This window comes from Macrobrachium nipponense, chromosome 4 (assembly GCF_015104395.2).
Source record: "Macrobrachium nipponense isolate FS-2020 chromosome 4, ASM1510439v2, whole genome shotgun sequence".
In the NCBI taxonomy this organism is placed as follows: domain Eukaryota; kingdom Metazoa; phylum Arthropoda; class Malacostraca; order Decapoda; family Palaemonidae; genus Macrobrachium; species Macrobrachium nipponense.
The window spans coordinates 46406548-46466772 of record NC_061100.1 but is presented as its reverse complement, the minus strand read 5'-3'; the positions used below and the strand labels follow the sequence as shown (position 1 = coordinate 46466772).

Below are 60225 nucleotides of genomic sequence, written 5' to 3'. Positions count from 1 at the left end.
AGAGCCTCAGAGAGTAAGCGCCCTGGCGTTAGCAGACGCTCCTCGCCTGAAAGGTTTTCGTCCCCAGCGAGACCTTCTTCAGTCGCATATGACAGGAATCGGAAACTCCCTACGAGCAAGAGTTCTCCCAGGAGTTTTGCTAGAGACGATTTCGCCTCTCATGGCAAGCATCAGGAGCCTGATTCGCGGATTTCTCGTGAGAGAATTCGTGCGGCTAAGAGCTCCGGGAGAGAAGAGAGCCCCTCTCTATTCAGAGCTCCGCAAGAAGGAAGGAGCGTTCGTTCGTCCTCTAGACATTTTCCGAAGGAACAACCCTCTTCCTCTGGGAAGTACCCAGGAATCAGGAGTCCTGTAGGATCTTCTAAATATCCTTCTAAGGACGCAAGAGTTTCGCCGAATAGGCGCCGGAATTTAGACAAGTGTTTTCTTCACCTCCCAGGAGGGATAGGAGAGATTCTAGCGCCTCTCCGGATGGACGCAAAGGGAAAAGGAGCTATTCGCCTGCTAGACGCAGTCACCAGGACGCAAACGTCTCCTCTCCTGGACGACGGGAACAAAGGGTTCTCCTTTCTCCTTGCAGGCGCATTTCGCCTTCCAGGCGTCCTCATCATCGGACGCAACTGCCTCTCCTTCTTGGACCAGGCAGCCTCACCAGGACGCAAGCGCCTCGCCTTCTTGGGCCCAGGCGTGCTCACCAGGACGCAAGCGCCTCTCCTCCTTGGCGCCAGGAACAGGATGTTCTTCTTTCTCCTAGCAGGCGCGTCTTCGCCTCACAGGCGCCTGATTCAGGACGCAAGCGCCTCTCCTAGCAGACGCAAGGAGCAGAGCAGAAGCCCGAGTATAGGGAAACTCCAGGACTCCGTTGCAGGAAGGAGGATAGGAATAAGGACGAAAGAAAAAAGGCTTCTTTCGACGAATCGGTCTCCTGAAAAGGCAAAGCCCTCTTCTCCTGCATCGCTTTTGGAAGAAGTTTCGGATGAATGAGATATCCAAAGATGCAGGAGTTTCGGACTATAAGAGACTTGCTTCTCTTTTGCTGCAGGTGTTTGGAGACTCCGCTACGCCGAGTCGGATCCCCCTTCTCCGGGATCTTTATTATCCAGTACGAAAACTGTCGAAGGCCTCCTCCTTCGTTAGGATGACCCCTACTCTTTCTATGAGAAAGTCTCTGAAGAGTCTCGAGAGCTGGTCTCAGATCTAAGAAGGAAGCGGGGAATACAGTATTTTCTTGTCCTCCCTCTAAGCTGACAGGGGAGGGAAACCAGGTATGTGGTATGACACCAAGGAGCCAATGGGCCTGGGACTCCCTTCGTCCTCTGATGCGGACTTTTCCGCTCTTGTAGATGCGTCTAGACGCGCTCTCTGCACTCTGCAAAAGCCTCTTGGGGAATGTGTGAGGTTGATCATCTCATCAAGGGCCTCTTTAAGACTCTCGAAGTCTTTAACTTTAGGACTGGGCTTTGGGAGCTTTAGCCAAGAAGTCTCAAGAACCAGACTTCGTTACCATGGAAGAGTTGGGCAGTGTATTAACCTGCCTAGACAAGGCGGTTATGGGATGGCTCCAATGAAGTGGCATCCCTTTTTGGATCCTGTATTGAAGAAGAGGGCAGTGTTTAGCTCCTTCTTAACGAAATCTGTTCTCCTCGCAGAGATCCTCCCTTTTATACGCGCCCCTCTCTAGTCACCTTTTTCCTCAGGAAATAGTGAGGGACATTTCAAAGACTTTATCAGAAAAGGCCACACAGGACCTGCTGGCCCAGTCAGCTAAAAGGCTAAAACCTGCTGTTCAGGTTGCAAAAAAGGAGAAAGTTCCCTTCCAGCAGCCCTTTCGGGGAAGGTCTGCACCAAGATCTTCTCTTAGAAGTAGACGACCGGAGAAGAGAGGAAGGTCTTCTCGAAGGCCGTTCGTCAAGACCCAGTGAGACTGTGGTCCTCCAGACAAAAGTGGGTGCCAGGCTTCTAAACTTTTACGAACCTTGGGCACAGAAAGGTGCCGATGCCTGGTCCCTATCCATCCTAAAGAAAGGATATTTAATCCCCTTCAGGGAAAAACCTCCCTTAACTACAACTCCAAGGGAGTTAACAGCAAACTACAAGGATTCTGTCAAGAAACAAGCCCTTCTACATCTTCGTTGGAGCAGATGCTTTACAAGGAAGCCATAGAGGAAGTAAAAGATCTCTCTTCCCAGGGGTTTTACAATCGCCTGTTCTTGGTTCCGAAAAGCTCAGGAGGTTGGAGGCCAGTTCTGGACGTGAGCGCCCTGAACGTGTTCGTAGCAAAGAGGAAGTTCACAATGGAGACGACAGCCTCGGTGTTAGCAGCCCTGCGTCCAGGGGACTGGATGGTATCCCTGGACCTGCAGGATGCTTATTTCCACGTGCCAATACACCCGTCTTCCAGGAAATACCTCGGATTTATGGCTCAAGGAAGAGTATTTCAATTTCGGGCCCTATGCTTCGGACTATCAACAGCCCCCCAAGTATTCACAGGACTAATGAAAAATGTGGCTCACTGGCTTCATCTCGAAGGGATTCGAATATCCTTGTATCTAGAGACTGGCTGATACGAGCACAGTCGCGAGTCAGATGTCTGGAGGACTTAAAAAACTGACACTGGAGTTAACAACAGTCCTTGTTGGGACTGTTGGTAAACCTCGAGAATCCCAGATGATTCCCCAGCAGAACATTGTTTATCTGGGGATTCGGATGGATTCTCGGGGTTTGTTTTTCATGTGTTTCCATCACAGGAAAGACAGAACCAGCTGCTTGGAAAAAGTAGCAACCTTCCTAGAGAAAGAACAATGTTCCGCGAGGGAATGGATGAGTCTTCTGGGGACCCTTTCCTCGTTGGAACAGTTCATTTCTCTAGGAAGGCTTCACCTAAGGCCGTTACAGTTCTATCTAAGAGAACATTGGGATCAGAAATCTCAAAATCTGTCCGATTCCTTCCAGATCACGAAGGAAATAAAGGAGGACCTGTGTTGGTGGATGAATCCGTGCAGGATCAACGAAGGAGTATCCCTTCACGTTCCGAACCCTCGGCTATGTGTATTCCGACGCCTCAGATGCGGGTGTGGGGAGCCACTCATAGGGACGAGAGAAGTGTCAGGCACCTGAGGGGAGAACAGGTGTCCTGGCACATCAATATGGAAGGAATTAACAGCGATTCACCTGTCTCTCATACACTTTGAGGCTCAGATCTCAGGTTCAGTCCTGCAGATCAATTCGGACACACAACAGCCCTAGCTTACATCAAGAAGCAAGGAGGGACGCACTCGTTCTCCCTTTACAAGAAAGCAAGAGAACTACTGCTTTGGGCAGAAGAGAGAAGAATCACTCCCACTCCCCGACGAGATTCATTCAAGGGGGACAAAAATGTAAGAGCCGACCTTCTGAGCAGGAGAGACCAAGTACTGCCTACAGAATGGACGTTGCATCAGGAGGTATGCAACAGACTATGGAACCTCTGGGGGAGATCAATATAGATCTTTTTGCCACCCATTGGAACAACAGGCTGGAAAGTTACTGCTCCCCGATCGCCGACCCAAGGGCTATTTCGTGGACGCCCTTCTCCTCGATTGGTCCGGAATAGACGGGTATGCTTTTCCTCCGTTCAAAATATTATCGGAAGTAGTAAGGAAGTTTGCAGCAGCAGAGGGAGCCAAACTGACCCTCATAGCCCCGTTCTGGCCAGCGCAAAACTGTACACAGAGGTACTGGGATGGATAGTAGACTTTCCGAGATCTCTCCAACAGGAGCGATCTTCTCAGACAACCCCACTTCGACAGGTATCACAAAACCTGCCCGCTCTCGCTCTGACTGCCTTCAGACTATCGAAGGACTTGTCAGAACGAGAGGCTTTTCTCGAGAAGTTTGCAAAGCGATCGCAAGAGCTAGAAGACCATCTACTATTCGAGTCTACCAGTCGAAGTGGGATGTTTTTCGCAGATGGTGTAGAGCTCAGAAAGATATCCTCTTCCAGTACCTCTGTGACAGATATAGCTGATTTCCTCCTTTACTTGAAGGAGAAATGTAATTTAGTAGTCTCTACAATTAAGGGCTATAAAAGTATGTATGCTATCTTCAGTCTTCAGGCATAGAGGCCTTAATATTGGGGAAGACAAAGATTTGCATGATCTGATTAAATCCTTCGAGACGTCAAGAACAGAGGGATTAGAGCACCTAGTTGGAACTTAGATGTGGTCCTAAAATACTTTAATGACCTCCAAATTCGAACCTCCCTGTAAGGCTACGTTCAGAGATCTAACAAGGAAGTCTTTATTCTTGGTCGCGCTAGCTTCAGCGAAAAGAGTAAGCGAACTACAAGCCTTAGAACATAATGTTGGCTTCAGGAACGACTCGGCGTTCTGTTCCTTCAAACCGATGTTTTTGGCGAAGAATGAAAACCCTTCGAAACCTTGGCCTCGAACCTTCGAGGTTAAAAGGACTTTCGTCTCTAGTAGGTACAGAGCGAGAAAAGGGCTCTTTGCCAGTGAGAAGCCTTAAGTTCTACTTAGAAAGGAAGAACGAACTAAAGGGGAGTAAGGAAAGTTTATGGTGCTCAGTTAGAGATGTTAATCAAGGAAGACCCATTTAGCGTGGTAAGAACCAACAACTGGACCTCCTTAGAGTTAAAGCTCACGAGGTAAGAGCAAGTCGCTACCTCTTTGGCATTCCACAAGAACTTGTCGATACAGACTCTAGTGGAGTCAAACCTTTTGGAGATGCAATTCGGTCTTTGCATCCCATTACTTGAGAGACATTCAAGTGACGTATGACAAGTGCTTTACTCTAGGAGCGTACGTATCTGCGGATTCGTTGCTGGGACAGGGAGCTGAACCCAATCCTTTTTAGTTTTATTAGGTTAGGGTTTTTAATGGTGTTTGGTGCATTTTTTTGGTTGATGAAAGAGGGTGCAGGAGTTGACCCCTTTCAAATCGTAGTGCTAACATGTTAGTGTGGTCAGGTGATCGGGATTGGTCGTTATGCTCCTTGTATTGCTTAAATACCTAAAGCTCTATCATGTAAGAGGGTTAGCCCCGTTGGTATGATACAGGTTCCAAGGTTCTGCCATGTAAGTGGGTCAGCCTGGTACATCCAAAGGCTTCGCCGGTAACGGGTAAGCCCCCTTTGGTATGATCCGAAAGGGTTATCAGTCACAGGTCTCATCCTCTCTGGAACTCTGATGGCAAGCAGACTCATAGACAGTATCAATGAAGTCTTCTTCCATATCAGGTAGGAACCAGGTTGTTTTTGTTATATACCTACAACCAACGTATTTGGTTGTTTCCCTATTTTTATATTCATAAATAACTTAGTATGTAACTGTCTCTTGCCCTCCACCAAGGGTGTCAATCAGCTAGAATAGATCTGCCAGGGAAGTTGCATGGAACAAAAAAATGATATTGTTAGTATACAATAAAGTTTTGTACATACTTACCCGGCAGATATATTACGATTAAGGCCCTGGCCCACCCAGCCTCCCTCAGGAGAGGTGGAAGAGAAAAATTCTGGTTAGAAAACGGGAATGGTTCCTATATTCCCGCCACCCAGCGGAGGAGTGGGCTGGTCACCTGACCCTACCTGTCGCGTGTGCCGCGAGTTTTGTTTTGAATTCTGTCGGGGACGTCAGAGACTATAGCTAAGTATATATCTGCCGGGTAAAGTATATGTACAAAAACTTTATTGTATACTAACAATATCATTTTTCCTAGTACCAAAGCAGTTGGCGTCCAGTCCTAGATGTAAGCAGGCTCAATCTTTTTGTAGAAAAGATCAAATTCAAGATGGAGACGCCCTCAGTCTGTTCTGGGAGCCTTGAGACCGGGCGGACTGGATGGTGTCCTTAGACCTGCAGGACGCGTACTTTCACGTTCCAATCCACCCTCTTTCAAGAAAATACCTAAGATTCGTTTTAGGCAACAAAGTGTGGCAGTTCAGAGCCCTTTGTTTCGGCCTGACCACGGCTCCGATGGTTTTCACCGTCATCATGAAGAATGTGGCGAGGTGGCTACACTCTTCAGGGATAAGAGTTTCCCTTTACCTCGACGATTGGCGTCGTCGAAAGAAAATTGTCTGAAGGACCTTCAGTTAACGTTAGCCTTAGCGAAGTCCCTGGGACTTCTTGTCAACCTCGAAAAGTCGCATCTGACCCCGACACAGTCCATCGTGTATCTGGGGATTCAGATGGATTCAGTGGCTTTTCGAGCGTTTCCGTCCCAGGAACGTCAGCGGCTAGGCCTTAGAGAAAATCTCAGCCTTCTTGGGGAAAGAAACTTGCTCAGCGAGGGATGGATGATCTGCTGGGCACCATTTCCTCGCTGGAAAGGTTTGTTTCCTTGGGAAGACTGCACCTCAGGCCTCTCCAGTTTTTCCTTGCGGACGAATGGAAGGCCAAGGACGATCTCAATGCGATCTTGAAGATCTCAGAGTCGATAAAGAGCCATCTAAGATGGTGGCTCGATCCTCAGAAGCTACAGGAGGGCTTATCCCTAAGTCTTCTGAGCCCCGACCTAGTGTTGTTTCAGACGCTTCCATTTCGGGCTGGGGAGCAACACTAGGAGGGGAAGAAGTGTCAGGCTCCTGGAGAGGGGAACAGACAGTCTGGCACATCAATGTCAAAGAACTTGCAGTGATCTTCCTGTCTCTGCAGTTCTTCGAAGAAAAATTGACAAACAAAATTGTTCAAGTCGATTCAGACAACACCACAGCCCTCGCGTATTTGAAGAATCAGGGAGGAACACACTCCCGGGCTTTGTTTCACCTGGCAAAGGAGATTCTGCTGTGGGCGAAGGTGAAGAAGATCACGATCCTGACAAGATTCATAGCGGACCTTCTCAGTCGACAGGACCAAATCCTGCCGACGGAATGGATCTTGCACAAAGACGTGTGTCAAGAACTTTGGAAGTTGTGGGGACGTCCTCTGGTCGACCTATTCGCGACGTCGAGGACAAAGAGGCTTCCTCTGTATTGCTCCCCGGTCCTGGATCCAGGAGCAATCGCTGTGGACGCATTGCTCTGGAGTTGGACGGGCCTAGACCTGTATGCCTTCCCTCCATTCAAGATCATGGGGGAAGTCATGAGGAAGTTTGCGGCTTCAGAAGGGACGAGGTTGACCCTGATCGCCCCTATGTGGCCAGCGAGAGAATGGTTCACGGAGGTCATGTCTTTCCTTGTAGACTTCCCAAGGACGTTGCCCTGGAGGAGAGATCTACTCAAACAGCCTCACTTCGAAAGGTATCACCTAAACCTCTCCGCTCTGGGTCTGACTGCGTTCAGACTATCGAAAAGTTGGCCAGAGCGAGAGGTTTTTCGAAAGCAGCTGCGAGAGCAATTGCAAATGTAAGACGAGCTTCTACAAGAGCTGTCTACCAATCAAAGTGAGCTTCCTTCAGGGCATGGTGTAAAAAGGAGGGAAATTCCTCTTCCACGACCTCTGTGAACCAGATAGCCGATTTTCTGCTTTTTCTTAGGAACATGCAGAAATTAGCAGTCCCAACCACTAAGGGATACAAGAGCATGTTGTCAGCGGTTTTTAGGCACAGAGGCCTGGACCTTTCTGACAACAAGGATCTTCATGATCTCTTGAAATCATTCGAGACCTCGAAGATTCCTCAAGCGAGACCGCCTTCATGGAACCTTGACGTAGTTCTTAGACTTTTGATGTCAAGTCCATTTGAACCTCTTCAATCAGCGTCTCTTCGGAACCTGACAAGGAAGGCTCTTTTCCTAACTTCTCTGGTGATGGCGAAGAGAGTTAGTGAAATCCAAGCTTTTAGTAATCTAGTGGGCTTCAAAGGAGACAACGCTGTCTGCTCTTTGAGCCCAACTTTCTTGGTAAAGAATGAGAACCCGTCTAACCCTTGGCCGAAAAGCTTCGAAATTAAGGGTATGTCAAGTCTGGTGGGCCAAGAACCAGAGAGAGTCCTGTGCCCTGTCAGGGCTCTCAAGTTCTATGTTCATAGAACAAAAGAGGTAAGAGGTCCCTCAGGTAATCTCTGGTGCTCTGTGAAGAGACCGGAATTACCTTTATCTAAGAATGCTGTGGCTTTCTTTCTGAGGGACGTCATTAAAGAGGCTCATTCATCTTGCAAGAAGACTGATTTGAGCCTCTTGCGAGTGAAAGCTCACGAAGTCAGAGCTGTCGCTACCTCTCTTGCCTTCCAAAAGAACATGTCAATCAAGGACATTCTTGATGGCACCGTTTGGAGGAGCAATTCTGTTTTTGCCTCACATTACTTAAGGGATGTGAGAACGATTTACGAGGACTGCAGTTCTCTTGGGCCATACGTTTCTGCAGACAGTCTTGGGGGCTGGAGGTAGCTCTTTCCCTATCCCTTAGTTAGGTTTTAGGTTAGTTTTTTAATATGTTGTGTTTTTGGTTTTTGGTGAGTCTTGTGTGAAGATCTCCCATCTATTAGTTTAGCGTTCAGGGGGTCTTTGGCTAGTTGGTCAGGTGGTGGTCAGTTGCTTCATAGCCCTCATATGTATGGTTCGATGGTCTTGTCACGTTGAGGTCACGTCCCCGTTGACAAGAGCATCTAGAGCGCACCAGCACTACAGGTCTCCACCTGGCTGGCAACTCTGATTAAGCAGAAGCAGGCTTAAGTGACAGTAATCACAGAGTCTACTTTGCTAACAGGTGAGGAACCAAGGTGTACATCATCTACTTAATTTAGTTTCCTTCAAATCCTATTCTGTCTCTTTCCACCATCCGAAGGTGGGATTCAGCTATATATATATATGTCAGGTAATTTGCATGAACAAAATGTTATTGTTATAATACAATTAAGTTTGTTCATACTTACTTGGCAGATATATATAATTAGAGTGCCCACCCTCCTCCCCTCAGGAGACTGGCATTGATAAAATATGAATAGAAAATGGGAATGGTTCCTGATATCCGCCTCCCAGCAGCGGGAATGGGTACTACCACCTGGCTGCCCACTGCGTGTGCCGCGAGTTTTGAAAACAATAACATTTTTTTCCTCAGGTGAGGCCTAAAGAGCAGAGGCAGCCTCTGCCTCGTTGTATTACAGAACAAGCAGGGAGCCATGGCGGAAGTCTCATTTACGTTCGTCGAGATGTTCCCCAAATATCTTTGTCTATTCGTACACCTCTGCAGGCAGTGGTTGTACAGATTGATATAGGGAGAAAATATACAATATGCTCTCTGTACCTACCTCCAAATGATAATATTTTGTATGATAATTTAGTAGACGTGATTCAACAACTCCCCCAACCTTTTCTCTTATTGGGAGATTTGAATGGTAGACATCCTTTATGGGGCGATTTTTTAGCAAACACAAGGGGAAATATTATATCATCAATTGTGAAAAATGAGGATGTCGGACTCCTTAATACAGGAGAGCCCACACACTTTCATGTCCAGACAGGTACCTTGTCATGCATTGACCTATCAATCACAAGCTCTAATTGCCTTCTTGATTTTGATTGGAGGACATTAGATGATTGGCATACTAGTGATCATGCACCAATCATTATCAACACTAACAATGGTCCACCTTTACAGAGATCGCCACGATGGAATCTTGACAAGGCAGACTGGGGTAGATTTCGTGAGTTAAGCGAAATTGAAGGGAATGCAAAACAGTTTGAAAATATTGATGATGCCATAGACATGCTGAATGGAACCCTTCATACAGCAGGAGTCAATTCAATTCCCAAAACAACAGGGTTATTCAAACGACGACCAGTCCCCTGGTGGTCTTCAGAATTAAATGCCCTGCACAGAGCCACAAGAAGGTCTTTAACCCGTTTGCGGAGACACCGTACTGAGGAGAATTTAATTATATACAAGAAATGTAGAGCACAGTTCCGTTGTGCCATGAAAGAAGCTAGGCGCCAGTCTTGGGTGTCTTTTGTTTCCTCCATTAACAGTAGAACACCACCATCTTCTGTGTGGAGGAAAGTAAAAAAGATAGCAGGCAAATTCACCCCCAACCCACCACCAGTGTTGAAGGTGAATGATCAGTGTGTGACTGGAGCAACTGAGGTTAGCAATGCCCTGGCAGATCCTTTCTCAAATGTATCACGCAAGTATGAAGTAGCTCCTGGTCACCAGTTTAGGAGCAATGAAGAAAAGAAAATTTTAAATTTTGCAACAGGAAGGTAAGAGTCATACAACTCTCCTTTTACTGAAAGAGAATTTGACTCCGCACTTGCTACGTGTAATGATACAGCCCCTGGACCCGATGGAATTCCATATGCAATGATTAAACATGTACCTGTTAATACCAAGTTGTTTATTTTAAGCATTATTAACAGAATATGGCATGATCATAGTTATCCAAGTGTTTGGGAACTAGCCATTATTTTAGCCTTTTTTTAAAACCTGGTAAGGATAAGTTTTTAGCTGCAAACTATCGACCAATTGCATTGACATCTTGTTTATGTAAGATCATGGAGGAGATGGTCAATGTAAGACTGGTATGGTGCCTGGAAAAGAAGGGTATTTTATCACCTATCCAGTGTGGATTTAGAAAAATGCATTCAACGACTGATGTGTTGATGCGACTGGAATCCTCTATTTGTGAAGCCTTTGCTTCCAAACAGCACCATGTAACAGTCTTTTTTGATCTTGAGAAGGCATATGATACTGCATGGAGATATGGTATACTTAAAACCATTCATGAATTGGGGTTACGAGGAGAGTTACCATTGTTTCATTCAATCATTTGTTTCACATACGTAGATTTTTTCAAGTCAGAGTGGGGGAAACTATCAGAGAGGAGATGTCAGGAAGAAGGAGTTCCCCAGGGTAGTGTGCTAAGTGTAACACTATTTGCACTAGCCATTAATGGGATATCCTCTGTCATTCCCCAAGATATTTTCTCAACATTATTTGTAGATGATCTCTCCATATCATTTGCTGGATCTAGAATGTCGATGGTTGAGAGAAAACTACAACTCTCAATTGACAAAATTATTCAGTGGGCTGATATGAATGGATTTAAGTTTTCGACAAACAAAACTGTTGGTGTCCATTTCTGTCGTATTCGGGGAGTACATCCTGACCCGGATATATACATCAAAGGCCAACGGATCCCATGTGTAAATGAAGCTAGATTTTTAGGTTTGATATTTGATTGCAGGTTGAAATGGGTTCCTCACTTAAAGGCGTTGAAAGTTAAGTGTTTTGAGGCTCTGAATCTTTTAAAAGTATTGTCTCATACATCATGGGGGGCAGACCACAAAACTATTTTATTATACAAGGCCTTAATTTTTCAAAAATTAGTTATGGGTGTGAAATATACTCCTCAGCCCACCCCAAGCCGATTAAAGTATTAGATTCTATACACCATGCTGGTAATTAGATTGGCTACAGGAGCGTTTAGAACTTCGCCTATTCCAAGTCTCCTTGTTGACGCTGGAGAATTAACTTTAGACCTTTACCGAAAGTCTTCTATTATTCGGTATTGGTTTAGGTTGCAAAGACTTCCCAATTCTTTAGCCTGTCAGACTGCAAACTTTGTAAGGCATTGTAGATATTTTGAGTTACACCCAAAATCTCCTCAACTTACGGTTTTCAGGTAAAACAATTATTAAACGGTCTTGATATAGCAAGAAATAGAGTTCTTCCATTTAGGATATCACCAACCCCTCCATGGAAATTACCAGATATATCTTTTTGTAAATATTTTATTGGTATAAAAAAGAACATGACTGAATTAGAAGCCAGGTCTCTCTTTCATGAACATGTCGAAGAACATAGGGAATCGTCTTTTATATATACAGATGGCTCCAAATCTGATGCTGGCGTTGGATTTGGAGTATATAGTGGTTCTTTTAATTGTAGAGGTGCACTTCCTCTAGTATCTTCCATATTTACTGCAGAACTATATGGCATATTAACCGCTATTGAGAAAATAGCATTAAAAGATGAGGGCAATTTTACCATTTTTAAATATGCAAGAAGTGTCCTTCAAGCTTTAGAAGTTTTTAATTCTAGTAACCCTTTGGTTTTAAAGATTTTAGAGTGGCTTTTTATTATTGGTCTGAAAGGCATAACAGTTTGATTTTGTTGGGTTCCGGCACACGTAGGTGTGTGTGGAAATGAAGAGGCAGATTCACTGGCAAAGAATGCTGCAGCTGAGTTGCTACCAGGAAGGTATCCCATTCTATGTAATGATTTTTTACCTACAATTAAGAATTTTATTTATAATAATTGGCAAAAGTATTGGGAAAGCTTAGCTGATAATAAGATGAGAGAAATAACAAATGTTATATCCCCTTGGAAATATAACGTGATGCCCCGAAAGTGGGAGACTACTCTTTGTCGTCTCCGAATTGGTCACACTCGGATGACACATGAGTTTTTGCTAGCTGGCCAACACCAACCATATTGTGACGACTGTTTGATACCCTTGACCATGAAGCATTTGTTGACTGAATGCCCCACTTATAGCACGGAAAGAAATAGATATCTGTTTGAGGCTCGAGGTGAGGATGGCAGGTTCATCCTTGCCAAGATTCTTGGACATGATGTGTCATACAATGCAAGTGGCATTTTTAGATTTATTTCAGAAGCAGGTTTTTCTGAAAGCTATTTAACTTTTACAATGATATATTTGCTTTTATGGTTTTAATTGAATATACTTTTATTCTTTATTTATAATAAACGATATCGGCGTCAATGACCTTCGATGTCAGGATGCCAGAAAACTTCCAATCATTCATTCATTCATTCAACCCAGTATTTGAAGGCCAGTCATTTCAACCTTTCAACAGGTTCGGCAGGGGTAGCAGGGCTAGAGGTGCCTTTCGTCAGAGAGGTGGCGAAGAGCATCCAGCCGAGGTAAGCACTTACGAGGAGGGCGTGGGACACATCCTTCCCCGAGCCAGTGAGAACCCTCAGGTAGGAGGGAGACTGTTCCTCTTTCGTCACAGATGGAGGTTCAGCAGCTGGGCACAGAGCATTGTGTCTAAAGGTCTTGGATGGAGCTGGACCAAAGGTCCTCCTCCATCCAAAATCTTCTATCAACAACCAACAGCGGAATTGATAGAGTACGCCCAAGAACTCCTTCAGAAAGGAGTAGTGTCAAGAGTCAAGCTCATAAAGTTTCAAGGTCGCTTGTTCAGTGTGCCAAAGAAAGGCTCGAACAAACGAAGAATAATTCTAGACTTGTCCCGTCTAAACTTATTCATTCATTGCGACAAGTTCAGGATGCTGACTATCTCGCAGGTGCGGACCTTACTACCCCGTGGAGCGGTCACCACCTCAATCGATCTTACAGACGCATACTATCATGTTCCAGTAGCAAGACACTTCCGCCCGTTCCTAGGTTTTAGGCTAGGGAACCAGGCATTCTCCTTCAAGGTAATGCCTTTCGGGCTCAATGTAGCCCCAGAATTTTCACAAAATTGGCGGAGACAGTGGTTCAAGAACTCGGGTCCCAGGGAATAATGTTAGTTGCGTATCTCGTTTGGGCCACGAGCATCGAAGAATGCCACAAAGCAACGGTCATAGTAATCCAGTTTCTGGAACACTTAGGATTCCAGATAAACAAGACCAAGTCCCGGTTGACACCTGAGTCTCGCTTTCAGTGGTTGGGCATTCAGTGGGACTTTAACTCACACACACTATCAATTCCATTGTTGAAGAGAATAGAAATAGCCAAAGCAGCCAGACAATTTCTCAAGTGCAAGCAAACTTCTCGAAGGAGCCAGGAAAGGATCCTGGGCTCTCTACAATTTGCCTCAGTAACGGACGTTCTGCTAAAAGCAAAGCTCAAAGACATAAACCGCGTCTGGCGCTCAAGAGCAAACAACAAGTCCCAGGACAAGCTATCTGCTATCCCAGCGATCTTACACAAGCGCCTCCGCCCCTGGGCGAAGGTCAAGAATTTGTCGAAGTCAATTCCTCTTCAGTTCCCTCCGCCGGCATTAGTTATCCACACAGATGCATCACTAAGCGGCTGGGGAGGGTATTCTCAGTACAAGAAAGTACAAGGAACTTGGTCCCTTCCATTCCGCCAGCTCCATATCAATGGATTGGAAGCTATGGCAGTGTTCCTCACCCTGAAAAAACTTCAACCAGCCAAGAAATCTCACATCAAGCTGGTGTTAGACAGTGCAGTGGTAGTACACTGCATCAACAGGGGAGGCTCCAGGTCAAGCCATGTGAACCATGTCGTGATAGCCATATTCTCACCGGCAGCCAGAAACAAATGGCACCTGTCCGCCACACACCTAGCGGGAGTAAGGAACGTGATAGCAGATGCACTGTCTCACTCAGTCCCACTAGAGTCAGAGTGGTCCCTGGACAAACAGTCATTCAATTGGATCTGTCAGCAAGTCCCGGGGCTTCAGGTGGATCTTTTCGCCACGGAGTCGAATCACAAACTCCCTTGCTACGTATTCCAACTTGGACCCTCTGGCTTATGCCATGGACGCCATGGCTATAGACTGGAATCAATGGAAGGAGATTTACATCTTTCCTCCAGTGAATCTTCATTTGAAGGTTCTGAACAAACTCAGGACGTTCAAGGGACGCGTTGCTCTAGTAGCCCCCAATTGGCCCAAGAGCAATTGGTTCCCACTTCTATTAGAGTTGGGACTCCGACCTCAACGGATTCCCAATCCCAAATTATCCCAACTAGTACAAACGAAGACTATGTACGCTTCCTCAGGAATTCAGAAAACCCTAACTTTATGGACTTCATGAAGTTTGCGGCAAAAAGGGATGCCAACATTGACCCTCAAAACATCCTATTCTTAGAGTCGGATAAACGAGAGTCAACCCTTCGTCAATATGACTCAGCAGTTAAAAAAATAGCTATTTTTCTGAGGAAGTCCGAATCTCAAACCATGACAACCAACCTGGCCATCTCCTTTTTTAGATCATTATTTGAAAAAGGTTTAGCAGCTAGTACTATCACTACTACTAAATCAGCACTAAAGAAAATCTTCCAGTTTGGTTTCAAAATAGATTTAACAGACTTATTTTTCATCTATCCCTAGAGCCTGTGCTAGGCTCAGGCCATCAGAGAGGCCTAAGCCTGTGTCATGGTTCTTAAATGATGTTCTCAAACTGGCCTCGGACACTGATAACGATTCATGTGACTTTTTACCCCACCTGAGGAAAACATTATTCCTTTTAAGTCTAGCCTCAGGAGCTAGGGTATCTGAACTGTCGGCTCTATCTAGAGACTCAGGTCACATAGAGTTTCTCCCTTCAGGAGAAGTCTTACTTTCTCCAGATTGTCAATTTTTAGCTAAAAATGAGGACCCACTGGCTTGTTGGGCCCCGTGGAAAATTCTCCCACTTCCTTAGGACCCTTCCTTATGTCCAGTTACTGCCCTAAGAGCATACCTTGCTCGAACGGCCATAAGATCTTCAGGCCCTTTATTCACGAGGGAAAAAGGTGGCACTATTTCCTTAAAAGGAATTAGACAGCAAATATTATATTTCATTAAACAAGCCAACCCAGATTCTTTCCCCCGGGTACATGACATTAGGGCAGTAGCTACCTCAGTTAACTACTTTCAGCATATGAATTTTGATGATCTGAAAAAGTATACAGGCTGGAAATCTCCGACAGTGTTCAAACATCACTACCTCAAGTCCTTAGAAGCTCTTAAATTTCCAGCAGTGGCAGCTGGAAACAGTTTCTCCTGACACTGCTTGAGTAGTAATAAGTAGCTTAGATCTAGATCTCCTTTCTACCTGCCTCACTGACGTTCTTCCTGTGGCTCTGCCACCATGTGGCCTTACTCATGCCTTGGATGCCACATGTTGTACATAGTTGTGCATGTTGTACATAGTTGTGATGTTTCCTTATTTTTATTTTAGGATTACTCACACAGAATTTATATTGAATGATATTGTACTTAGTTACTATGTTTACTCTTAAGCCTTTATTATAATTATTTCTAGTTCATAAGTTTATTTTAGATTATACTAATTAACCTTAATTGTTTTTCATTTTTTCCTTACAATATCTATTTGTACTCATTGTTCCAAGCTTGTGGCCAATTCTCTGGTACTATTTCACTTAGCGACACGGGCTGAGCCCAGAAAAGGGATTTTGACGAAGGAAAAATCTATTTCTGGGCAAGGGCCAGTGTTGCCCAGTGAAATCCCACCCTTCTTTTATAACCCCACCCTTGGGCCCAAGCTTGGTAGGCTAACTCCAAGGATGACCGGTAGAGGCGCTGGTGGTAGTGTCGGAGGCACTAGTAGTAGTCGTAGCTGGGAGTGGGCCTTGCATTGGCCCCTCTCTGGTAGAGGGATTTCGAAGAGGGATGAATCTAAATGGTAAGAGACCCATGGTAGTGGTTTCACTCGCCCCAGAAACCATACAGACACCTTTTATATAAGGTGAGCGAGCCAGAATATTCTGGCATTTCCATTTTAGCTTTTTTCTCTGGTATGTTAGCATTAATTTACCTTAGAAATGTGTGCTAAAGGGACATTTCACTGGGCGACACGGGCCCTTGCCCAGAAATAGATTTTTCCTTCGTCAAAATCCCTTAATTAATACTTATGTCAATTCCAACGATAATGGCTGTCTCTGACTCACCACCAAAGGTGTCAATCAGCTATATATACAACTATACCAGGTGAGTTAGATGTTTGAAAATGTTATTTTCATGATAAAATAAATTTTTGAACATACCTGGTAGTTACTATATATAATTTAATTCCCACCCTCCTCCCCTCTAGAGACTATGAGCATGGAAGATCTGAGGAATAGTTGGATCGGTTCTACGTACCTGTGTAGAGGGCGCACAGGTGGTGCACCTGACTACCCAGTCGGCGATTGCCGCGAGTTTTGAAATTCTGCCGTGACGTCAGGGACGTAAGCTATATATATAACTACCAGGTGAGTATGTTCAAAAATTTATTTTATCATGAAAATAACAATTCACATGCAAAATGGGTTCTGTGTATAGTATGATGCCCCTGCGGATGAACAAACTGCGATATATATTCCAGTTGGTGACTGACAGGAACCATGCTGCAGTTCTAGGATTTGATTTTGGTGACTGTTTTATAATTATGTTGAGTTGAGGGTTAAGGAAAGCTAGTTCCAGACATATCCTTTTAATACCTGTTGCCCCATTTTACTAGTCAAGCAAGGAGTTCACCACCGCCCCTCCCTGACCTGGTCAGAACCAATGCTGTAGACGTGGTTAGTTTAGGATATATATCTGTAATTTTTATTGCCACCTTTCCATGTTTGTTTTTATTGTATTTTTTTTTTATTTCAATCTGAAACTGCTTTCTAAGTTGTTTTAATATTTACCAGTGATTATTAAAAAAAAATTTATTTGGTTACTTTGTCTGCCGTAGTTTCTCTTACTTCTCTTACATCTTGTTCGGGTTGCCCCAGGTCCCTCAGTGTGAGGCACCTCTAATGTCTACCAGAGAGTTGCTAGTACATCTTCCGGTATATTTTGCATCTTCCAATCTTGGATGGTCTGGGATGCAGCTTAGATATTTGTTAGCTTATTCTTAAACACTTCTATGCTCACTCCTGATATATTCCTCAGATGACCTGGCAACGCTTTGAATAGACGCTGCATTATCGATGCTGGTGCGTAGTGGATTAATGTCCTGTGTGCTTTCCTTATTTTTCCTGGTATAGTTTTGGGCACTATTAATCTACCTCTGCTTACTCTTTCTGATATTTTTAGCTCCATGATGTTTTTGGCTATTCCTTCTATCTGTTTCCATGCCTGAATTATCATGTAGCGTTCTCTTCTCCTTTCTAGACTATATAATTTTAAGGATTGTAGTCTTTCCCAGTAGTCAAGATTTTTAACTTCTATTCTAGCTGTAAAGGACCTTTGTACACACACTATTCGTGCAATATCCTTTTGATAGTGTGGGTACCATATCATATTGCAATATTCAAGTGGACTACAAACATATGTTTTATAAAGCATAATCATGTGTTCAGCTTTTCTTATTTTGAAGTGCCGTAACAACAACATTCCCATTTTTGCTTTACATTTTTCCAATAGAATTGCTATTTGATCATTGCATAACATGTTCTTATTCATCATCACACCAAGGTCTTTAACTGCTTCCTTATTTGTGATTGTCTCATTATTAGGTCCCATATATGCATATAGCTTTCCTTCTCTGTCTCCAAAATTTATTGATTCAAATTTATCAGAATTAAATACCATCCTATTTACCTCTGCCCAATCGTATACTTTGTTAAGGTCTCTTTGTAGCACGTTCCTATCTTCATCACAAGTTTATTTCTCTACTTTCTCTTGTGTCATCGGCGAAACTACTCACCACAGTGTCCTTAACATTACTGTCTATGTCTGCAATCATAATAACAAACAGTAATGCAGCTAACACCGTACCTTGTGGCACACCGGATATTACGTTAGCTTCATCCGATTTCTCATCGTTTGCAGTAACTATCTGTTTTCTGTTGTGTAAAAATTCTTTTCATACATTCAACTTCCCTGTCAGATATATACTTAGCTATAGACTCCGTCGTCCCCGATAGAAATTTGAATTTCGCGGCACACGCTACAGGTAGGTAGGTCAGGTGATCTACCGTCCCGCCGCTGGGTGGCAGGAATAGGAACCATTACCTTCTAGAACCAGATTTTCTCTATCGGTTGGAATGTAAACATACGTTTGCAGTTCCTCCTGATTTGATTTTCGTGTTTCATCGCCATCAATCTTCTGGGGTGTCTTTTGCAGGGAAGTACTGGGTCTTTGGTTCGGCATACGCTTTTATTAACTTTTTAATTAATTTTGCTTCGAAATTTCGAAGAAAATATTAAGTGAAACTACCGAATTTATCGGTAGACACTTACATAGTTTGCAATAAAGGGAATTATTAATATTTATTCATTATTACATGTAATAAAGGTTACAACTTTATTGAGGAAATATTAAACTCTAATTTCCTACTTTAGGAAGTCAGGAAAGCATATAACTAGATACGCTTACTTTAGAAGCTTTAATAGCGTTTGTGCTAACAAGCAGTTAGAGTATTAGCAGTACTAGTAGTTGTTGCATCCTCATCACCTTCTTACTCCACAGAAACTACAAATTTATACATGCAAATTTGAAGATAATGGATGTAGCTCAAAATGCGAGCTCTTAAAAGGTAAGAAGTGAATATAGCGTTCCCCATTGAAGTGGAGGGTGCGTCTGATCGGCTCTGTCTCGCTCCCAGGTCTAGACCTCTTCCAAACTCACAAGCCCAGAGGAGAAGGAATGTCGAAAGCCGCACGGAGGTTTCAGAGAATCCCCACCGATCAGGCGTCCCCTCGGCAGACTCTGTAGAACGTCCCAGACTGCCAAGTTCGCCATTGGAAAGGCGTCCTAAAATAGTGGAGGGTGCGTTCCGATCAGCTCTGTCTCGCTCTCAGGCCTAGACCTCTTCCAAGCTCACAAGCCCAGAGGAGAAGGAATGTCGAAAGCCTTAAGGAGGTTTCAGAGAATCCCCACCGGTCGGGCGTCCCCTAGGCAGGATCTGTAGTAGCGTCCCAGACTGCCAAGGATAGCCGTTGGAAAGGCATCCTAAAACAGTTTTTTTTTTTTCGTCATCCGAGTCTTCATTGAAAGGAAAATAGGGTGGAGTTCTGACAAGCTGTCGAGACCTTCTAAAAGATCGTGGAAATCGCCAGCTTGGGATTCTAGCCCGGAAAGTTTTCCGGAAGACTATCCACCTGAGAAGAAGAAGAAAGACATTTATTCATTAAATCCTCCTTCCCCTAGATCAGATATGGAGAAAGAAGACGACGCTACGAAGATCCTAGGAGAAAGGCAACAGTAGATATCTTCGTTAATAGAAGTTTTGAAGAAGGATCCTCCCAGGTGAAAAGAGTCGCTTCCTTCCCGTTAAAAAATCCCGTCCAATAGAAGTCTTTGACAGCTCGGACGAGGCGGCCAGGCGCAAATCGCCGACAAGGCGAGAGGATTCTAAAGAGGCGCCTGAAGCGACTGAACTGAGGCACAAAGCGCCTGAAGCGCCTGAAACGAGACGCAAAGAGCCTGAGGCGCCTGAAACGAGGCGCAAGCTCCCTGAAGCGCCTGAACTGAGGCGCAAAGCGCCTGAACTGAGGCGCAAAGCGCCTGAAGCTATAAACCAGGATCTTCATCAGATATGGAGTTAGAGCATGATTCTGCGAAAGGTGAAAGACATTCGAGGCCTTCTCCTGATAAGGACGGGAGTTGTTGCACAGGCGGCCGTCGCCCTTCCCAGGATAATCTTAATGCAAGTAAAGGCAAGAGCAAGATCAGCTTTTTTTCTGGCGGGGACTCAAGATGTCGCACAGGCGGCCGTAGCCCTTGTCAGGTTAGAATCGGTACTGCTAAAAGCTCTTCACCTTACGAAAGGAGGCGCTCTCCTCCGGTTGCTCATTCTTCTCCCAACTTGATGGACAGGAAATGGAAGATAGATCAGAATTGGAAGCCAATAAGGGAGCAGGTCACTCAGTTTATAAGACCTTAGCGACCTTTTTTTTTTTTATTGAAAAAATTAGTTCATTACTAATAAGACGATATTAAAATCTTCCCCCTTCTAAAATAATGCAACCAACCATTTACAGAAAGAGTGGCAATCGTTTGCAAATTGAACAAGATTCGTACGAGCTCTCATTCATTGATTAGAGGCTCTTCCAGATAATAGAGGCGTAGAGTACGGCCTTATATCCAAGAGAAATAAAAATTTGAGGGATCTCTTCGATCCTAGGGTTTTCATTGCGATCTCTTTCGACTAATACTAATTCGTGTTTATTGACGAAAAGAACGAAGAGGGCAAGATTTCCATTCTCTCTCTGCATCGGAGAGGAAAGAATGTAGTAAGAAGACTTGGTGTATACGACTACTGAATGACAAGTCATATACGCATACCATAGTTGCCTTTGTGGTTCACTACGGAATTATCTATATCCTTACAGGATTTTCCTGGTAAGGACTTCGCTTAAAAGGTTTGTTACGACAATACCTACTCAGCTTCAGTATTTAACAAAGGTTGTTTGGCTTAAATTTGCATTATTGAGAGCTTCCTAGGCTCGAGAATAATTTTATTATATTCCTTCATTGAATGAAGTAACTGGCAACTCAGGATGAATGCAGCCAGGCAGCGAACGAGACGGCCGGGCTGTCATTGTAAGGCCAATACAGTACCATCCAGTTCTCGGTCATGAGCAGTCGGTTACATCTCTCTCTCCAACGGGATCGAATGGTTAACCGTATATTCCCCCTACAATCATGGACTTAGTCTCGAATGGAGGGGATAGTTAAGCTAACATAAATAAAATATTGTCTGCCTTTTGCTATGAAGCTTTCAATACGAAACATATTATAACCTTTCAATGCTGTTTACCGTAGGTAACATTATTAAAGGATTCTAACGCAGCAGAACATTATATTATATAATGCTCTCATGCTTATGAAAGCATGGCTTATTAGAATACATGCTTAGTGAGAAGAGGGATGTAGTAGAGAATTCACTTTAAGACTACGGTATGGTCAAGTCTTTCGAGAAACGCACACAACCTTTTCAGAATCGGATATTGCTCAAGAGAAGATGGATGAGTGGGATGGGAAACATTCTCTTCATGGCAGAAATGGTTTCCCTGAATGGACTATACTACGTATATAAGAGTTTTTTCCTACTAAGAATGGAATTAACATGTGTAAGGATGTCGGGTACCATAAAGGCACAGATGTTCTGGCACATAACATAAAGAGAATTAGAAGAAAGCGTCAGCCTGGCGCAAAGGGCCAGAAGCGCCAGCCTGGCGCAATGTGCCAAGCACCATCCAAGATATTTTCTCGTTTTAGCGAGTTATTAACCTAAGAGTCCAGTAGCCTCTCAGACAGCACGCTCGGTAACGGCAAGATTCGTTCCTGATTTCGTTACCCATTTAATCACTTAGGCCAATTCCACGACTCTCTCATATCGCAAAGAGCATCGAGAATCTCTTTTTTCGCTCCTGTTCGCGTTAACAAAGAGAACCTATTTGGAAAAAGAGGTTCAATGCAAGATTTTGGATGTCCGTGAGAACCTTCTCGATCGACGATAATAACTGTTAACGTATGTCTAACATTTATTGCAAAGAGTTGTGAGAACCTGCGAAAAGTCTTCTTCATAGATCTCTTAGCAAGGTAGAAGACGAACAGGCTTCCTGTAGACTGCTTCCTTTTCCTCGCCATCTTTATTTTATAGAAAGGGGAAATAAACTTTAGTTTTTTTTTCCCTAAATATAAATTCTTTACAGAATTTAAGATAAAGGGCGTCAAAGAAAGAGAGGATAATACTTTATGCCTCATTTTGGCCTTAGAGAGGTTGGATTCACAGAGGTCACGTTCTTCTCACAGCATGTTTTGGAAGTCTTTTCCAAGACAGTCTGAATATTCTATCAGCATCTATTATAAATGGACCTTAACAACCTCTCCACTCTGAGTCAGTCTGCGTGCAGACTGACCAGAAGTGGACATGAATGAGAGGATTTTTCAAGGTGAATGACAATAGTCGTGGCCAGGACATAGAATTGCTGCAGATCGTGTTTGATGGAAGAGGAAACTGTCCTCTTCCGATACCTCTGTGAACCACATATAGGTTTTTTCTTCCTTTTCAGAGGGAAGAATCACCTTTGTATATATCTGCTATCAAAGAGCGCAGTAAAAGGCTATACTCTGTCTGTACAAGGAGAATTAGAGATAGCAGAGGATTAAGATCTTCGGGGATCTTATACGATACCTCAATACGACAAGAGTAGGATATCATGTACTTTGAATGGGATCTTTTGTGGCCTCAGATTCCGTGTTCCGACAAGATGGAACTGCTCCTCATCAAACTTCTTTGAGAAATTTTATGAGGGAATTCTTTGTTTTCTCTTGGCCCTTAACTACCAAGAAGACAAGTGAATATTTTGTGCATTGGAATCTCGCATCAGATTCAATGGAGACTCGGCAATGGGTTCTTGCCAGCATAGTATGTCTGGCAAAAGAACTAAAACCCTCTATTCCTGACTCAACAATTTCAGATAGAAGTTTCGTTGCCCAGGCAGGGTACTTACGTTTTCACCTGCATAAGAAGAGATGGTTTAAACGTTTTGCCTACAAAGTCTTTGGGATGCGACGAGGGCTCGAAATGCTTCCCAGAAGGTATTCAGAGATACAATGAAGAGCTAGAAATCAGGAATCCTCCCAATTTCAGCTCGGAGTCTCCATCGACTTCCAAGCCCCTTCCCTTCCTTCGGACAAGGATAGGGAAGATTCTGCAATGAGGAACTTCATCAGCAAGTAAGAAGAGATCTCGTTAGCAACGGAAGGATTCAAGAAGGATCCTCCTCAGAGGAAGACTCTTATCTCTCGTACTGTTAGATGCCCTATCGTCTAATGGATGTAGTTTACTACAATCACCTCCCCTTGCCGGAGAGGCCAGAAGCTCAAAGTGGAAGAATTTCTTCCACCCTTCTCCAATCTCCTGATAAACCATTGTGGAGATTCAGGACTTTCGGACAATGTAGCGCCAACCAGGCGCCAAATGCAAAAAAACAGGCGTAAAAAATGCCAGAGGCAGACAGTTTCAAGGAACACTGTCATTGTCTGATGAAGAGAAAGAGGGGGCCTCCAACCTAACGCAGATGCACTAGAGGCGAACAAATCGGACAGATAAGAGTGTCCGATGTGGGCATCGCCAGACATCCTCGAGACTCTACTAAGCTCGAAGCTCCAGCAAGTGGAGAGGAGTCAGCCAGGTGCCAAATAGTGCCAGCCTGGAGCCAGGCGCGAAGCTACTTCCAGGCGCGAGGCGCCAGCCATGAGTCAGGCGAAAAGCGCCTTCCAGGAACTAGGCGCCAACCAAGTGTCAGGCAGGCGCGAGGCGCCACCCAGGCGCAAGCCAGGCTCTACGCTTCATCCAGAAAAGATCCATTTCAAAGGAAGCCCTGGTCTTCTTTGAAATAGGTGTGATCGCTAAAGCACTTCATGAATAACTTGATGATTCCTTAAAACAGCTGAGAATTAAAAGCGCTTGAAGTGCGAGCTTTTATGAATTCTTGTTCGTTATGTAACAATATGTTGTGAAGGACATATTAGCTGTAACTTACGGGAGATGCAACTCTTTGTTGACTTCCCTTTGCACGAAGGAGGTCAAGTTGACCTACGAGAGATCCTTCTCTCTTGGTTTTACGTGTCTACGGATACGTTGCTGGGATAGGGAGCCGACACTGATCCTTAACTAAGTGAGTTAATTTTTATGTTAACATAGTGTTTTTTCTTTGGTTTGTTTGAAAGGAGTTTGGGGATAGCTCTTTTCAAACTAAGCACAAACCCTCGTGTTAGGATCTTGTGCTCCTTAATTATGCCCCTAGGCATAGGTGTATTGTCATGTAAGTGGATAAGACCCCATTGACAAATGACCATTAGATTCTGTCGAGTAAGTGGATAAGACCCCATTGACAGATCTACGAGAACTCTTAGCCATAGGTCACATCCTCGCTGAGGCTCTTGAGACGAAGCAGACTACTAGCAATAGCTAGGAAGTCGACCCTTCGTCTAAACACATAGGAACCAAGGTTTTATTTATTTATTACCTACAACGTATGTTGTTTACCTGTCTAATCAGTAATTAGCTGTCTCTTACCCTCTGCCAAAGGTGCCAATCAGCCAAGTATATATCTGACAGGGAAGTTGAATGTATGAAAATGATAGTTATTGTACAATAAAGTTTCATACATACTTCCTGGCAGATATATACGATTGAATGGCCCACCCAGCCTCCCCTCAGGAGACAGGTGGAAGAGAAAATCTGGTTCTAGAAGGTAATGGTTCCAATTCCTGCCACCCAGCGGCGGGACGGTAGATCACCTGACCTACCTACCTGTAGCCTGTGCCGCGAAATTCAAATTTCTATCGGGGACGACGGAGTCTATAGCTAAGTATATATCTGCCAGGTAAGTATGTATGAAACTTTATTGTACAATAACAATATCATTTTAACCATCTTCCTACTTTATCCACTATATTATGTTTTCTAATTTTCTTCGCTAATATATTATGATCTACCATGTCAAAAGCTTTTGCAAATTCTAGGTAAACCACATCTGTTTCATTTCCGCTTTTCATATTTTTGTATATGTTCTCATGGTGGACTAACAGTTGGATTTGTGTACTTTTTCCGTGTACGAAACTATGTTGTCCTATATTAAACAAATTATTTTTTATTAAATGTTTCATAATATTTTTCTTCATTACCCTTTCATAATATGTGATGTTAGACTCACAGGTCTATATATTTACTTGCCTCTAGTCTTGATCCACTTTTGAAAGTAGGGGTAATATATGCTAATTTGTGCTCATCATAAATCTTGCCTGTATCTACACTTTGTCTTAATAATATTGCAAGTGGCTTTGTGATAGAATGAACTACTTTCTTTAACAAAATAGCAGGGACACCATCAGGCCCGGCTGCAGCTCCATTTTTAATTTCATTAATAGCCTGCACAATATCAGCTTCATTAATATCTGTCTGTTAAATATTCACTATTTTCATCCCTTACTTTTATATCATTATATTCATTATCAATTCTAGGGGTTAATTCTCTCTTATATCGTTCTGCCAATATGTTGCATATTTCCTTTTTTTCATTCGTTAATCTCCCTTCAATTCTAAGAGGGCCTATTTCTATTTTTCTTTTATTCATCTTTTTCACATACGAGTATAATAGTTTGGGGTTTTGCTTGATATTTACTAGGGTTTTTTCTTCCAAGTCCCATTTTTCATTTTCTTTTGATTGTATAATCTTTTGTTCTGCATTTTCTATATTACTTTTTAGTTCTATCACTTTCCATGCATTTTTTTCTTTTGCAAGACTTTTTTTCCACTTTCTGATTTTCTGCAACAAGATCCTTCTGTCTCTTGGTATGCATGACTGATGTTTACTTTTCTTCTTCGGTATATATTTATCCACTATTTTCTCTAATATTTTATATAATATCTCTGTATTTACCTTTGTGTCATCACTTACGAAAATGTTATCCCAATCTTTGTTTAATTCTTCAATTATTTCTGACCATTTTATATTTTTACTGTAGAAGTTGTATTTTCCATATCCTTCCCACTTTTTCATTTCTTGCTTATCTCTGTTTTCACTTGCTTTGGAATGGACTGTTAATTCTATGACATTATGGTCTGAAATACTTGCATTATAAACTATTATTTCTTTAACATAATTCACCTCGTTCACAATTACTAGGTCTAAAGTATTTTCCTTTCTTGTTGGCAGGTGATTTATTTGTTGAATGTTGTATTCTAGTAGCATATCTAATAGCTTTTCAAATTGCTTCTTATCTTCTGCACTACTATTACTCTCTTTTTTATATGTATAAATGTAACCACAATCTCCTTTTTCGTTCTTTCCAGTCTACGAAAGGAAAGTTAAAGTCTCTGGATAGGAGAATAGTCCAGTCCTTGTGATTTCTACATATATCATCCAATTTTTCTATTATTATGTCAAACACTTTAGTATTAGGGGGTCTATATATTACTATGTTCATTAATTTTTCAGATTCAAATTCTACCACTATTAGTTCACATTCTGAGTTACTATATTTCTCACCACTATTAGTTCACATTCTGAGTTACTATATTTCTCATATTTTTCCTTGTTTTTTGTCTTTCCCGTATATCGTGGTTCCCCCTTGATTCCTATTTTTTCTATCTGATCTATAAGTTTGGAACCCTTTTATTTGATCGTCATTCCCAGTCTCTTGGGAATACCAGGTTTCACTTATATTCATAATATCTATTTTCTTTTCAATTTGGGTTAGTTCTTCTAAGTACTCTATTTTTCTTTTTGAGTTACTCGTAACTAAACCCTGCGCATTCATCACTATGATGGTTTGCGTGTTTTCTCCTTCATTTGATATTGGTAATAATAAGGATTTTCCCACGTCTCTTTCCTGTTCAGGTATTTTGTTCTTTTCTTCATTTCCAGAAATTCTGACATTAAAAAATCCAACTTTTCCATAATATTTGATCTTCCTTCATCATAATTATTCATTTTGTGTCTAAATCTGCAATTTTCTCCGTATCTGCAATATCCTCTTGCATCGTAAATACAGTATTTATCTCTTGAGCTGTATCTTGGAGCTGATGCTTGGAAATTTTTGCTGACACACCATATCACGGTGATGGCTTGCTTTTTTCCTTCACCTCATATTCTTTGTTCCTCTCTTTATTTGTTTCTTTCTTATTTTGGATTTTATTATTTGATTGATTATTTAATTGATTTTGATTCATGGCTACAGTGTGCATATATTTACATTTTTTGTTGAACTTACATCCTTTTCTTTCTTTTAGGTTTTTGCATATTTTTGGATGTAGATCTCTGCAATCATCCTCATAGCCATCTAGGTATGCACATTTACCATAGATTTCATAGTTGTGACATACCTTGTGATGTTTGTAGTAACATCTTTCTCCGAATCTGCAATTCCCTCTTTTCAAAAGGTTGCAGACTTTGTCTTTCTTGTCTATTTTTTCCTCTCTCCCATCAGTGTGCAGATCAGGGTAGAGCCTCTTCGGGATTTTCTTTTGTGTTGTTATGTTGTAATTTATTTCTTCGTATGTATGCTTGATTGCCTCGTATGTAGTATCAATGAGTATCTCTGCATCCATACTTTTATCTTGTTCTTTGTTTTCCTTATTTTTTCTGTCATTTCAGTTTTGTTTACTTCTCTTCCGTTTTCCTCTTCTTCTTCTTCCTCTTCCTCTTCTTCTTTATCCTCAACTATTTGTACATTAAGTCTTGATTTAATAACATTGTCTATCCCTGATAGACATGTTGAGCAAAATATTCTGGTATCCTTACTCATATCTTGCATTACTTCAGCACATTGAGGATGCGTTGGAATGTTGCATGCAGAACATTTTCTGATCAGGTTTTGTGGATTAACTATGCTATACCACACCTTACACAGTTTGCATGCTTTTGGCATTCTTTTTCCTATTGCATCAATTAGGATATTCACAATGTTCACCTTATTCATTTTCTTTGTCGGAATATGTTGATTGATGTAAATTTTCTTTATGAGTCTCTTGACCACTTGGATTTTATTTGGAACTTCTTCAATTATTTTCAAGATGTTTTCTGTTGATTTGTTCCAGTTTGAAGGATCATACCCTTCTAATATGTCTATGAATGCTTTTGTATCTTTTTTGTTAGGGCTGTTGTTGATCTCATAGATGAGAAATGCCCGCTCCCTTCCTGCTACCTCATCGTATTGGGAATCTGCTAAACACGCTAAATTTCACCATTTTTTTTCACAGTTGGAACTTGCTGCCATCTTGATCTGGTTTACAGTTTTTATGCATTCAACTTACCTGTCAGATATATACTTAGCTATAGACTCCGTCGTCCCCGATAGAAATTCGAATTTCGCGGCACACTTTACAGGTAGGTCAGGTGATCTACCGCCCCACCGCTGGTGGCGGGAATAGGAATCATTCCTGTTTTCTAAGACAGATTTTCTCTATCGGCCGTGACAGCAACATTGTTGTTGTTACTCCTGATTTGATTTTCGTGTTTTTTCATCACTATTGATCTTCTTAAGCCGGTTAATTTGGTGACGTATTGGATCTTTGGTTTGGCATACTCTTTCGTGGACTGTTATTTGGACTTGGTTTTTGGATTTTTCTCATGTCGGATTCTAGCTTTACGGTTAGAAGACAGTGTGTAAATGAGGGATGCATGGTGAGGCTACCGAAAGCTTCGGTAGATCCTCACACAGTTTGTAAGGGGTGTAGAATGAATGAATGCTCAATATCTAACACCTGTGATGAATGTGTAGGTTTGAATGAGGAAGAATGGAAGAATTTAAATTCCTATTCAAGGAAATTGGATATGGATAGGGCTAGGAAGGCTTCCTCAAGAAGCGTAAGTAGGTCTCGTTCTAACGAGTCTATTAAATTAACACCTAACCCTAAACCTGTATCTTCTTCCTCTTGTACTAAGACTGCAAATCCAGCAATGGAAATTGCAGATCTTAAAGCTGCACTGCAAAGGATGGAACGTAAAATGCTGACGTTACAAGGTAAGCACAGTGATAGTGATTTAAGTGTCCCTAGTGCAGTGAAGGGTGCGTCTGATCGGCTTCATCTCGCTCCCAGGCCTAGACCTCTTCCAAGCTCACAGGCCCAGAGGAGAAGGAATGTCAAAAGCCTTACGGAGGTTATGGAGAATCCCCACCGATCAGAGTGCCCTCGGCAGATTCTGTGACGACCCGAACTGCCAAGGATCGCTACCGAAAAAGCATCCTAAAACAGTGTTTTTCGTCTTCAGATTCTTCACCTAATGTAAGGGGCTGGAGCTCTAATGAACTGTCACGCCCCTTAAAAAGGAGTTGGAAGGCTCCAACGTTGAATTCAAGCCCTGAGCTTTTCTCCGATGGATCTCCATGTGAAAGGAAGAGAAGCAAATTAATTCCTAAACGTAAATCGGAGTCCCCTTCCTATTCTAGACCTCCTTCACCTGAATCGGGAAAGGAGAAAGAGAATGTTGCTGCGAAAATTCTACTGAATGTACAGGAGCAGCTCTCTGCTTTAGTAGGAGTTTTTACGAAGGAGACTCCCAGAAGAAAGGACTCTTTCCTTCCGATAAAGAGAATGAAGGGAAGGAAAGAAGAAACGAACGTAAAAGTTGCGGATTCGACTCGGATGAGTGTGAAGAATGCGCCAAAAGCGCCAACCTGGCGCAATGCGCCAGATGCGCTAGAAGCTCCATATGAGTCAGAAGCGCCAGAAGCGCCACCCTGCCGAAATGCACCAGAAGCGCCAGCCTGGCGCAAGGAGCCACGAGCGCCAACCTGGCGCAATGAGCCACAAGCGCCAACCAAGAGCAATGAGCCACAAGCGCCATCCAGGCGCCAGAAGATACGGACTTCTTCCAAAAGACAATTAAGCCAGGAGGTTTTGTCTAGCTTTCGGAAGGATAAACCTTTACCTGACAGGGAATCTAGGTGCCGCATAGGCGGCCGTAGCCCTTGTCAGGATATGGGTGGTTCCGTGGAAAGCGATAGGAGAGGACATCCTTCCTCTGACAGGAGAGAAAGGTGCCGCACAGGCGGCCGTCGCTCTTGCCAGGAGAAGGATAAGGTCGTGTTGCAGGATCAACCTATCTCTCGTAGGGACGCAAGTTGCCGCACAGGCGGCCGTCGTTCTTGTGAGAGTGGGGCAGATGTTGCAAGAGACCTGTCTCCTATTGAAAATAAACAATCCTCTTCGGAAATGGAGTTGGATTTGGAAGAAGTTTCGGACTCGGAAGACCACTCGGCTCCAGGCTTGTCAGATTACAAGACGCTGGCAGCCCTCTTACTAAAAGAGTTTGGGGACTCTTTAAGCCCTACTGCTCCTCCTTCTCCGAGGTCTTTATTTACAAGTACTAAGGTCTCGAAGCCATCATCTTTCATTAAAATGAAGCCAACCATTTCCATGAATAAGGCTCTCCGATTCGTAGGAAATTGGTTTAAATCCAAGGAGAAGGCGGGGAAGACAGTCTTTGCCTGCCCTCCTTCCAAGCTATCAGGAAAGAAGGGAATCTGGTACGAGACGGGCGAATCACTGGGTCTAGCTCTCCCTACCACTGCCGAAGCAGATTTTTCGAATCTGGTGGATTCGTCAAGGAGACAAGCCTTGTCATCGGCAAAGATCACATGGGGGACTTCTGAGATGGACCATCTCCTCAAGGGATTGTTTAATGCCTTAGAAGTTTTTAACTTCTTAGACTGGTCCCTTGGGGTGTTGGCCAAGAAGACTCAAGAGAATGAATCTCTTAGCCCAGAAGTCCTTTATAGTGTACTGTCCTGCATGGACAAAGCGGTTCAAGATGGATCAGGAGAGGTGGCCTTGCTTTTTGGAACTGGAATTCTGAAGAAGAGAGTCTTATTTAGTTCCTTTCTGACGAAAGCAGTTACTCATATTCAGAGGTCATCTCTTCTTTATGCTCCTCTTTCGGACCAATTGTTTCCTGCACAACTAGTGAAGGACATTTCTCATTCTTTGACAGAAAAGGCCACGCAAGATCTCTTGGCCCAATCTGCAAAGAAATCAAGGACTTCGGTTCCTGTTAAGAGAGAGAATCGTACTCCTCAACAGCCCTTTCGAGGGAGCTCCTCTTCCAGACCCTCCTTTAAGAAGAGAGGAATACAGTAGAGAGGTAGGTCTTCATTCAGACCTATCAAGTAAACTAAATGAGACACCTGTCCTTCAAGCACCGGTAGGAGCCAGACTTCGGAAATTTTCCGAAGAATGGACTCTGAGAGAGGCAGAAAGATGGTCCCTTTCAGTGGTAACGAAGGGATATATGATCCCCTTTCGAGACAGGCCTCCCTTGACAACGAACCCGAGGGAACTGTCAGCCCAATACAGGGACCCTGCCAAGAAAGAAGCATTATTGCAACTGGTAGAACAGATGTTGCAAAAGGAGGCCATCGAATTGGTTCGGGATCCGCATTCCCGAGGATTCTACAACTGTCTTTTTCTGGTTCCGAAATCCTCGGGAGGGTGGAGACCGGTCCTGGATGTGAGCGCATTGAACCGATTTGTAGAGAACACAAAGTTCTCTATGGAAACATCGAAATCGGTTCTTGCGGCTCTTCGTCCAGGAGATTGGATGGTCTCCTTAGATCTACAGGATGCTTACTTTCATGTCCCCCTGCATCCATCATCGAAGAAATATCTCCGATTCATGATGCAGGGAAAAGTATTCCAATTCAGAGCCCTATGCTTCGGCCTGTCTACGGCCCCTCAAGTTTTCACGAGGCTAATGACGAATGTTGCGAGATGGCTACATCTAGAAGGGATAAATATACTATCCCTTTATCTAGACGATTGGCTAATAAGAGCAAAATCGGAACTTCAGTGCTTGAAGGACTTAGAGAAGACTTTGGATTTGACAAAATCTCTGGGACTACTCGTGAACCTCGAGAAATCACAATTGATCCCCAGACAGAACATAGTCTATCTGGGGATACAGATGGATTCTCGGGGTTTTCGGGCATTTCCATCACAAGAGAGAATTGCTCGAGGTTTAGAAAAAATCTCGAACTTCTTAGGAAAAGAACGGACCTCGGCGAGGGAATGGCTCAGTCTGCTGGGCACCCTTTCCTCGTTGGAGCAGTTCATTTCCCTAGGGAGATTAAATCTCAGACCTCTGCAGTTTTATCTCAAACAAATGTGGAGTCAAAAGACAGGAGACTTGTCAGACTGTTTTCCCATTCAACAGGGGATAAAATCCGACCTGAAGTGGTGGTTAACCCCATTAACAAAGAACGAAGGGGTGTCCCTCTTGATTCGGAACCCTCACCGAGTGTTGTTTTCTGATGCCTCGGAAACAGGTTGGGGAGCAACACTGGGTCCAAAGGAAGTGGCGGGTACCTGGACCAAATAACAGGCTACACTGCACATCAATGCGAAGGAACTCCTGGCGATTCATCTAGCCCTGGAATACTTCGAAGCGGAAGTCAGAGGAGTGGTAGTTCAAGTCAATTCCGACAATACCACAGCTCTGGCTTACATCCGGAATCAAGGGGGCACTCACTCTTTCTCACTGAACGAAATAGCGAGAGATCTATTAACCTGGACAGAGGAACGGGGCATAATTCTGTGGACAAGATTTGTTCAAGGGGTAAAAAACCTAAGGGCAGACAGGTTGAGCAGAAAGAACCAGGTACTCCCAACAGAGTGGATGCTCCACTCAGAAGTCTGCAGACAAATGTGGTCCCTCTGGGGAAGACCCCAGATCGACCTGTTTGCCACGTTCCTCTCCAGGAAGATAGACAACTTCTGCTCGCTAGAAGAAGATCCCAGAGCCACGGCGATCGATGCTTTCCTCATGGATTGGTCAGGCATAGACGCCTACGCCTTTCCCCCATTCAAATTGCTGGGGGAAGTACTAAGAAAATTTGTGGCATCGGAGGGAACGAGACTAATTCTAATTGCTCCCTTCTGGCCTTCCCGAAACTGGTTCACAGAGGTACTGGAATGGACAGTGGACTTCCCCAGATCTCTACCAAACAGGACAGATCTGCTCAGACAACCCCACTTCGAGAGGTTCCACAAAAACATCCAAAATCTCTCCCTGACTGCCTTTCGACTATCGAAAGACTGGTCAGAGCGAGAGGCTTTTCAAAGAAAGTTGCAACTGCAATTGCTAGAGCCCGCAGAGCCTCTACCTTGCGGGTCTACCAATCGAAGTGGGAAGTTTTCCGTAGATGGTGTAGGTCGAAGAAGCTGTCCTCTTCCAATACCTCTGTGACCGAAATCGCGGATTTTCTCCTCTTCTTAAGAGAAGAGTCGAAATTGGCCGTATCCACTATCAAGGGATATAAGAGCATGCTCTCAGCTGTTTTTAGAAACAGAGGGCTGAATCTGGAAAATAATAAGGATCTTCATGATCTCATCATGAAGATCCTTATTATTTTAGAAGATCTCAATTTCGAGACTACGAAATTGAGATCTTCTATTCCCCCGAGTTGGAACCTTGACGTAGTCCTAAAATTCTTGATTTCGGACAGGTTCGAACCTCCAGATAAAATCTCATTCAGAGATCTTACTAGTAAATGCATATTCCTGTTGGCTCTCGCAACTGCTAAGAGGATCAGTGAATTGCATGCTTTGGACTCTCGGGTGGGATTTAAAAAAGACTCGGCGGTTATTTCTTTCCAGGATCTATTCCTAGCAAAGAATGAAAACCCTTCTAAACCTTGGCCTAGAAGTTTTGAAGTCAAGGGACTCTCGTCTCTGGTAGGTAGAGAGTTGGATTGGTCCCTTTGCCCAGTCAGGACCTTAAAATTCTATTTAAAAAAGAAGACACAGCTTCAGGGATGTCGACAAAGTCTTTGGTGTTCGGTAAGAAACCCCAAAAGACCTATGTCAAAGAACGCACTGGCGTTCTTTGTCAGAAATGTGATTACCGAAGCTCACAGGAATTGCCAAGAGAACTCTTTAAAGCTGCTGAGAGTAAAAGCTCACGAACTCCGGGCTGTGGCAACTTCCCTTTCTTTCACTAAGAATATGTCCATGAGAAACATTGTAGCAGCAACTTATTGGAGGTGCAATTAAGTATTTGCATCCCACTATTTAAAGGATGTTAGAGTAACATACGAAAAATGTTTTTCTCTTGGACCGTATGTATCAGCGGATACTATGCTGGGAAATGGAGCAGACACTGATCCTTAATTTTGTTTTTATGTTTTTAATAATTATTTTTAATATTGTTGTTGAGTTGTGGGTTGCTTGAAAGGATGTTCGGGGATGACTCCTTTCAATCTTAGTACTAACCCCAATTAGGATCAGGTGATCGGGATTAGTGTCGTGCTCTATGATCATGCCAATAGGCAAGGTGTTTTGTCATGTAAGTGGATAGGACCCCATAGACAAAGATCCTAAGGTTCTGAAGCGTAAGTGGGTAAGACCCCTGTAACAGACCATCAAGAACTCTTAGCATGAGGTCCCTACCTCGCTGAGGCTCTTGAAGCGATACGGGCTCCTAGGCAGTAGCCATGAAGTCTTTCGCTAACACAGGTAGGAATCAAGGTTTTTTAATTTTATTACCTACAACATATGTTGTTTCCTGTCTATTTCAGTAAATTAGCTGTCTCTTACCCTCCGCCAAAGGTGCCAATCAGCTAAGTATATATCTGACTGGTAAGTTGAATGCATAAAAATGTTATTGTCACGATACAATAAAGTTTTATGCATACTTACCTGGCAGATATATACGGTGTATGGCCCACCCGACCTCCCCTCAGGAGACAGGTGGAAGAGAAAATCTGTCTTAGAAAACGGGAATGATTCCTATTCCCGCCACCAGCGGCGGGGCGGTAGATCACCTGACCTACCTGTAGTGTGTGCCGCGAAATTCGAATTTCTATCTGGGACGACGGAGTCTATAGCTAAGTATATATCTGCCAGGTAAGTATGCATAAAACTTTATTGTATCATGACAATAACATATTTCACTTGATAAACTAACCTAGTAGACACTTTATCCTACTATTTTCACTAATCTTATCACCGACAGTTCACGAACACTTCTAGATATGGAGGAAGGAAGATTGACATTGACTTGCAACTACAGAGGATGCCGTCGAGCTTTGGAAAGTATAGCCTGGGTCACAAATTGTTTTCATGTCTTCTGCAATGACCACGGAAGTCTGCTCATTAAGGTATTTGCGGTGATTTGTGTAGCATATGCCAGCCTAGCCCTTTCCCTAAGGTGCCCTATTAGTGCAGTAAAGTTTTAAAAAGTAAAAAGAGCCCTTGTTTAGACCTCTAGACTATCTAGTGATTAGAACAAACATTTTAGTCTGTGTGTACCTTTCATTACTAAAAATTTCTTGGTTTCTGCACTGCTTTTACCCCATAAATGGGCAGAAATTTTTCTTTTTTTCTTACATCACCCTTCATCTCATCCATCATTTTATGATTTTTCAGTGAGTAATGTTTGCTGCTTTAATAACTATAAAATTAATGAATCTCTTGTTGCACAATCAGTGACACAATTTTGAAAAGAAGTGCAATAATATGATTAGTAGCATTACATGCGAACAGTGTAGTTTTTACTTGATAGAGGAACTTTTTTTTTATTGTAGCCTAAGTTGCAGAGCTAAGAATGTTCATAATTAAGTTAGATATTAGAAAAGACCCTTGTTAAGCTATACTTGGAAGCTTTTGCAATAGATATTATCAAGCTCCCCTGAACATTAAAGGTGTCAATTATAAGTTCTGCTCTGAGAGAAAATTCACATTTTTTTTTTCTAAACATAATACCAAATAGAAAATATGTAACATCATACCGTATGTATGTAGCTTCTAAAATCTTTCCAACATTTATCTCAGGCTTCAAGTGAATGCCAAGCCTGTGGAACCCTCCTCTCAGAAGAGAATAACTTGGTAAGAGTGACTCTAAATCCTCGAGAATATTTTAGAAATGTAAGTGTAATGTACTTGCTTATTTGTTCTTATTGAGATATTCTTTTTATAATGAACCGTTAGGTACAGTAATTGACTGGAATATCTGCGCTGTTGCATATCACATATCACAGTCAGTTGCCTCAACTTAGGAGGTGACAATACAACCATTATTCTGAAACCTTTCACTGTACCATAACATTTTTATGAAGCGTTTCTCAGTATTGTATCTTGAATGCTGTTCGTGTGGGTACACAGAAGCACACTTTCTATTGTAGTTTTTAAATAATTTTTGTTTTTACCTTTATAGACATTTATTTATAATTTATATGGATTCCTTTATGAGACTTTTCCATTTTCCACAAATAGGCATCACAATCACCCAAAGCTTGCTCAGTACAGTGGTCCCCCCGTATTCGCGGGGGATACGTACCAGACCCCCTAGTGAATAGTTAGAACCTGTAAATAGTTGGAACCCCTATAAAAACATTGAGAACAGCCTATTTTGTTAGTTAAAACTCAAGAAAAACCCACTGAAAATTTTTATACTTGGTTTTTTAGATAGTTTTATCAATAAAAGTGCATTTTATGATGAAATTGATAAAAAAAAAAACAGGAATTTGTGGATATTTCTCATAGGAAAATACTGCAAATATGCTAATTTTCCGCGAATAATGTGGGGAAACGTTCCCAATAGAAATCCGCGAATGTGAGAGTCCGCAATTCCAGAGAATGCGAATACTGTAATTTAAAGAAAGTTATGTCCTTTGTTATGAGTGAACATATTTGATGAAGTGTCCTGTACCAAGGTATTTTTGCACATACCATACATTAGTCCTTTACATAATCTAGACTATGAAGAGACATGAATAGTGTCTTATAAGAATAACGATATATATGTGCATAAATTTATTTCTGATAAGTGAATATGGTATTCATGAACAAATAAAACATGATAGAATGTCAGAATACATAAGCAAAGGAAATTATTGTTTTTTGTACCTTCCACAAAGTGAACTACTACATGACATTATCAAAAAGTCTGTAGTATAGTGCCAGTTTGATTATTTATTATTAATATTGTAGTGATGAAAAATTAATGATACTGTATCAATTGTAATGTTTTATAAATAATCATTAGTTTTTCAATAATTTTGTGAGTGTAATTATTAATTGTATGTGTTCTTCAGATGGCACTGATGGGCCTTCCGCCGGAGCATGTGCTGGAAATAAGTCGCCAAGCCATCAGCTTTTGGAGTTACCAGGTAAAGAAATAAGTGAATGTATTTAGGTTATCTCATCTTTTAGCAGTCAAGAGAAATTGACATCTATCCCTCATTTGTCCGTCTTGTGAGTGTGTTTGTCATAATCACTTTTCATTGTAGCAAGTACACAGTTAAAAGTACTGTATTTTAAGTCTAACATGACGCAAACATAGACCATTACTCATAGTAGAGTTCAGAGAGAATGTACGAGAAGCTAAAGGTCATACTCAAACAAACGTGACCAAATACTTAAATATCTTTTCAGATGGAACAGGAACATAGGTTTCAGGCTAACGTTTCAAAGCGATACAAGGAAGGCATCAAAATCACCCAGAGCTATTACGAACAGGAGCTTAGGACTCTTGAAGGTCACAACCAAGCTTTATGGAGGCAACTTGAGAGTAAGCTGTTAATCAATAAAGTTACATAAGTGAGATAAACACATTGTGCCTACATAACTTGAAATATAAATGAATTTTGTAGTACAACAGATGTCAGTAAAAACCTCCCTAGTATCTTCATTGTGTCCTTCTTTATAATACGTAGTTGTTACCCTTTTAACGTCAGGAATACAGCAGGAACTCCAGAAAATACGAGGAGAGAAGGAAATTCTGAATGAAAAATTGATTGAGAATCAGTCTTGCCAGAGACCCAAGGTGAGTTGTGGTCACTTGTTTTACATTTTGGTGTTCATGTTTATGTATATTTTTTACAAGACCTTTCAGTTAATTGAGAGAGAGTGAGTGCAGGTCCATTACTGAAATCATCATGCTTTTGTTCAGACTTAAAAAAGTTTAGGGATTTTTAGCTTTGTAATGCTGTATATTGGACCACCACTTTTAATGTCTTGCGTAGCATACTGTGGGCAGCATTGAAGGTTCTTTGTAATGTAATTTTGAACCCTCTGCACTATCATTTCTTATTTTACTTTCTGTTTTTCTTGTGGATTCCCAAGTAGGTATGTAATGTAAATATAATAACACAGTATTTAGGGAAAGCATTGAGTGAGGTGTTATGACATCAAGTTTTGTCTTGCAGTTTGGTCATGACCCCATGAGGAAACGCATTGGGATTTCTGTGATAGACGAAATGATTGCAAACAAGGTACCTCATGGGCTAGCCACATTTAATCCTCAACTTCCCAATCCTGTGGTGACCTCATCAGGTGTAGCATTTCCACCAATGGAGGTTAAGCTGTCTAGAGCTACTGATGCCCCTCTTAGACTTTCTCACTTAGATTTGGCAGTCTCACATCCTGCCACATCCTTGGGGACTTACATCCAGAAACAGGTATAGTATGAGTTTTCAGTACATAAGGATTGTTATTAATTGTGTGTTTAGTTTGATGAATTAAGCTTAACCAGACTAAATCATGGATGGAGAGGGCCAGATGAGGATTTGGATCCAATTAGAATTTTAAGTGGTACGAGTACAAGATGAAGGAGAAGGGATAAAACTCATATTAGTACATAACAACAAGAATATTGCAGTTGGTTATCACTAGTATGAAACTCATTAGATATGCTGCAAGTTTATAAGTGTTGAATTTTGGAATGAGGCTGTTAGACCCTTACCTGTGTACCTGTGTTACAGCATTGTCATGGGAACTTAAACTACTTTTCCTGGCAGAAAACATTTAGCGGCTGAAGCATCTGGCGATATTATCCATTGTTTAATAGGTGATATATATCTATACAGTATGCATTATTCAATCAATAGGTGATATATATCTATACAGTATGCATTATTCAACCAATACGTGATATATATCTACACAGTATGCATTATTCAATCAATAGGTGATATATATCTATAATGTATGCATTATTCAATCACACTGAGGCTTTTGGTAACTTATATGAGATCTTTTCCTGTGAAATGAGTATCAGTTGTATTTTCAGCCAAGCACAAGTGGAGTGGAGCTTAGCAAGGGAGTTGATAGTTGCTTTCAAACTCACGAAGTTAATCCTTCAAATGTCAGTACTCAACATATGCAGTACGGTCATCATCAGCAAGCACCTGTCAAAGATCAGGAGCTTCAGCCCACTTCTACTTCTCCCTGGGATATGAATCTGCCCAGCAGTTCAAGACACAACAGTACATCTACTCAGGCTCTCTCCTCTGCCAAATACAAAGGTAAGTCCTAGACTTTGATCTTTGTGACTGAGGTTGACTTTTATATATGTATTTTGTGAGTCAGTGGTCTGATTATATTTGATATTTTGAGAATCATATATTGTATTAATGTTATACTTGTCTCTTTCTCTGTCTGCAGAGTTTGTTTTTGCCCCTGTCTTGCAAGAGAACCGGTCTGACCAGGCAATGAGCTGTCAGAGTTCCACCAAAAGTTTCTAAAATGTCATGCAATGAAATGAATGCAAATAGTAAGTTAGCAGTTCCCTCTCCACTAAGAAATTTTGAAATAACTAATATTGCATTTGTATTCAAACTGTAGAGAAGATTTGATATGACAGTTATCGAATGTTTGTCCTGTTAAAAAAATGAAGTATTGCTTTTTTTTTTTTAAATACTTGCATTGTTTACTCTTTAGCTAGTGGTTGAAAATGGAGTATGCTGTATCAAAACTTTACAGGAGAACACAGCTGGTAGCCCATGTTTTATTCACTGATTCTGTGGAAGTATTAGATTGTAGATAGTTGAGTTTCGTTGAAATGGGCATTCGTTTTTGTAGTTTTTAAATTACTTTGTCCATGGTGAACAGTGATGCTGGACTAGATGTTACAACTATCCTGGTGTTGTTTCTTCATAACGACATTGGAAAATGTAGTTCAGTCAACATTTTTGTAATTGTAAGTAGCTTTGTCTTCAACAGATTTTGGTAGATGTGATCATGCAACAGTATGTAGTGTCATTTCCCTATTGAAGCCAGTGGCAAGTTTATTTCAGCCAAAATGGACTTCTATTAACTGTAGTTGTAGAATTGTCAATATAATTTTCTTCACTGCATACTGGTTTATGCATCGTCTGTTTCTTCCTATTTTATCATTAGATGTACAGTGGTTCGTGAAAATGTTCATATTATTTCTGTAGGTACAGTATAATAAGTTAGTTTCATAAGTGCTCATATTTTTCAGGGAAAGTTCTTTATCAAGTATGAGTTTACATATTGTAACCAGTGTATTAGTGCGATTGACTTTAGTCGTCAAGAAAAATGGGAAAGTGAAGTTCCTTAAAAGATCTGGGGCTGTGGATTTTTATTTTATGAAGGTTTATGCTGGAGTAGAATATAAATAAGAACTTAGTAGGTAAAGAGCCTGATTGTATGCATATGCCTACCAGTACTTTTTGTTTTGTGATTATTCATCTCTGTCTTGTTCTCTTGTTTATATATTTTGTATTTGTTCTTAATAGGAGGTTTTTATCGAACCTCAACCATTATATTTCATAGTTTCTTTGAGAATATATACTTTTTTTAATGTTTTGGAACTAAGCTAATATATTAACCTAGTAATTGTTTTTGTTTTTGCTTTTTTTTTTATAATATGAAGATTTTCCATTGGTAAGCTCAACTACAAAGAAAATGTCGTAAATTTTCAGCTATTCTAGTATCACATGTTAGTAGGCTAAAAAAAAAATTGTGGTAATGGTAAAAATATTTAAAAAAAAAGAATGTGTTTATTTTTACACCAGAATCCTGTTTATTTTTACACCAGAATCCTGATAAAAATAGATATGAACTTAGCAAGATGGTAATTGTTTTGAATAAACTTTAGGCTTCATGTATTTAAAAAATAGAAAGAACTCTTGGGTCTAACCAGATATGGTAAGTAAAAGCAGCACCGGTACAATAACACTTTTATTCTAATATACTTATACTCCATCTTTAGGAAAACTTCGCTGGAAGCAGATCTAAAAACAAATTCTAACTCACTGAAAACAAAAATTAATTTTTTCCCAACACCCAAATTCTTGTACAATATATCAGAATAAATCTGTACCTACATAATGCAATGGCTTGTCACTCCTAGTCCATCAACATCCCTTAAATATAGAGGTAACTACCTGTAAATATCATAATGGAAAACACAATTATTCTGTTACTCTTCTTCCTTTTTATATATAACATAGGAAAGTGCAACAAAAATTTTTACATAATTTCAAGACAAAACATGACTTCACAACCGAAGTACACATATCTTCACATTAAATAACCAATATTTTCATCTTACGTGAAACACTTATGTAATAAAAATCTGTGAAGTGACTAAATTATATGTTTTATACACACAATCACTAAATGCAAAACAGGAAAACGCTGCACACTGGTGTCAAAAATAAAAAAAAGACTTCTTGTTCTACAGCAAGAGCCTGTGATAGAACAAGGCTTGCTTAATCTAAGATAGCGACGACTTCCTAGCCACGCTATGGAAGCCATTGAACTGCCAGGGTTCAAGTTGTTTTACAAGATATCACCAATTCACAGAAACAGGAGCCATTATATCACAAACCACCTCACAATGAAGTATACCCCCCTAAGACAATAACATAACATAGCTGTCAATGATCCCCTGGTGGTCAGTTCCACCTCCAGTGAGTCCTGATCCTCCTACCCACCAATTAACATTTTCAAGGTTACAAATGGAGGGAACACTTGATTTACTATTACAAATATCAACTAAATCTATACTCATGGATAAAATGAAATTATGAAAGTGAAAAGACTAAAAGTCCTCTCATAAAATGGATAAAATTCAAATGCAGAGATTCTAATTAACATTAAAAGCTACATATTTCATGAAAGGGGTCATGTAGAAACCCAAGAACAATAGTTTATTTTTTTTAATCCACTGAGAAGGAAAACTATTCAAAATAATGTAAGAAAATGGATCCAACAAAATGGCAAACAATTAGGAAAAATTTCAGCGGCAGGACATAAACTCTTCTAAAAGGCAGATATATAAACCTAGAATACCTTTCAGACATATTTACATATATATATATAGAGTACAGTATATAAGTAGTATATATGCTGCATAAGCAATAGAGTTGTAAAAACAACGAGAAAACCTAACATGAGACAAGATGTTTGCTTATCAAACTGTACAGAGGAAAAGGCAGTTAAATCCTCAAGGCAGATCTATACATATTTCTTGGTCAAAGCTTATATCAATCTCGGAATCGGTTTTATAAATAATAAACCTAAAGCCAAAGGACTAGTACAGAGAGTCTGTGAGAACTTAGATCTGGGTCAGATCATTAGTATTTACATTCGCTGAGAAAACTGCAACTAATTACGCATTTAAAAATTGGCAGCTGTATTAGGTTTACTAACAAATGCAGTCAACATTTACTCTGTTCTCAATGTTTGTCACTGCAAACATGACAAGTGAATGGGCGCTTGTGGATATGCTATGGTATGTATTCTGTTAGTGGAACTTTTCGTCATCAAAACTTCCTGGAGACGTTAGAAAGTTGCTACTCATTATTTGATCGTTTAACCAGACCACTAAGTAATAATACTTTACTCTCATTGGGCAGGCCTAGGCTGTCAATCTTTCATGACTGCACATCTGAGGTCGACAAATATATTAAACTCCAAAGACATGCATATGCAGTTCAAACTTCCACTTACAGATTATAGGCACTTGCCTCATTCTATGAGATTCAATTTTTTATAGTTAATTCATTCTTTACTTATCCAAAGCACAGTACAATTCTACATAAGCTGAATAAAACTGCAAAAAATTATACATTCTGTATCATTTTTGTAACGGGTTGGTTACCTAGTTAATAACAACCATCTTTGATAGCAGACAGTGCAATAGTGAGCTGTGTAGTTGTAATAACCTTGCTAAAATATAAATTCACCAGTTATGGAAAGGGCTGCTAACCTGATATTTATATATGTACTTTATGTTTATCTAACACCCATCTAGGTGCCAAATGAAATTTTTTATCCTGTAAGAAAAATATGGACTGTGATTCTGTAAAATTATAACCTGTAATTCTCCCAGCACAAAGTCTAGTTCCAAATCTTTTTCAAAATAAGTGAAATTATTATTGAAAGCCTTTTAACCATTAAAATCCAACCTGTGACTTCTATTAGTCTAAAAAAAGATCACTTCATTTTCCAAGCTCTCATGAGATTGCTCTTTCAACAAACATTATCATCTATTAATACAACTATTAAACAGATGGATAACTGCTGGGTTAATAGATACTATCTGCTGTTTTATCAAGAATAATACAAAATATCTCAAACACAAAAATTAATACAGTACATTTGCAATTCAGGGTAAAATCTACCATATGCTCCTTTCTGCATGAGTTACAGGGCAATCAACAATTTCATGATACTTATAAGATTTCAAAAAAAAAAAAAAATTTCCACTATAACAAAAAACAAACAAAGCTTACAACACATAAAACAATGACTTACTGCAATCACCAACTGCTCTCCAGTTTCTGTCATTTATTGACATCATGGGATCAAATGGGTGACATCAAATGCAGTATATATAAACCTTTTAAATATATGATGTTCCAGCAGTCAGCACTGGAAAACTTTAGTTTAAAGTTATTCAAGAACAAAAGATATATATTCTCACATGCAGCAATGTTGCATTACAGTTAACTCAAGCCAGCAACTAGTTTGCAATTAACTGAGAAACCATAGGGGCCATGAGATTGCTTGACAAATAGTCGTTAACTCTCAATAAAACTTGCCCAATTAATCTTGCAAGTTTGTTCCTTCTACCACAACTCAGGGCTTCTATAACCCTACCCTTCTTCATGCATCATCATCATCCCACTCGTCGTCATCTTCTTCCTCTTCGTCGGAATCGTCTGACTCTGACTGGATGGCCTGAGCTCGGATTAGCAAGGCACGACTCAACTGCAGGGCCATTCCTTCCAGCGGAACAGCATCATTCTTTGGACCACCTCCACCCTCGGCATGATCCTTTACCTGTGAGGGCAGAGGAATGTTACAAAAGGGAAAACTTACGTATAATAACAAAAGTTGGAGGCACGTTTCAAGAGAAAACTTGGAAGCTAACTATCCAGGGGCAAAGGGATGCAACAAAGGGGAAAACCTACAAGAGAAAATCTGGAGGAACCAAGAAATAAACTGAAGATTTCCATTAAGTACTGCAAGATAAGAGAAATGACTAACATTCACCAGACTTCATAAAATAGTGAAAAGTCAATACAATATTAATCCAAGTATGTATAATCAGTCTTATCTAGGGTATTGACTATGAACAAAAATAACCCTGGATGAAACTGCTCCAGAAACAAAATGAATTGGATACTTACATTCTTCAACTGGACTCCACCTCTGATCTGGTCCAACAGCTGACTCCTCGAGTCTAGGATTGGCTGCCTCTCAATTGGTTCCACTTTCTAAGAGGAAAGGAATAAGAAAACTGAGGGAACAACATAAAATCATAGGTATTTACAATCTGTTGATCACGTTTGATGGTCGAGAAAAACTAAAGTTCATTGCTGCGTTTTACAGCTGTAACCACACCAGCATAACTAACTTTAAACTTTTGTATAGTGATCAAATTGCCTAAACTGATGGAAATGTACAGGAAATAACAATAATTATATGATTTGGTCCCTTATTTAATCTAAATTAATCAGATATACAGTGAGTTTTCCAAGGTCAAATCTGAGCTTAGGTGTGACATAACCAACATCAAATAGGAGAGAAAAATTCCATATGACAGAAAGTTAAGGCAGCACTACCTACCCTTGTCACTGTGAATGACTCTGGTTGCATTTTCATAATTGAAAACTACACTTTGAAAGTACAGTACCCATGTGAGATATGAAGAACACATTAAACATTGAATTACTTGACTATATTAAACAAAAGCCCCAAATTAAAACCTTCCCTGCGCAGAGTCTGCAAAGCAATTCTGTAATCAATAACTGCAAGCCATTGTTCTGATTGCTTTTATCTGTATATACAAAAATGTAACCTTTTCAGTTACAACCTAACAAAATTCTCATAGGACTGACCCCAAATATTTGTTTCGTTTGTAGAAAACCCTTTGCAGTACATTTTTCTTAGCATTACGCTGTTTCCCGACAGGGGTGAATGCAAAGAAGTGCAACACAATAGTCTGTGCCACAATCATGCAATAGCTGTGGCACTGACCATAGTGCGTTTTTATTTTCTGCAATCACACCTTGTTAGTAGAAATGGCTTAATGTCGAGAAAAAAATAGTTTGGTAAATCATGATTTGAAACTAAAGTAACTATGAATGCTTGTTTGGGAGGAATACAATACCCTAACCTAATCATTAATATTGTAATGTATATACTAGTAAACAAATTCCTTATCTTCCCCTCTTGCAGATAATGCATACCTCACTTCTGTAAAAACAAAAGCAAAAAGCCTTTAACGCAAACAGATGGACAAGCACTTTTGACTGCAAACAGTCATCGTTAATAAGCCAGGCAGCAAACACAAAACACAATGTGCAGTATTTTCTTTTGGTTAAGAGGTGCTTTACTTCTGCTTAACAAAATCTGAACAGCTCAACTGAAAATGCAACATTTGCATCCAAAGCTCCTTCTAGACTACCTGTACTTACAGATAAATTTGGCTATCCTCCAAGCACAGCATTTGCTTTCTACTGTTCACATATATTTCTGTATGACAACAATTTTAAGAACTAACAACTAAGACCTAATCAAACCCTTCGTTTCTCATTCTCCTAATGCCCACTTGGCTGCCATCCAAACCCTCACTCAAGTAGTCAGTGCTGAAAAATTTATCCAGCCTGCTGTGAAATTTCCTCTGGCCTGGTTTTCCTTATTGTTACACAGCTGTCTGTCATTCTCTTAAAACATTAATTTTCCTTTGTAGATGACCTTCATTCATTCTTACTTTATTATTTTCATAAGGACTAAACTTGGAAATAAAATATCCTATTGTCAATAAACTTGGTTGTACACAAAATTAATATTATTATTTAGAAGATGAACCCTATTCATATGGAACAAGCCCACAAGGGCCACAGACTTGAAATTCAAGCTTCCAAGGAAATTTCTCACTCGTGTTACAAAAAAGAATCACTCACAACTGAACGGACCTACACCGAAACATTCGTCTGGGTAAAAATAAAATAAGCATAAGCATCTGGCTCCTTTCAAACCGTTATTTGACATCTTATACAAACCATTCAGCTGTTGAAAATGAAATCCATCTTTCATACTAATTTTAAGAAGCCTGAGAAGTGTCTCAGTCAAAATTAGGAAGCATGAAAAAATAAAAAAAAGCAACATGAAAACAAAACGAACAAAAGAAATAACAAATGTATACCTGGTCACCATGCTGACTATTCTGCTGTTGGGGGAAAAATGGGAGAAGGAAAAAAAGCAAGGCTTAGTTATTGGACTGAACCTTAACCATAATGCTTAAGAAAAAACCCTATGGAAAATTTGACTAAGGAAAAACCTCTTGCCTTTGATTCTTAGCAATCTGCCTTTAACACGACAATGTACACAGGGCCTTGATGAATAGGTCTTACACATGCAAGCTACAGAAAATGTACAAATTACATTACTGTTGCTACAGCTGCAGTAATGATGAATGATGCTAATAAAAATAGAATAAAGAAAGGAGGTTTTCCATAACTAGCTAGTATCAATGTTTACTCTGTTTACATTCAATGCTCTGCTTAAAAATTAATTTAGTCAAGAAAAATAGTAAAGACTTGACCAGAAAAACTTGTTTAGTAATCAGTCAGATAAATAAGTTTATCCATCCTTTTATTGAAAAGTTTTCCCCAATTAAATCTTCAGACTTCACAAAGACCTGTAACTCGCAACAAAAATTGAAGGACTTTAAAAAGTCATGACTAAATACTGTACAGCAATTTGCATGAATTCATGGAAGAATGTCAAATAAATTTGTGAGACGTATTATACAGGTTACTTTCAGACAATGCAAATGGTTTTTCTGATTAAGTCAAATACTGTTCCATTACACTGTTAACTGTACATTTCAAGCAATTATTTAGTACTTTAGGTACAAGCTATACCACAAAATTCAAAATGGAGTACTTGTGCAAACTAGTAACTTTAATGTAAAGCATAATCTCAATGCATCAAGGACACTAGATTTCTTTAAACACTAGAACTGCTACCAATGAACCTATTTTGACTCTAAACCTAAAAATGATAAATGACTGTACAATCACCATTCTTAAACCAGTTCCAATACACAGCCCACAAAACATTTGTATTGTACAAGAATTCTTTTACAATGCTGAAAAAAGGTCCTTGATAATGACTAAACAGACATAAAAGTTGAGAGACTATTAATGTTTACGTTTGTGTGGAAAAACTTTGAGGAGAAAAATACTATGTGCTCTACATTGTGGCATGCATGAATGCATTTCAGGTATAAAACTGCCACATTCGCTGTAGTTACACTTAACCACATAGCCAAGGATTCCATGATGTGTGTGCTATTTTTGTATAAAGATGCAACCTCAAAAGAAATATTATCAACAAAATGGGAAGTTTGCCAAGGAAGTTCTACCACTTCCCTCAAACCTTACATGATATAAAATTACTGTATATAAAACTTAAAATGAAGAGTGGTTGAGACAGATTTGCTTTTAAATATAGTATGGAGAGTTCAATCTCAATGATAAATATTAAAATAAAACTTCTCTACACATAAAAAAAAAACATTGAGAAACTGGCAATGACATTTGTAATGTAGCACTAAGGACCCCACTAGCAAAGGATACTCTTCTCTAGTGAAATATTTCTAAATAAGAGTCAGTTTCCCAAAAGTTTTATACATCACAAAGAGTAAAATGAACAAGTTTGTCCCATGGCCTTTACTACTCTCTTTGTCTCATATCCCTGTTCAGTATGGTAAAGAGAAACAAGACATACATTAAGGATAATTTTGCTTCCAACTACATATCACAACAGGAAGATAACTAACTCCTTTAAATATTACAGCAGAGGAAGAAACAATACTAAAGGTGAACTTACAAAACCCTATTCCAAGCATTCAACTTTGCCACCGTTATTATTTTTCTCCTTTGGGAGTCTAAAGTACTAAGGATATTAATGAACAATATTAGTGAATAAGCAACTTCTACATAATAAGGAGGACAGCCTGTCAAACACCACAAGACAAATCTTCATACCAAATATCAAAGAGAAAATTCCCAAGCATTTAACTGTATTAACGATAGATGAACAACGCAAGGAAAAGCACTTACCTTGAGTTGATTGCCACCTGTACGTATCTGATCCATGAGAGCTGAGCGAACATCAGAGAGAGCTGGAGCAGCAGGGATTCGAGGGGCTGGCGGTACTCCCCCAGGAGGTGGGGGAGGAGGACGAGGTGCATTACTAAGGGGATTAGGGGCCATGGGTGGTGGTGGTGGAGGTGGTGCGGCTCTGTTAGACGAGCTGGCATTTGCGAGGGTTGGGATCGTTGATGTTGGTGGAGGGGGAGGCGGCACGCTGTGATTAGCTGAGGGTGGCGGGGGAGGAAGAGGACTCTTCTTGGAACCTGAAAGTAAGAGACAGAAAACAATAAGTTTAATGGACTTGGTATGGTGAATCACTATCCAGAAGGACAGAAATGAATAAAGTGAGAATTCTGAAATGAGCAAATACTCGGAAAAATCAAAACTACAAAAACCTACCTGCAATAACCTGTCCAGGAGGCGGAGGCATAGGAGCGCGTGGAGTAAGAGGAGGCGGAGGTGGGGCGGAGTTAGGTGGTGGTGGTGGAGGTGGATGATGTATATTCCTGGGAGGGGGAGGAGGGGCTGCCCTAGTGCTAGGTGTCCTGGAGGGGATATTTGGGGGTGTGGGTGGGGGCACAGCACTTACAGGGGGTGGGGGGGGAGGCTGGTGGTGCGACAAAGTGCTGTTGATGGATGCTGTGGGAAGGGGAGGTGGCGGCTGGGACGAGTACCGCTGGGTTTCCTGCATGGCCTTCTCGACTCCTCCATTCTTCTCAATAAAGTCGTAGATGAACTCTCGGGTCCTGTGATCTGACAGCTGCTGCTCGCTCACACCAACCTACAAAAAACAAAATGTTTAAGTGTGGACTGAACTTTAACGGAAGTTATTGATTTTTTTTTACCGAATCTGTTTTTAAATATCATTACTTTACGTAAAAATTTTAAGAATATTCGTAGGATAGTGCATAACACCCTGATCTTAATGATTCAGAGGGAAAGCTGTGACTACTACTTATGACAGGAAGCCAACTGGCATCTGCAGATTACTTGAAGTCAAGCAAACAGAATTCAAAATTGACATACGTACTAACATGAATTATAAACAAAACCGTTATACGTAATATTTTACAACCAAAGAAACAGAATTCATTAGATATAAAGCTGAAATACATCACATGAACAAAATCAAAATCGAAACCACTTACCATCTTGAAAAATCCCTCAAGTTTGTCGTCAACATTAAACTGCGTGAGTCCCTTGTCTGGATCAAAGCCAACATGAGTAATGTGCTTAAAGTCAGTTGGCATTCCAATTTGTTCTTTGCTGTGAAAGTAGAAAGGAAGAGATTATATAGTAATACAGTTCAAGCTCTATGTATTATCTGACTATATTTTGACACAGTGGTTAATAAGCAAGCTGGAAGACATCCTTATTATTATTATTATTCAAAACATGAACCCTGTTCATACAGAGCAACCCCACAGGGGCCACTGACTTGAAATTTGAGCTTCCAAAGAATAAGGTATTAATTTGAAAGAAATAACAGGTAATAGCAAATACAGAAAGAAGAGATCAGCTATTAGAAAAGAAAAAATAAATTAAATTAATAAATATATATAAAAAAAACTTTAGTAAACAGAAGTAACATGGATTTGCAAAAGAACCATACCTGAGTCTGCTCTTGTTTTTATTGCCTTTTTTGTTATTCTTCTTCTTATCTTTGGATGGGACATAGGCTGGGATGCCTGGGTTCATGGGTGTAGGCTGGGGCAATCTCGGCTGTTCTGGCTGCACATGCTGCTGTGTTCGCTGCTGCTGTTCTGCCTGCCTTTTGCGCTCTGTCGAGGGGGAATGGCGTGAGTACTTGCAATGCCAATAAATTTGTTCATTTTTCTAAACTTAATGCTAACAGGGAAAGCAATTAAAACACTAATCACAACAGTCATTGGCGATGAAATGCATTTAGCTACATGATTAACAATTCAAAGCAGGATTAATATGGGACAGTTCACCAATTCAAGAATGGCCAAGGGTAGGTTACAACTATTTTAGGAGGCCTGATGGACAGTTCTGAGGTTACGACACTTTTCAATTACAGTGGTACCTAGTTTGTCTAACGTTTCATAAGTCGAACTTTCCGTTTTTCGAACAAAATTTTCGAGAAAATTTTGTATCGTTTGTCGAACAAATGCTCGTACTTTGAACTGACTGATTATCTAGTTTATACTTGTATTCGACGGCCTACTGGGTCGTACAAGTTAAATTGTATAAATTTATTTTTTCATTTACAATATATAGTTTAATGATAACAATATTCGACAAAATGCATTGAAGTATAAAGCATTTAATATAAAATTTAGCTTAAAAGAAGTATAAAATTGTACGTAACCGCGGTGACGTCACGCCCAGCTGACTTGAGATTGAACGAAGGAGCGTTGATATGTGAGTAGAGGAAAGGAGAGTTAAAATATTACTGTATGTATGTAAAAGCAATAACAGTTCACATAAAAAGGGAATTTCTCAATAAATTTAACGTAATGATAAAGTATGATAACAATCAAATACAATAAAAAAAAGCGCCCCAGCGGCATGGTTGGTATGGTATTAGCGTCCCACCTCGGTGGTCGCGGGTTCGATTCTCGGCCATCCCATTGAGGAATGAGAGATGTGTATTTCTGGTGATAGAAGTTCACTCTCGACGTGGTTCAGAAGTCACGTAAGCCGTTGGTCCCGTTGCTGAATAACCACTGGTTCCATGCAACGTAAAAACACCATACAAACAAACAATAAAAAAAAGTCTTAATTGAGCCAGTGTCCAGTGGGCCAAGTGAGACGGTCTAGTTGAAGAATATAAAGAAAATAGTAAATGAAAGAACAAAGCTTTTCACTGTAAAATTTAGCACAAATGATTAACAAAATCATTCGTCATTGCGGTGATACACAGCTAACTTGAGGTAGAGGGAGGTAGCGTTTAAATTTTTTAGGAATAATAAATGAATGATTTTAAGTTATTGTGCGTCATGGTATTGTTGAGGAGAGAAAAAGAGGCAGTAAAATCTTTACTATAATATGTATGTAAAAGCAGTACCAATTCACATACAAAATAAAATGTTATTTCACAATAAATTGAACGTAATGATAAAATATGAAAACAATCAAATGCAATACAGAAAAAAAGGGGGGAAAAAAAAAACGGGGGGGAAAAAAAAAAAAAGTCTTAAATAAGCCAGTGCTCGGTGTGCCAAGTGAGACGGTCTAGTTGAACCAAGGTCCAGAGAAAATAAGGTCTTGTCATGCGCAGCTTAAAATGGGGCGCAGGATTAAACGGCTAGGTGAGTGACATCACAATAACCGCAGTCAGGCCCCTTAACCTATAGCAATCCTGCCTTTACTTTCTCTCTTTTTTTTTTTCTAAATACTCTAAGCTATTCGATAATAAATCAATAGTCAGATGTAGGTTCTTCATTCTACTATGTTAAGAAGAATAATAATAAGAGAGATCATTAGAACATTTTCGCCAAATAACATTAAAATTATAGAAAACCTACCTTTGCTTTCTTCTTTTTTTCCGTTATTAAGTACTATTATGTTTCCGAAGGAAAATCATAGTCAGAATGAAAACTATATCTTAATATAATAAATAATCATGAGTGAGTTTTAAAGAACATTCTAAACAACAATATAAATATATGTCTAAATTACACATTTAACAGATCTCCATAAAATCACATTTTGCACATATATAGCTATGTCTCTAACTTTTTCAACCTATGCACAGCTTTTCTGAAACTACTAATGTGTTTGTTCAAATTTCGAATTCTAAAAACTGTATGGCATGGAACAAAATATTTCGACTTCTGAAGTTATTTGGATGTAACTGCTATTGTATCCGCTAATTTAATTATCGCTCCTTTTAAGGCTGTTAAAACATTTTCCTCCCATGGTGAGAATCAAACATCCTATCCATACATTTCAAATGATCAAAAAACACTAGATTTCATTAGTTTCCCTTCACTAAAGCTTATAGCACCAATCTTTGTGTCATCTTCCTTTGTTACTTTTGTTCCTAAATGTTCTAGTTGTGGAAACTTGCGAGCAATCAACCCGCCAACATACGGTATCTTCCCATGTTTGTTCTTCAACTTCCTGGTCTTTGAAGTCATCACTTTGATCATCCTTATTAAATACTGGTAAGCAAAATAAAATTGCTGATATACTGGGTTCTTTCTCAAGGGAATTTCCTTCGTCTTCGAATGATGCTTCTTGCTTGTCAGAGACGTGGGAAAATGAGGCGGATGTTACATTTTCACTGTTGCAGTTTTAAACGTTGCTGTCTTTTCCTAAAAGGTGGGCTCTGAGACGATGTTTAAATGCAACTGGTGATGGGTGCTGATCGTACGCTCCCATTTGACTTGTGCAACGAAAAAAGTGCCCCAACCCAGCCTGATTTAGTCATGCCAAGTTTTTATTTTGCCACTTTCAGCAAGTTAGATAAAGGATAGAGCATTGTACTTTTCCTCACTTTCATTTCTCTAGCGGTTTTATTCATGTCTTGAAAGATTTTGTCTTGCATTTACAGGTTTAGTCACGTAAGCATTTCTTTATGATTTTCTACCTGTTGGCAGTCAAGAATAAAACGGATCAAACTATCTATCAACAAGCCGAATGAAATGGCTTGTAATTTTCCAGCCCTTCTCTTCAAATGTCCTTGGTTGTCGAAGTGATCAAAAGATTTTTAAATACTTTTGGACAGCAGTTGCACGGCAAGTTTAACTTTCATTTGTTGCATACCTATAATAACATTGATATGTTTTTCAGAAAGTTTATAAGCTGTAAGAATATCACTTCATTCCTCTTTATTAGCTCTCTAACTGGACCATTGTGAGCGTATGTACTACATACAGTTGCCTTAAAGTGTTCCTTTACCCCATCCCCTTATGTTTCATGAAAATGGTCTGGTAACACAGCAATGAAGCCTGTTTGTCTTGTAACGACGGATGTGAATGGTCAAGATATTGGATGCCAGTGATCATATTTTCTAATCACTACTGTAGACAATGTGTTAAGGATATTAATGATATAAGAATAATAGTTTACATTACCAGTGAATTAAGTTGTTAAATATATAGAAAAATCGTATAATAACTGAATAATAGAAATAGCAATGGTGAAAATCATATTCAGTGCTTACTAACCATAATCGTCAACCTTTGTTCCATTCAGGTGTGGCTGTTGCAGGCATTTGCTAGGATCATACTTTTGTCCATGGTAGATCATTATTTAGTGTCAATTTCCCACCCTCACAAATATTGCTGTGCATTCGTCGACGGCGACACAGCGATATTAGTGAGGGTGTGAAGAAAGTTACTGAAGTCAAATTAACTGTTACAAATATCTCGTTCAATATTTAAAATTTCCTTCCAGATGTGACCTAACAAAACATCAAGAAGAAATCATCAACTGTATTTTCATTTTTATGAAAGTAAACTCCACGATGATCATTCGCAGAATAGTAAGGTTCATATGAGTTCATGACAATTATGGTGGTAGTTCGAGTATTCATCTGCTGTCAAAGACCCACTTGACAATGGAATTACAATGGAATTACCCTGTGTAATGCAATTAAGTGCTTTGTAAGGTATTTCACTTTTAATACTGAATATTTATATGTATACAATTAGCAATTTGACCTTGCAACCAGATGCACCTTAAATAGGTAGATACATAGAAATAAGAACTGGATTGAATTGCTTTTGCTTTCAGTATTCGTCAGGTTTTGATTTTATTTCTTTACATTTAACTTAAATGGCTAAATTTCTCCCCTCATTTGAGCTGGTCCTTGGTCATAATCATTGCTAAAAAGTAAAACACCCAAGCTTTTTATAAATATATAATTATGAGTTTTCTTTATTAAAATCAGCTAGTTTCATAAATGAATTTATAGCACCTATCTAAAAACTATGTAATAATACACAATTGTTATGTTCAGTATTTTTCACAACCATAATTTCGTATTAGCCTTTGTTATAGGAATCAAGTACTACAAATTGATTGAAGCTATATGTACTTTTTTTCTTTTTGTCAAATTTCCATTCTTGTAAAACTAGAGAGAAAAATTAAAGTCTACCAGAATGTAAATAACTACTTACTGGAGGCAGCATTGGAGTCTCCAGGGATGTAGATAACTACTGACTGGAGACAGCAAATAAGTCTCCAGGTCAAAGATAACTATACTTACTGTAGGCCGCATTAGATTTTCCAGGAAACAGATAACTACTTACTGGAGGCAGCATTGGAGTTTCCAATGGGTGACTTCAATGCTTCCTTCAGTAAGTAGTGATCTGTGACCTGGAGACTCCAATGCTGCCTCCAGTAAGTAGTTATCTGTGACCTGGAGACTTCAATGCTGTCTCCAGTAAGTAGTTATCTGTGTCCTGGAGACTTCAATGCTGTCTCCAGTAAGTAGTTATTTGTGACCTGGAGACTTCAGTGCTGTCTCCAGTAAGTAGTTATCTTTGACCTGGAGACTTCAATGCTGTCTACAGTAAGTATGTTATCTGTGACCTGGAGACTTCCAATGCTGTCCCAGTAAGTAGTTGAATCTTTTGTGACCTTGAAGACCGTCCAATGCTGTCCTCCAGTAAGTAAGTTATTTGTGCCTTGAGACTTCAATGCTGGTCCTCCAGTAAGTATTATCTTGTTCCTGGAGAACTTGCAGTGCTTCCCTCCAGTAAAGTTAGCTATCTGTGACCTGGAAGACTTTCAATGCTGTCTCCAAGTAAGTAGGATCTTGTGTCCTGGAGACTCCAATTCTGTCTCCAGTAATGTTATTTGTTGGCCTGGAAGACGTTCCAATGCTGTCTCCGTAAGTATTTATCTGTGTCCTGGAAGACTCAGTTGATGTCTCCAGTAGTCCTATCTGTACCTGGGAGACTTCCAATGCTGTCTCCATAAGTAGTGATCTGTGTCCTGGAGACTCCAATTGCTGTCTCCAGTAAGTTAGTTAGCTGTGACCTGGAGACTCCAATGCTGTCCTCCAGTAAGTAGCTTATCTGTGACCATGGAGACTTCCAATGCTGTCTTTCCAGTTTAAGGGGGTCGCTTCTGTGACCTGGAAGACTTCAATTCTGTCTCCATTAAGTATGATCTGTTGTCCTGGAGACTCGCCAATGACCTGTCTCCAGTTAAGTTAGTTATTTGTGACCTGAAGGACTTTGCAATGCTGTCTCCAGTGAAGTAGTTATCTGTGTCCTGGAGACTTCAATGCTGCCTCCAGTAAGTAGTTTATCGTGTAATCTCCTGGAGACTTGCAGTGCTTGCTGCCCTCCAGTAAGTAGTTATCTTTGACCTGGAGACTTCAATGCTGCCCTCCGGTAATGTAGTTATTTCTTTATCCTGGAGGAACTTCAATGCTGTCTCCAGTAAGGTAGTTATCTACATCCCTGGAGATTCCAATGCTGGCCTCCAGTAAGAAGTTATCTTTGACCTGGAGACTTCAGTGCTGCCTCCAGTAAGTAGTTATGTGACCTGAGACTTCAATGCTGTCTCCAGTAAGTAGTTATCTGTGACCTGGAGACTTCAATGCTGTCTCCAGTAAGTAGTTATCTGTGACCTGGAGACTTCAATGCTGCCTCCAGTAAGTAGTTATCTGTGACCTGGAGACTTCAATGCTTGTCTCCAGTAAGTAGTTTATCTGTGACCTGGAGACTTAAATGCTGCTTCAGTAAGTAGTTATCTGTGTCCTGGAGACTTCAATGCTGCCTCCAGTAAGTAGTTTATCTGTATCCTGGAGAACTTCAATGCTGCCTCCAGTAAGTATTATCTGTGTCCTGGAAACTCCAATGCTGCCTACAGTAAGTAATTATCTTTGACCTGGAGAACTTCAATGCTGCCTCCAGTAAGTAGTTATCTGTATCCTGGAGACTTCAATGCTGTCTCCAGTAAGTAGTTATCTGTATCCTGGAGACTTCAATGCTGCCTCCAGTAAGTAGTGATCTGTGTCCTGGAGACTTCAATGCTGTCTCCAGTAAGTAGTTATCTTTGACCTGGAGACTTCAATGCTGCCTCCAGTAAGTAGTTATCTATGACCTGGAGACTTCAATGCTGTCTCCAGTAAGTAGTTATCTTTGACCTGGAGACTTCAGTGCTCCCTAACCAGTAAGTTAGTTATCTGTGACCTGGAGAACTCCAATTGCTGTCCTCCAAGGTACGTAGTTATCCTGTGACCTGGAGATCCAATGGGTCCTCCCAGTTAAGTAGTTATCCTTTATCCTGGAGACTTCAATGCTGCCTCCAGTAAGTAGTTAATCCAATGTTATCCTGGGAGAATTCAATGCCTGCCTTCAAAGTAAGTAAGTTTATCTGTGGCCTTGGAGACCTTCCCAATGCTGCCTCCAAGTAAGTTAGTGAAATCCTGTGCCTGGAGGTCCAATGTGTCTTCCAAGTTCCAGTAGTTAATCCTGTGACCTGGAGACCTCAATGGCTTCGCCTCCAGTTTAAGGAAGCTTAATTCCTGTAGACCTGGAACTTTCAATGCTCCCGTTGTCTCCAGTTAACCAGTAGTTATCTGTGACCTGGAGACTTCAATGCTGCCTCCGTTAAGTAGTTAATCCGTGGTCCTGGAGACTTCAATGCTGCCTCAAGTAGTAGTTATCGTATCCTTGGAGACTTCATGCTGCCTCAGTAAGTAGTTACTGTTCCTGAAACTTCCATGTGCCTCCAGTAAGTAGTTATCTTTGAACCTGGAGAACCTTCAATGCTGCCTCCAGTAAGTAGTTATCGTATCCTGGAGACTTCAATGCTGTCTCCAGGAAGTAGTTATCGACCTGGAGACTTCAAATGGCTGCTCCAAGAAGAGTTATCTTATGGAGACTTCAATGCTTCCCAGTAAGAGTTATCTTTGACCTGGAGACTTCAATGCTGCCTCCAGTAATTAGTTATTCTATGACCTGGAGGACTTAATGCTGTCTCCAGTAAGTAGTTATCTTTGACCTGGAAGGACCTTCAAGGCTGCCTCCAGTAAGAGTTATTTTTGACCTGGAGACTTCAATTGCGTCTCCAGTAAGTAGTTACTATGACCTGGAGACTTCAAGCTGTCTCCAGTAAGTATTATCTTTGGACCTGGAGACTTCAATGCTGTCTCCATTAAGTAGTAATCTTGACCTGGAGATTCAATGCTGCCTCCAGTAAGTAGTGATTCTTTGTGGGAATTCAAATGGCCGTCTCAGTAAGTAGTTTATCTGGTAACCTGGAGAACTTCACTGCTGCCTCCAGTAAGTAGTTATCTGTATCCTGGAGACTTCAATGCTGCCTCCAGTAAGTAGTTATCTATGTCCTGGAAACTCCAATGCTGCCTCCAGTAAGTAGTTATCTTTTACCTGGAGACTTCAATGCTGCCTCCAGTAAGTAGTTATCTGTATCCTGGAGACTTCAATGCTGTCTCCAGTAAGTAGTTATCTGTATCCTGGAGACTTCAATGCTGCCCCTAGTAAGTAGTTATCTTTAACCTGGAGACTTCAATGCTGCCTCCAGTAAGTAGTTATCTGTATCCTGGAGACTTCAATGCTGTCTCCAGTAAGTAGTTATCTGTATCCTGGAGACTTCAATGCTGCCTCCAGTAAGTAGTTATCTGTGTCCTGGAAACTCCAATGCTGCCTCCAGTAAGTAGTTATCTTTGACCTGGAGACTTCAATGCTGCCTCCAGTAAGTAGTTATCTGTATCCTGGAGACTTCAATGCTGCCTCCAGTAAGTAGTTATCTTTGACCTGGAGACTTCAGTGCTGCCTCCAGTAAGTAGCGATCTGTGACCTGGAGACTTCAATGCTGTCTCCAGTAAGTAGTGATCTGTGACCTGGAGACTTCAATGCTGTCTCCAGTAAGTAGTGATCTGTGACCTGGAGACTCCAATGCTGCCTCCAATAAGTAGCGATCTGTGACCTGGAGACTTCAATGCTGCCTCCACTAAGTAGTGATCTGTGACCTGGAGACTCCAATGCTGCCTCCAGTAAGTAGCGATCTGTGACCTGGAGAATTCAATGATGCCTCCAGTAAGTAGTTATCTATGTTCCTGGAGACTTCATTGCTGCCTCCAGTAAGAAGTTATCCATATCCCTCGAGACTTCAATGCTTCTCTCCAGTTAGTAGCTATCTACATCCGTGGAGTCTCCTATGCTGCCTCCAGTAAGTAGTTATCTACAATTGGAGACTTCAATGCTGCCTCCAGTAAGTAGTTATCTATATCCCTGGAGACTTCAATGCTGCCTCCAGTAAGTAGTTATCTACATCCCTGGTGACTTGAATGCTGCCTCCAGTAAGTAGTTATCTATATACCTGGAGATTAATTCTGTCTCCAGTAATAGTTATATGTGTTCCTGGAGACTACAATGCCTGCTTCGGTAAGTATTATCCATATCCCTGAGACTTCAATGCTGCCTCCAGTAAGTAGTTTTTATCAGTGTTCCTGGAGACTTAAATGCTGTCTCTAGTAAGTAGTTATCTACATCCCTGGTGACTTGAATGCTGCCTCCCAGTAAGAAGTTATCTATATACCTGGAGATTATTCTGTCTCCAGTAAGTAGTTATATGTGTTCCTGGTAGACTACAACTGCTGCCTTCGGTAAGTAGTTATCCATATCCCTGGAGACTTCAATGCTGCCTCCAGTAAGTAGTTATCAGTGTTCCTGGAGACTTAAATGCTGTCTCTAGTAAGTAGTTATCTACATCCCTGGTGACTTGAATGCTGCCTCCAGTAAGTAGTTATCTATATACCTGGAGATTAATTCTGTCTCCAGTAAGTAGTTATATGTGTTCCTGGAGACTACAATGCTGCCTTCGGTAAGTAGTTATCCATATCCCTGGAGACTTCAATGCTGCCTCCAGTAAGTAGTTATCAGTGTTCCTGGAGACTTAAATGCTGTCTCTAGTAAGTAGTTATCTACATCCCTGGTGACTTGAATGCTGCCTCCAGTGAGTAGTTATCTATATCCCTGGAGATTAATTCTGTCTCCAGTAATTAGTTATATGTGTTCCTGGAGACTACAATGCTGCCTTCGGTAAGTAGTTATCCATTATTCTAGAGGACTTCAAGGCTGCCCTCCAGTAAGTATTATCAGTGTTCCTGGCGACTTAAATGCTGTCTAAAGTAGATAGTTATCTATATCCCTGGAGTACCTTCAATGCTGTTCTCCAGTAAGTAGAAGTTATCCATATTCCCTGGAAACTTCAATGCTTCTCTCGATAAGTAGTTATCTACTTTCATGGAGACTTCAATGCTTCTCTCCAGTGAGTAGTTGTCCATATTCATGGAGTCTTCAATGCTGCCTCCGGTAAATAGTTATCCATATCCTTGGAGACTTCAATGCTTCTCTCCGGTAAGTAGTTATCCATATTCCTGGAGACTTCAATGCTTCTCTCCTCTAAGTAGTTATTTACATTAATGGAGACTGCAATGCTTCTCTCCTGTAAGTAGTTATCCATATTCCTGGAGACTTCGATGTTTCTCTCCTCTAAGTAGCTATCTACATTAATGGAGACCTCAATGCCAATCTCCAATAAGTAGTTATCTTTGACCTGGAGACTTTAATGCTTCTCTCCAATAAGTAGTTATCCATATTCCTGGAGAATTCAATGCTACCTCCAGTAAGCAGATATCCATATTCCTGGAGACTTCAATGGTTCTCTCCTGTAAGCAGTGATCTATTCCTCGAGACTTCAATGCTTCTCTCCAGTAAGTAGTTATCTATATTCAGGCGAACCTTCAATTGCTACTCCCTAGTCAAGTAGTTTTCCATATTTCTGCATATCTTCCTCTTCCAATTCATGCATTGTTTTGT

At 40.7% G+C, this 60225-nt stretch overlaps 2 protein-coding genes across 4 annotated transcripts; one reads left to right on the top strand and one right to left on the bottom strand.

Moving 5' to 3' along the window:
• The first annotated feature begins 27352 nt into the window (after positions 1-27352).
• LOC135210905 (uncharacterized) lies at positions 27353-40659 on the top strand. Its single transcript, XM_064243850.1, has 9 exons — positions 27353-27374; positions 35041-35185; positions 35859-35951; positions 37121-37195; positions 37461-37596; positions 37763-37851; positions 38234-38485; positions 39097-39331; positions 39471-40659. Exons 2-9 carry the CDS (start codon positions 35060-35062, stop codon positions 39548-39550), a joined length of 1086 nt encoding a protein of 361 aa, XP_064099920.1. The 5' UTR covers positions 27353-27374; positions 35041-35059; the 3' UTR covers positions 39551-40659.
• A 338-nt stretch (positions 40660-40997) lies between these two features.
• On the bottom strand, positions 40998-50578 carry LOC135210904 (actin nucleation-promoting factor WASL-like). 3 transcript variants are annotated; one of them, XM_064243848.1, is made up of 7 exons: positions 50064-50578; positions 49600-49717; positions 48851-49232; positions 48419-48714; positions 46495-46515; positions 44474-44560; positions 40998-44123 (listed from the first exon to the last, which is right to left on the bottom strand). In XM_064243848.1, exons 1-7 carry the CDS (start codon positions 50147-50149, stop codon positions 43947-43949), a joined length of 1167 nt encoding a protein of 388 aa, XP_064099918.1. In that variant the 5' UTR covers positions 50150-50578; the 3' UTR covers positions 40998-43946. The 3 variants fall into 3 exon arrangements, with proteins under 3 accessions (XP_064099918.1, XP_064099917.1, XP_064099919.1); XM_064243847.1 differs by having other exon boundaries at positions 46495-46518; positions 50064-50576; XM_064243849.1 differs by lacking the exon at positions 46495-46515 and having other exon boundaries at positions 50064-50564.
• Between the last annotated feature and the right edge of the window lie 9647 nt (positions 50579-60225).

Coding starts and splice junctions, on each gene's coding strand:
- LOC135210905 (XM_064243850.1), top strand. CDS start 35,060: ATGGAGGAAGGAAGATTGACATTGACTTGCAACTACAGAGGATGCCGT. Junction 35,952..37,120: donor CTCGAGAATATTTTAGAAAT/GTAAGTGTAATG, acceptor TGTGTTCTTCAG/ATGGCACTGATGGGCCTTCC. Junction 37,196..37,460: donor TCAGCTTTTGGAGTTACCAG/GTAAAGAAATAA, acceptor ATATCTTTTCAG/ATGGAACAGGAACATAGGTT.
- LOC135210904 (XM_064243847.1), bottom strand. CDS start 50,149: ATGAACCCAGGCATCCCAGCCTATGTCCCATCCAAAGATAAGAAGAAG. Junction 49,718..50,063: donor AAAAACAAGAGCAGACTCAG/GTATGGTTCTTT, acceptor CTACTTTCACAG/CAAAGAACAAATTGGAATGC. Junction 44,561..46,494: donor ATAGTCAGCATGGTGACCAG/GTATACATTTGT, acceptor CTTTCCTCTTAG/AAAGTGGAACCAATTGAGAG.